This window comes from Vulpes vulpes, chromosome X, assembly GCF_048418805.1.
Source record: "Vulpes vulpes isolate BD-2025 chromosome X, VulVul3, whole genome shotgun sequence".
Classification (NCBI taxonomy): Eukaryota; Metazoa; Chordata; class Mammalia; order Carnivora; family Canidae; genus Vulpes; species Vulpes vulpes.
The window spans coordinates 109108186-109180274 of NC_132796.1; the positions used below are offsets into that span (position 1 = coordinate 109108186).

Consider the following 72089-nt stretch of genomic DNA (forward strand, 5'->3'; position numbering starts at 1 on the left):
CATGATCTCATAGATCATGGGATTGAGCCCCTTGCTGGACTCCGTGCTCAGGGGGGAGTCTGCTGGAGGACTCTCTCCCTCTCTCTTCCTGTAGCTCTTCCTCGTTTATATGCTCTCTCTCCCTGATAGATAGATAGATGATAGGTAGATAAATGATAGATAGATAGATAGATAGATAGATAGATAGATAGATAGATAGAAAACCTTCAGAGGCAACAACCAGATTTACTGCTGCTTTGTGCCAATGTCAGTCTTATTAAGCAATATTGTGTTTGGGCCAGGCCTTGTGGTTCTTATTATGATTGCAAGACACCCTTCAGCAGTAACCATCAGGAAACTTTGGAAAAATAAAGGTTTATTACAGAATCTAGAAATTACATGGTACAGCTGGGGCCACACAGTAAGATTGAAAGTAGAGAGAGAGTGTGAGTACACAGGCCAGCAGTTCTGCTTTTATTGAGGTTGAAGGTGGGCCCTTGGGTTTCCTGCATGGGCCCACCCTTTATTGATGAATTTAAAACGTAGTGGGGATTTAAAGCATGGAAGAAGAAAAAACAAGTGGCTCAAATGGTCAGTTATCAAAATCAGCCAAGATCTCTGAAACAAAAGAACCTGGGCAAGGGGAAGCTGCCTGGGTCTTCATGCAGTGGTGCCTCTTTGACATGGATGCCTCTGCAATCCAAGCGCAAGTCAGGCATTTGCATTCCAAAAAAAAAAAAGAGAGAGAAATAACCCTATAACCACTGTCAAGGCTTGCACTGCAACCACTGTTGTCATGATTGATTATGTCTATTGTTAATTGTCCAAAAATGGCATTTGCTTTATTAGGATCCTAAAGTAAAATGTGTGGAAAGCATGAGGACACCATGAACTTATTACTTTGCAATTGGCATCACTCAAACACTGTCTTCTTGCTTATTTTACTTTATTTAAGGATTTTATTCATTTGAGAGAGAGAGAGAGCATGAATGAAGGGGTAGGGGCAGAGGGAGAGGGAAAAGCAGACCCCCCATCGAGCAGGGAGCCTGATGTAGGACTTGATCCCAGGACCTGAGATCATGACCTGAGCCAAAGGCAGATGCTTAACCAACTGAGCCACCCAGGCGCCCCTACTTTGTTTTATTTTTATTCCCACCCAGCCACACCTATGGCCACAGGTATCTGTATTACATCAGTGATCCGGTGAGCTATTTTTCAACTCATAAAACAACCAGTATGTGTTTCTTAGATTTCTCCAGGTCAAACAGATCACTTTGGATAGGTGTCCCCAACCCTCAACAATGTTACATACTCCATCTTGAAAGTTTCACTTTAGGATTTATCTATAACTCTGGATTTTCTAGAACAGTTGGTGGATGTCAATTGAAACCTTGAAGACCACCACTCAGACCTACTTCCTCCACTTACATTGACTTCAGATAAAAGCAATTTAAGCTAAAAGAGACTTGGCATCAGTTTAGTGTCCAGGACATGGTATTCTAAACAATTCATGGCCTTTCCTTAAATTATCCTTTCAAAATCATCTCTTCTGCTGTCAGCTGAGTGGGTAATAATCAACCCGGTTGGAGTTAGGCTGAATGAGAACACTGCTCACGACTTTGGATCCCTAAAAGGAAGGCTTTCAGAGCAAGGGCTTTTCCTGAGGTAAGAGAAGGCAAACAGAATACGCATCAAAGTAGGTGGTGAGTGCTGAAAAGGAGAAGACTAATGCAGTTAGGATTTAAGGCCTTGAGACAGGAAGTGGTAAGATGTGAGGTATAAGGTAGATCAACTAGATCTTGAACACATGCTGAGAACCAGAGATGAAACCTCACTCCCTGTAACTCCGACCTCACCAGATTATGCTAAATTTCTCTAGAATATTGTACATTTTGATCTGTGGGGGAGAAAAAGCTTACCTCTACCCCTCAAGATTCTTTTGGCTGATCTAAGAATTAAATTGACATGAAATTAGATTAACAGGAGAAAATCAAATTTAATTATACATAAGGGAGTCCATAAGAATATGAGGCCCATAGGCAGTCAGGCAATTGAGGTTTATATGCCATCCAGAGCTAAGGAGAAAGGGGGTAAGGGTCTGGGACTTCAAAGGGAAGGTGACAATTCATAGGAAAATGAAAAAGAGAAAACGTTTGGTAAACAAATACTTGCTGGGACATATAGAAACAAAGGGATAGGGCACCTGGGTGGCTCAGTTGACTAGGTGTCCATCTCTTGATTTCAGTTCAAGTCATGATCTCAGGGTTGTGAGATCAAGCCCCATGTAGGACTCTGTGCTGGGCATGGAGTCCGCTTGATATTCTCTCTCTCCCCCTTCTCCCCTTTCAAAAATTAATAAAAATAAAAATAATAGACTTTAGGAACAGTGGGACATCGAAAGGAATTTTAACAAACAGATTTTGCTAGGTTTCTCCCTGTCTATCCCACCTAGTTCATGTTATACTCTGGTTATCTATGGTGATAGCTCCCTTCCTGGAGCAGGTTCTCCATCTAAATAGTTTTAGGCTGTTAGTACAGAGGCAAAAAAGGAAAACCTCTTGGGTCTACTGTTCATAAAAAGAATCAGCCTGAAATAACCCACATACCAAAGAGACACATTTTAGCGTGGCACATTTTTGTTCCCCTACAGATTTCTATTATCATATAGCTCGGTCTATATGAAGTCCCTTCTCTCAGTTTCTTTGCAGTTGCAGAACACTTTCATCCTTCAGAGCCCCACTCAAATGCTTGCCTGTTCTCCAAAGATTTCCACATCTTACCATGCAGTTATTCCTTGTTTTCTCTGTGATCTCTGAGCATTTCATTTCTAAAGCTATTTTAACTAAGGTATCAGCTGGTTAGCCATCATAAATATCTCCACATATGCCTATGACCAGGGGTAGGTACCTCCTCCATCCTTCAAGTTTTGCTTTCCTACCCCTTCCCTACACACCCTAGATTTAGCCTCTTTTATTCCTCTCTTTCCACCCTTAGACTCTTGACCAGCTTGGTTTTTCATTTTGAGCCTCCTGCCTTCTTATTTTGCCATATAGAGATTCGGTTGTCCTGTGCCGTACCCTTTACTTCGGGTTGACCTGGAAGCCAGGATGAAACTCTTCCTGAGCTCCATGCTCTACAACAATCGGAAGAAACTGTGATGCCTTTTCTCTAGCTTAGACTTCTCTCAGATCCTGTGAGCTAAGTCCCAGGCACCATTCCATGAACAAGAAAGAGAGATTAGATATGGCATATAGCAACCCTCAATACAAATTCACTGAGAGTGGAAAATAAGTTTGATTCCAGTTGTCAATTTTTTTTTCTCAAAATCTTTGACTTTCAGAAATGTCACAAATGAAAATAAGAGTAAATTAATATGTTATAAAGTATATCAAATGAATGTCTATAATCCAATCAACATTGGACTGTTATTAAAAACTAAACAAAAAGATCTATATTCAAAGACATTTTATATTTATGTTTAAATGCATTTATAGAGGGACACCTGAGTGGCTCAGCAGTTGAGCATCTGCCTTCAGCTCAGGGTGTGATCCTGGGTCCAGGGATCAAGTCCCACATCGGGCTCCCTGCAGGGAGTCTGCTTCTCCTTCTGTCTGTGTCTCTCATGAATAAATAAATAAAATCTTTTTAAAAATGCATTTATACTTAAATGCATCTTTATTCTAAAACTACATGCAAGTAGAGTGGCCTTTTGATTTAGCAGCTACAATAGAACAGCTGGTCAGCTGGAGTATTTTCCTGAAGAGTTGTGCTCCGAAAAAAACGAAGAATGACTAAATGAAGCAGATGTAATGTTTTATGAATTTTTATTCTACTCATGAAATATTCATGGACCCAAAGTCAACATGGCAGCAAAACACCTTGTCCATTTCTTTTGGGTGACCTCCTCCAACTGTGGCAGAGCTTCACTACCTTGGAAACAAATTGCTCCTCTTCTCTGACAAACCCTAAGAGAATTCAGCCACTATGAAATGCATCTAACATCTTGTCAAGAAGACATGATGCTTTTCTTGATTAATAGGATGAAGAAGGTTATGTGTATATAGATGTCCACTCCAGAGAAAACTGCAAACCTAGACCAGCCAGGAGACTCTGATCAGGCTTCCTAGCAACTGGAAGTCACACAAAAGCAACAGCATGTATAGCAAATATGAAAATATCATCCTACCTAATTCAGCTATTGAATTAGTAATGGGAGAAATGACTTTTCACAAATGGAGATTGCTGAAATTATAATACCACTTTTTGGGCAAAGGCAAGCTGTAATTTCCTGTTGCTTAGAAGGCTCAAAAATATATTTATCCCAAGGTCATTTTGGTATTATCCTTTCGTTAATGTGTTTCTTCCCCTGGGCAAAGTGACTAAATCAAATATAGACTTTTAGATCCATAGCTACATTAAAACAAAACAAAACAAAAAACTGCTATGATTCTGGTCTTTAGATTCTCTTCACTCTTTTCATTTTGCAATGCTTTGACAAACCAACAACTGTGCTGTCAAGTTTAGAATTTAAATAGACTTTCACAAAATTCTTCACGAACACCAGCTGTAATGTCACCAGCCAACTCCATCTTTATTTTCTGTCTTTAAACAGAAAGCATAGACTCAGGATGGCTCTTGCCAGCCACAGCTTGGGAGGTAGGCTGTAAGGGCGGTTCTTCCCATCTGTGAGAAGCCACACAGAATCACAAGACCAAATGTGTGACGGAAGAAGCATCTAGATCCCCAGGAAGTTGGATTGCGACTGCTTTGGGGAAAATAATGTTATTGGTTTTAAATTATCCTTGTTGCACCCAAAATTCAGTCACTGAGCAAGAACACATACTGCCAGTAAGGCCAAGCTCATCACATCCTTTTGTGGAATTTGGAACATTCGTGGAAATTTCAAAAGGTACTGCTCTTTCATTGGCCTGGTGAGGACAGAAAGGAAGACCAGAAGCAGGGAAGAGCCTGAGAAGGTGGCAAAGCAACCATCCTGTGCTAGATGAAGTTTGCCAGGGGGAAGGATACAAAAAGATAAGCCTAAAGAAAGAATTGAGGGAGGAGAAGAATGTCAGATTTGGCAGGAGAGGCAAAAGGCTTTTGGAACTATGTAAATATTTTATAACATACAGTCAGAGCTGACGGAGAAACTCAACTAAGAAAAAAAAAGAACAAATGAACAAATTTATACATTGTGAAGAGGAAAACTGAAATAAAGCATTGGACAAAGTGAAAATGATCCAGAGACTGAGGGAAGAGAGAGACAAAAAACAAAAACAAAAACAAAACAAAAACGCGTTTCCATTTATATTTGTAGAAATATTCTTTTTTAAATTGGTGCATTGTACAGAATAAGGAATTGGTGGTTATATGGAGGCAGCGTCCTCGGTTAAGTTTTTTTCCTTATTGGATAGTCCCTCTTAGCTGATTCTCAACTACCTCTCCCACATCTTGGTCAGGGGTCTGCAGGCTCTCACGTCTGGTAGGGATTTCTTTCCATTGGGAGGTGATGCTTGGGATTCTCTCCCTTCTGATCACAGTTCCTAAATGCTCCTGCATAGAACTGTGCTGTCAGGTATGGTGGCCACTAGAGCGTGCAGCTATCGAGCACTTGAAACGTGGTCTGGTCAAAATAAAGATGAGCTCTAAGTGTTCATCAGATGTTGATGGATTAGTATAGGAATGAGCATTTTATTTTATTTTATTTTTAATTTTATTTATTTATTCGTGAAAGACACGGAGAGAGAGGCAGAGACACAGGCAGAGGGAGAAGCAGGCTCCATGCAGGGAGCCCGATGTGGGACTCGATCCCGGGTCTCCAGGATCAGGCCCTGGGCCAAAGGCAGGCACCAAACAGCTGAGTCACCCAGGGATCCCAGGAATGAACATTTTAAATCGCTCATTTATGTTTTTCTGTTGGTAATATACTGAAATGATCACATTTTTGGTATAAGAAATACATCTTATGAAATTACTTCCACTTGTTGCATTTTCCTTTTTTAATGTGGCTACTAGCAAATTCAAAATTGCACACGTGGCTCACATTTGCCCCTTGCGTGATAATTCTATATGACAGCACTGCTGTAGAAGGTAAGATAAGGACGGGACTTTGACCCTTCTGCACATCATGAGTCCTATGTCAGTTCAGGTGTGACACCCTCAGGGTAAAATATAGCATGTTCTATAGTGACATGGGTTTAACTGGGGGAATGGTCTTTTCTGTCAAGTCAAGAGCAATTATTTTGGTAGAGAGAAGACCTCGTGTTTATGGGAGCTTCATGATTCGAGAGGATGTTGTAAGCGAAGCAAAGAGGCAGGAGCTGAAAATAAACCATTTGATTCTTTAGTAGCTGGTTTATTTTGACATCTCCATTGTGAATTTGGCCTTTCAATTTTATCTATTTTTTTTCTTTCTAGCCGGCAATACCTGCTGAATGGATGGGGCATGGCAATAATTACTAAGCTTGGATTAAAATGTAGGACTGAGCTCATAAGAAACTTTACATTTCAAAGCCATCCCGTTTTGCCCTAAATAATGTAACCAAACAGATCTGAAGGTTTTGTTGAAAAATCTGTTCAGAAATTGGTTTATGGGCATTATCTTACTTTAGCTGTGTGCATCTGTATTCATTGATAGGATTCCCGAGTGTTGCCAGGATAAAACTGGAAGAATAACATTATTTTTATAGTGACACCCCAGTGTATCATGCACTTTTTATGTTGTGATGAACCAAGAACCATGCTGTCAATGATATGGAAAACCCAGAGCTTTTCTAGTTTGCACACACAAGAAAATTGTTTCCTTGTAAAGCTGACAATACTCGTTAAAATGCCTTTGAATTCAAAGTGGGATTTTCTAACACCCGAATGCATCTTCTAACTATATACACGTTTTCAATATAATGGTGACCGTCAGGCACAAAAGTAGATAAAGGCATAAAAAGTTGTTTTCATTCAACTAATATTTAATTTAACTTTACTACAGGAGGGTGCATTGTGAGATAAAGGATGGCTTCGTGAGGATTATAATCTAACTGGAACAATCTTCCTATCTATGCAAAGGTAACTATTAGTATGGCTCTAGATGCCAAGGGAACAATGGGAAGGTCAGGTGACAGGCACTGCAAAAGGTCACAGTAAGGACACTTCCCTAATTAGCTAAGGTGTTAGCAGTAAAGAGACTGGAATCTTGGGTCCTAGATATCTGGGATTGAGTTAGGGCTCTCGGGCTTCACAAATCTGAGGGCACAACCCCTTTTCCCTGCACCCAGGTGCCCGGGGTGGTTGGTCTTTTGGGTTCATCCTCCGATCATAATATTCTGATGGACACTATTCAGATCCTTTTGCTTCCTTAAGTATCACTAAACAAATGTAACCTGCATGGCCAATTTTGTCAAAATCTGGGACTATAGAAAGAAGTTATGTGCCGGAGGAAAACAATAAAATACGTACTATTTAAATTGAATGCCCTCGAAAGGAGAAAAAAATGAGTGGGAAATATCAGAAAGGGAGACAGAACATGAAAGACTCCTAACTCTGGGAAACGAACTAGGGGTGGTGGAAGGGGAGGAGGGGAGGAGGTGGGGGTGACTGGGTGACGGGCACTGAGGGGGACACTTGACGGGATGAGCACTGGGTGTTATTCTATATGTTGGCAAATTGAACACCAATAAAAAAATAAATTTATAAAAATAAAATAAAATAAATTGAATTTATTCAATTTGGGGAGGACACTCCCCAAGTGTCCTCTTCTCATTAAAGTCCTCTGATTATTTTCTCCAATTGTGAGTTTCCAAAGACTCTGCTTATTTGTTTATTTTTGGAATACAGGCTCTGATCATATTACCAGCCTCCCCTCTGTCTTGTCCTCGGTGTCTCCCTTCCCTCACCTACACAGTTTCTCACTCCCAAAGTCTCCTCTGTTCCTATCTTAGGCAGAGCAATTTAGTTCTACTTTTGACTCATCCTCGGCCTGCTGTAAGCAAGCCTGGGGAAGGGTGTGTGAGGTGGGGGTGGAGGGAAGAGAATAAAGTGACAATAGAAGTAAAAAGCCCAGGGCACCTGGATGGCCCAGTTGGTTAAGTGTCCAACTCTTGGTTTCAGCTCAGGTCATGACCTTAGGGTCATAGGACTGAGCCCCACATAGGGCTCTGTGCTCAGCAGGGAATCTGCTTGAGGTACTCTCTCTCCCTCTGCCCCTCCCCAAGTGTGCTCTCCCTGTCTAAAATAAATAAATCTAGAAGAAGAAGAAGAAGAAGAAGAAGAAGAAGAAGAAGAAGAAGAAGGAGGAGGAGGAGGAGGAGGAGGAGGAGGAGGAGGAGGAGGAGGAGGAGGAGAAGGAGAAGGAGAAGGAGAAGGAGAAGAAGAAGAAGAAGTAACAAGGGCGGCAGGATATTTGGCCAAAGACAGTTTTCAGCGTTCTTAAGGCATCTTTTACAAGAACAACTTATTCCACCCCCCAAAAAATAAGCGAGCTAACTTTGGTTGCACATGATTGGATTCTTCAGTCAGCTGAGTCAAATGTCACTTCATAGAGTCAACACAAATGGTGACCAGTAATGCGGTTGAGTGTGAAAGGACTGCAGATTCAAGATTTTTCCTCTTTTCTGTTCTCTTTCTCCTCCATTATTTGCAGACTATCATCCTTCGTAGATATGTTGACCAAAGTGCAGTGAAAAGGCCTCCTACCTTGTGTAATTAGAGAATTTTCTTATGGAAACTCATCCAGGGACATTCACCAAAAGTGTGTAATGGTGTCGCCCAGGTCCCAACATTCTTGTCTGTATTTCTTTGACATGAGTGTCAGAAGCTGGATCTCAAAATTGTTTCCTTTAGTCAATTTGAATACTGAATGTGGTGTAAATTTAGAGTACTTTTATCAGTTATTTATACATTTCTGAAGCAGTCTCTTTTTTCTGACTATTATAAAAGTTTATTTAGCAAAAAAGTTCAATATGAAAATGCACATGACCTGATTTTTAAATTGTAGTAAAACAGGTACGATGGATAGGGGACATGTGGAAGCAGTTAATCTCTTCTGATGAACACACCCATTGTTTATACTCATTCCAAGGCTTCTTTTTTTAGTTGTTTTTAATTTTTTTTTATTGAAGTTCAATTTGTCAACATATAGTGTAACACCAAGTGCTTATCCCATCAAGTGCCCTCCTCCATGCCCATCACCCAGTTACCCCATACCCCCACCCACCTCCCCTTCCACTACCCTTTGTTCGTTTCCCAGAGTTAAGAATTTTTCCCACTCAGTTCCCCTCCTTTCCCTTATAATCCCCCTCACTATTTCTTATATTCTCCTTATGACTGAAACCATATGATGATTGTCCTTCTCCAACTGACTTACTTCACTCAGCATAATACCCTCCAGGTCCATCCACGACAAAGCAAATGGTGGGTATTTGTAGTTTCTAATGGCTGAGGAATATTCCATTGTATACACAGACCACATCTTCTTTATCCATTCATCTTTCGATGGACACCGAGGCTCCTTCCACAGCTGGGCTATTGTGGACATTGCTGCTAGAAACATTGGGGTGCAAGTGTCTCGGTCTTTCACTGCATCCGTATCTTTGGGGTAAATCCTCAGCAGTGCAATTGCTGTGTCATAGGGTAGCTCTATTTTTAACTCTTTGAGGAACCTCCACACTGTTTTCCAGAGTGGCATTCCAAGGCTTCTATGTGATAATACTATTTCCTCATATTACCAACATTCCAATATTGTTCTGTTGCCCACCAGTTGCCTTCTCCACACATTCATCTATCACAAGATTCATAAACAGATCAAACCCCCACAGTATTCCTTGGACATGTCTGCCACCATTTAATTTCAATGATGATTTCTTGTCCATAAATTTATTTAACTAGGGAGGGTGAGCCTTTCTCATGATGTCTACTCAGCTAGCTCAAAGATCTGAAGCAATCCCTTTTAATTCCCACGACAATCTTATCTGGCAGGGCTTTCAATTAGTGACATTTTACCAAGAAAGAAGTTGAGGATCTGAGCAATGATTTGCTCAATGTCACACAACTGGCAGGTGGCAGAGCCAGAATTTGAAACCAAGTGTGTGTGAGTGCAGAGCCCACACTCATGACCCAATTTTGCCTCTCTCACTGGATGGGCTTGGAAAGGCTGCATCGAGAAAAATGGCATTTGAGCTGATTTTTGAACAATAATGAGTAGGATTTTGATAGATGGATATGTATGGAGATGGAAGTTCAGAGAGAGCAACCCAGATTGAGAGCACCACAGGAAAAAAGGCGCCATCAGGATATGATGCATCATACGAATCTGGTGACACTTCCAGGAAATTAGTTAGCAACAAGGTATTTTCAATCATGAGCTTGAGATTAGTGGCAAACTATATTTAACTAGCCCTTGTCAACCACAGTCTCATATATGAGTCTACCGTTTCAGATCTTGTCACATCAAATAACTTCAAGACAGTAGATGAGGCTTACGGCTGTATCTTTTTCATACAAGATAACTCTTTGAGCCATGAAGTGAAGTTAACAAAAAAAAAAAAATAGTATCAGGTAAAATCAGAGAAACTTAGAGAGCACTAAAATTATTTAGAAAAAAAATTGAATTTTACTTCGTAATAATTTTCATAATACAGAAATGTGGCTAAGAGAATGCTAACGCTTCTGACAAATGTTGCCAAATTGCCTTATATAAATGTTGTACTTTATTTGACAGTACTCCTTTTGTCACATCATCCTTACCACTGGGTTTTAGTCACCTGTCATTCTTGGTGGAAGTCCACTGACTTTTTGAACAAAACCGACTGCACCCAAACATTTTTTAATGATGTGGGTTATCATTATAAACTTTGATCACTTTTCTTGGTTATCATACAATGATGGTTTACCCCTGTACTAAGTAGCCTCAGAAAATATTTTTTACTTCTTTTGCATGACATATTTATGGTTTTCCTGTATTATTCATTCTAGTCAGGCTGTCAAAATCCTCTCTTTATAACCCCCTTCTACTTTCGATCTGCTGCAGCTTATTAAAGCTTATTATAATTCTGTCTAAAGTTAAACTACCTCTGAGTGAGAGCCTGGAATGTTCCCTCATGAATAAACTTATGACATCTATTTTGGCTGCTGAAGACGTTTGTTTGTTTGTTTGTATCCTGGTTTTCCTATGTGTTCTGAATACTTAAGGAAGCTGTGGACATGAGAGCTGGATAAGGAGGGATGGCAATAAGTATTCAAAAGTAGAATCCTTAAAAGTACTTTTAAGAAGAGCTCTAGCAGTGAATCCTTTCAATCAAAGCACAGGAAATGAAGAGAATTAATATTTTATTTATGTGTGTTCCATATTAAACCAACTGTGAAGTATGAGAAAGTTATGTCTTAAAATTTTAAATCTTAGAATGTTTAAAAGCCATAAAATAAATATGTAAAATACATCGTATGAAAATAGGAAAACATTTCACCATATTCCGGAGGTTGTCTAGCACAGTGTTTAGGAGTATGAGCTCAGGAGCCAGATTCACTGGGTTTGAAACTCAGTTTCTCTGCTTTCTAGCAGGATGAAACTGGAGAATCCCTTTTCTACCTCTATGTTTTCATTTCCACATCTGTAAAATGGAGGTGATTAAGTGCTACCTGCCTCTGTATTGTGCTAGGGGAAATAAGCCAGACTGAGACAGGCAAATAAATACCTTAGGATTTCACTCCTGAGAGGAATCTAAAAACAAACAAGCAAAAAGTAGAATCAGATTGTAAATACAGAGGCCAAACTGATGGTTGCCAGAGGGGTAGGATTGGGGGTTTGGGAAAAATGGATGAAGGGGTGTGGAAGAGACAGGCTTCCAGTTGTGGGATAAGTCACGAGGATGAAAGGCATAACATAAGGGAACAGTCACTGGTACTGCAATAGTGTTCGGTGGCAGCACATGGTTGGCCTACTTGTGCTGAGCACAGCATAATTCCAGAACTTGTTGAATCACTATTTTGCACATCTGAAACTAATGAAACACTGTGTGTCAACTATGCTCAAATTAAAAAAAAAAAAAAAAACCAACTTTCAAAAACACTACCCACCTCTTTGGGTTGTTGGGAAGATGAAATGAATTAATACATATGCATATAAAACCAGTAGAAACTCACTTGGCATATAGTGAGTGCAATTTAAATCCGGCCTTTCATTAAACAAGAGCTGTTTCACGTTTCCTTTTGTTTTTGTTTTTAATCTACCAAGTCCACTCTACATAATGTATATACTTGTACAGCACCGTAAGCTCTATAAAGTTAGACTTTGTCTTATTTGCTACTTCAATTCAGTATCTAGCATGGTGTTTAGGACAGTAGGAGCACAGTATATTTCCTAAAAGAATGACTGAATGGATCAAGGTTGAAAAATTATGATTTTAGATGTGCTAAAGGGCAGTCCCATTGTAGATGGGGAGTGGAATTATTTTCACTATAGCAAAGTGTCAATATTGGCAGGGCCTATTCGAGCCTGACGAGTTTTGTGATAAATACCATGTTCTTTGTAAGACTATTCCTTGGTATTTAACTTAATCTGATTATGTGATAATATCAAGAATGATGAGCTAGCAGCCATGTTAGAATTAAACTATTCATTTTATCATTAGAAAAAAGGTAATAGATGAAAGGCAATGCAAGCACATTACGTAGGTTCTGTTTTGACTTACAATGTTCCCATTGTATAGAGGAAAATTTTGTAGGAGATATTGAAAATTATAGTAAATAGATATTGTTAGACTGTTTCTGATATCAATACAATTATCTGAAGAGATTTTAAAAATTCACTCAAATGTATTAACATTTCTGTCAATAAAAAACATCACATGTACAAGTAAAATAAACTTAGAGAAATCTTGCAATGTGTTTAAAGTCAAAAGCATGCACCCTTAATACATAAAAGGTATGTGTAGGGAAGGAAAGCACATATAAAGAGAAAAATGGGCAAAAGCTATAACAGGCAGATACAAAATAAGAAACACAAATGGTCTCAATAAAACTTACAGGTAATAAATGCAAATTAAAATAAGATATACACCCCACCCCCTGGAATTGGTAGAGGTTTTTTTTTTTTTAAGATTTTATTTATTCATTCATGAGTGACAGAGAGAGAGAGAGAGAGAGAGAGAGAGAGAGACGGAGACACAGGCAGAGGGAGAAGCAGGCTCCATGCAGGGAGCCCGACGTGGGACTCGATCCCGGGTCCCCAGGATCAGGCCCTGGGCTGAAGGCGGCGCTAAACCGCTGAGCCCCCCGGGCTGCCCTGGTAGAGTTTTAATGATAAATATTCAGCTGACAAAATTGTGAGAAATGAACACTCTCACACCCTGCTGGTGGTAGTGTGAATTTGTACATCCAGTCTGCAGAGCCATTTAGCAAAACAGAATGTCTTGAAAATGTTTATACCCTTTGACTCAGCAAGTTTACTTCTAGGAATATACTCTATAAAAAAAAACTGGGCAAGTAGGCACCTATAAACATGCAAAGATATTTATCATATAAGTTGCTTCTAATATTGAGAAAAAAGAAAGTGATTTAGATGTTGGTTTGATTGGCTTTGGGTTAATTAAATACATGGAGATGTGCTATATGCCAAGAAATACTACATCATTTATTGATTTTTTTATTATATACTACTTATCTTATTTGCATTATTTCATCGACTCCTCACCACGACACTAAGGACTACTTAGTGCTCCATACTACAAATGAAAAAATTGATGATCAGAATAAATGTCAAGTCCAAATATTCAAAACTAGATCTATCAAATACCAAGGTTCAGGCTCTTAACATTATGCTGTATTGTAGTATTTGGTGGCTTGGAATGAAGTGAAAAGAACAGATGCCAAATTGCGCATAGATATGATCCCATTTGTATTATAATTATAGATAAAGATATATAACCAAGTGCTGTTGTTGTCGAAGACTTGAATGCCATACCTTTTCGCATATGTTTTCTTTAATAACTATATTGGTTCATGTGATTTTGGAAGTTCTAGGTTCAAATGAATTGATTTGTTTGACTTAACAGCTAAACTGCTAGACTCATGCTTAAGAACCCAGTTAAATTGAAGATCATTATAGGACAACAGAGAAGTGTGTGTGTGTGAGTGTGTGTGTGTGTGTGTGTGTGTGTGAGAGAGAGAGAGAGAGAGAGAGAGAATGAAAGACAGAGAGAGAAAGAGAGTATACTGTGAGTATTGTAATGGAAACTAGTTAGCTGACTTTTCCATTTAGTGGCTAATACGTTCCACTAAGTTTATTTCAATAATTGAAATAATTCACTTCTTACACAGAACAACTCCATCCCATGTCTTAGAAAAACCTGTCAGGAGTGAGTATAGTTAATTGGGTCATGGCTTTACATAGTCATCTCTGCAGTCAACTTAAATGTGTCCTTTGTTTACCATAATCTGGATGAAATAATTTTACAATAATGATAATAGTGAAATCACTGTCACTCTTTTGATAACTCAGTTGCCGAAGACATCATCATGACATTTGATTTATAAATTTAACTCAATTCTTGTTTATGCTCTGTGCTCTGTGCCAGATAACGGGGAAATAAAGACATGGTCCTTGTCCCTGTAAGGCACACTGTCCTTTGATGCAAACAGGTTTTTCCATGCAAAGTATATTTTTATGTAGTAAAAAATATATTATGGGAAATTGAAAAGTGATCAAAATAAATGGCATTGAGTCTTTTATTCAGTTAGTTACTGGGTGCCAGGAATTGTCCTGGATACTGTGGACACAATAACCGGTAAAACATAGTACTTGGTCCCAAGTGGCTCACAGTCTAGCAGGGTAATCACAAAATGATCAGCAAAACTAATTTTTGCAAAAGGTGTAATGGAGCCTTAACTAATTGAAGTGACATGAGAGGAGCTGAAAAAATTGTTTCACTTCTGACACGCAAAACATGATGAAGTGAAGAAACTCCTCTTGGAAATGTTTCAGTGAACCTGTACATTGGATATTATTGCCTGTTGTATTGCAAAACCTTTTCCATGCATTATAACTGCAATCTCCTTTTCATAGGCCAGAGCTGCCACTAGAGGTATCACATGACCACAACCATATAGTCCAATATGTTTCCTCTACCTTGAAATTAATGAAGCATGTTTTCCCTCGGAGTCAGAAAGTAGAAAGCAGAAGATCCAAGTCAGAAATTAGTCGGATGAGTGCTTTGCCCAGGTGGTCGAACACCCACACTTTTATTTATTTGTATTTTTAAGATTTTATTTTAATTTCAGTTCGTTAACATACAGTGTAACATTTGTTTCAAGTGTACAATATAGTGATTCAACAATTCCTTACAACACCCGGTGCTCATCACAACAGGTGCCCTCCTTCATCCCCACCACCTGTTTCACCCACTGCCTCTTCCCCCTAGTGGCAACCCTCAGTTTGTTCCCTATAGTTAAGAGTTTGCTTCTTAGTTTCTGTTTCTCTTTTATCCCCCTTTGCTCATTTCCTTTGTTTCTTAAATTCCACATATGGGTGAAGTCATATGATATTTGTCTTTCTCTGACTTTATTTTGATTAGCATAATACTCACTCTTTAGCTCCATCCACGTCATTGCTAATGGCAAGACCTCATTCTTTTTATGGCTGAATAATATTCCATTGTGTATATACACCACCTCTTCTTTAACCATTCATCAACCATGGACGCTTGGGCTGTTTCCATAATTTGGCTATTGTGGATGCTGCTGCTATAAATATTGGGATGCATGTATCCCTTTGAATTAGTCTTCTTGTAATTCTTTGGGTAAATACCCAGTAGTGCAGTGGAACACCCAGTTTTAAGCTAGAGCTTAAAGATTCACAAATTTTCTCCAAGAAATTCCTTGGGAAAAACTTTAGCCCTGACACTGGCAGAAATTCTAGGGCCTGACAATCAATGGTATTGAGGGCTTGAGTTATTGCAACTGGCAATCCTCTCAGCAAATCAAAACTCAACAGTCCCCATTACTAATGATCTATGCCTTCTTGCAGACCTCATCTCTTGCTTCTAAACACTGAAACATCACTGGCCATGATGATGGGTTAGACACAGATAATAAAGTAAAAAATCATTTATGTCATCAACACCCTTTGCTTGACTATCGGAAATGCAACAATATTACCCCCTCTAGTCTTGCTCTAGCAGAGGGAGTGATATTATAAATAAGAAGGAATGAGCTTTCTTATTTTCAAATTTGCTTGTCAGGCTCATAAAATTTCCAGACTCTAATCCATTTTCCTGGGCAATGAAGTCCCAACTCTTTTTTCTGGCACACAGTGTCTTTGTGCCAACCTCTCCAGCCATAATTCTTACCATCTATTTTCTTGCACCACAGGCTCCACCTGACTCGATCCTCCTGGAACCACTTACTTATCTTTTATTACTTAGTTTGACAGTTAATTGATGCTTTATCCAAAATAAAAGTAATCTTTTACTCCTTTGGAATTTCACCCTCTGCTTACATTTATTTATAAAATGTTTACACTCTCTATTCAACTAAAAGCCCCATAAAGGGAATCCTTCTGTCTTAGGTGTCTTTAAAAAGGTGTTCCCAGCATTATATCTACGATATAGTTGGTACTCAGTAGATTTTTATTGAATGAGTTAATGAATACTTTAAGCAGATATTGATTGAATCTAAAGTTTTGGCATAAAAGGATGTCTATACAGGGAAAGGAGAAGACAATTCTGGATCTATCCATGTAAGCAAAATTCTAACGGAAAAGATATAAAGGTCATATTAGAGTATCCTGAGGCAAAATTCGGATCTTTGAGAAAAATTTGAAAATGTAGTATGATAACCAGAGAAAATAGACCATAATAGGCCTATTTTTCTTTTTGTACATGAATCTTCACATGTCAAGAGAAAAGAACAGATAAAATTGAAGGGATAATGGTTTGGGAAAATAGTGAAAATAATTGCTTCATATTACTAAGGTAGTAACAGGAAATGATCATCTGGCAATTGGAGTACAGCTCGAGGCTTATTTCTTCACATAGTGAAAGAATTTCTGATGCAATTATGGCAGGAGACCCAAAATTGCTGTTCTCTCCATTAAAGACCCCATACGTATAACAGGGAAACCCAAATCACTCCCTTAAATGCCTCAGTGTGATGAGTTTGGCTATCTAAATCAGAAACTAACTCCTCGTGAAGAGAAAAGAAACAGGTATTTTGTCCCCAAATACCGGTGAATAAAGCCACTGGTGGATTGTGCAAGGAGCCCCCAAAAGATAAGGTCCCTACCTCTATGGCATCTATATTTCTAAAACTAAAATAAATTGTCAAGTTTAAAAGGTGAGACCTTGAAATTTTATCATGTACTACTGTTACTGGTTTTTTTATTTAAACATTTTATTTATTTATTTTAGAGACAGAGAGAGAGTGTGTGTGAACAGGAAGGGGCGGGGGCTGCCAGGAAGGGGGAGAAGCAGACAGACAGGGACAAGCAGACGCCACTGAGTGTGAAGCCCGATGTGGGGCTCAGTTTCAGGACCCTGTGATCATGACCTGAGCCAAAACCAAGAGCCAGATGCTTAACCAACTGAGCCACCCAGATGCCCCACCTCTTTTACTGTTAAGGGTGCCCCACCCTCTTTTACTGTTGTTGGCGCTATGTGTTCATCCACACAGGACTGTTAGTTCAACTGGAGTACTTCATGAATGATCTAAAGAAATCTTGCCCTCATCTGGTGAAGGGCGTTAAGCAAATAAATGAGTAAAATACATAGTGTATTACTTGGTGACACATGGGGAAAAATAAAACGGAAGAGGAGCAAAGGAAGAGTGCAGGGTGGGGGTTGCCTCACTGCTCCAGAGCCATATGTAGGTTAGAATCCTGAGAAGTATTAGCCCTCTTGGGATAATAATTGGAAATCAAGAAAACAGGCACAATACGATTTGTCTTGACGATCTCAAGGTGAACAGTAGGTGGGAGGTATTGAATGTTGACCAGAAAGGGAGAGATTCTTATTAGAAGCGCACAGAACTCTTGGGCAGCCTTTCACTCCCGCTATTAGGTGCATGGAGGTCTGAGACTGAGCAGTTGTAGCCAGATTAAAGGCATCTTCTGGACTTCTGGTTTGGAGGCAGAAGAAACCTTGAGTGGAATGTTCTGATCCAGATCCCACTGAGGTCAGGGACTCCTCACCCTCGGTCAAGTTCAAAAAGTCTGGAAGATAGGATATTGGAAGAAAACACACTGCTAACACTTTACCATTGGGTGTCATACTATTCAATTCCAAATTTACAAACTTCTAATAAGAGGTCTTCCGATTTGGGGCACCTGGGTGGCTCAGTCAGTTAAGTGTCTGACTCTGGATTTCAGCTGAGGTCATGATATCAGGATGGTGAGATCGAGCCACATGTTGGGTCCTGTGCTAGGCCTTGAGCCTGCTTAAGATTCTCTCTCTCCAGGTGGCTCAGTGGTTTAGCGCCGCCTTCGGCCCAGGGTGTGATCCTGGAGACCTGGGATCGAGTCCCACGTGGGGTTCCCTGCATGGAGCCTGCTTCTCCCTCTGCCTGTGTCTCTGCCCACCCCCTTCTCTGCCTATCATGAATAAATAAATAAAATCTTAAAAAAAAAAAAAGATTCCCTCTCTCCCTCTGCCCCTCACCACTCCTCTCCCTCAAAAAAAAAAAAAAAAAAAAAAAAGAGGTCTTCAGATTCAAAGTGGTTTTTAATTGAGACAAAAGCTGAATCACAGAATCAAGAAATTGTCTTGGGGGGCAGAGACTGGGGCAAGCTACGTCTATGCTCCAAAGAGTCCTTGCTGACAGTGAAAATAACTGAATAGGATTGATGGAGAATCTTCACGTATTCCTTCTCTGTGAGAGAAGTCTATTACTAAAGATGTGTCAGCAAAACCCATAATTTATGCTTTCTATCTAGCCTCTGTATAGTGTAAGCCCATCATTTTGGAAATGAGTCTCGGGAATCAGGTAGGAAAAATCAGAAATTTCATTCTCTATCAAACCTCACCGAGAGTTGACAGTTTAGGGAGAGCAATGAGACATGTAACCAAAGAACTAAAAAAACCAACTGTTGCCCTTGTCGAGTTACCCTTCTGAGCCGCTCCAGTGCTTTGGGGCCCTCGAGAAACTTCAAGACACTCAAATACCAATGTGGTTTTCTTTAGCTTGGAGATTTCATTATTCTCATGAAGCTGTATGTGAAATGAAGCTGTCATTCATGAAGCTGTCACAAGGAAGATAGAGCAGCCAACAACTCAGGACTGCTCGACGACGTAAATTTTTGACCAAGATTTATGAAGTTCCAAGAAATCATTTTTCCTACATTTCACCATCTTTTGCCACTTTCAGCTTCCACTTAACATACCACCCTAATCCCTCCCTCCCATTTTCTGGAAAGATGGGGTGAAGTTGTGTTCTGCTGCAACTTTAAAAACCTTGAGTTAAGAAATGGTCAGGCTCAGGAGCGCCTGACCCCTGGCTGTCCTCTATGAACCAGCTCTGTACTTTTCTGTACCTTTCCAGACATCCTGACACGTTTCTTCTCTACGTACAGAATGATTACAAGATTAGAGATAGCCCACGTATTAACCAAGAAAATGGTTAAAAAAATCTTTGTAAGCAAAAAGAAGGTAGGTTATCAGGGAACGGCTTCTTTTACTGCTTATGGAAGTGCAGGATAGAAGGCTATAGAAGGCTTGCCTTCTCCAAGAGCAAATGACTCCAGAGCTATGATGTTTAGGGAGGTATCCAGAATTTTCCTCCAATTTAGATCAGAATAAAGCCGACACTACATGGGTTTTTCTTGTGCCAAATAAAGGATGCACACCTCTTTTCCAAGGAGGATATGGTGGTGACACCTCCTTCTGGAAGCCTTAGGCTTTTATCAGACTGAAGTAGGGGAGTCTGTGTGGGGGGACGAGGCAACATTTGGGGAGTGAAGGTGGTAAGGATGTGCCAGAAAGGAGTGCTCTGAGAAGAGGTGTAGGGTTGAAAAGATATAAATCGTGTCAGGGGATAGTCATTTGATCAGTTTGCCTAGAGGGAAAGTTCAAACAGGGCAACGTTTAAAAATGAGACTGGAGGCTCTCTGCTCCTCCCTGTTGGACCGACAGCTGCATCTTCTGGTGCAGGGCCAGCTGCATCCCCATGACATGATGGTGAAGGTCGGAGCAAACGAATTTGGCCGTATTGGGCACCTGGTCACCAGGGTTGCTTTTAACTCTGGCAAAGTGGATCTTGTCTCCATCAATGAACCCTTCATTGATCTCAACTACATGGTGTACATGCTCCAATAAGATTCTACCCATGGCAATTTCCACAGCATGGTTAAGGCTGAGAACGGGAAACTTGTCATCAATGGGAAGTCCATCTCCATCTTCCAGGAGCGAGATCCCGCCAACATCAAATGGGATGATGCTGGTGCTGAGTATCTTGTGGAGTCCACTGGGGTCTTCACCACCTTGGAGAAGACTGGGGTGATCTTGGGTGGGGCCAAGAGAGTCATCATCTCTGTGCTCCTTCTGCTGATGCCCCCATGTTTGTGATGGTTGTGAACCACGAGAAGTATGACAACTCTTCAAGATTGTCAGCAATGCCTCCTGCACCACCAACAGTTTGACTTCTCTGGCCAAAGTCATCCATGACTACTTTGGCATTGTGGAGGGCCTCATGACCACCATCCATGCCATCACTGCCACCCAGAAGACCGTGGACGGCCCCTCTGGGAAGCTGTGGCATGACGGCCAAGGAGCAGCCCAGAATATCATCCCTGCTTCCACTGGCACCACCAAGGCTGTGGGCGAGGTCATCCCTGAGCTGAATGGGAAGCTCACTGGCATGGCCTTCCATGTCCCCACCCCCAACATGTCAGTTGTGGATCTAACCTGCTGCCTGGAGAAAGCTGCCAAATATGATGACATCAAGAAGGTGGTGAAGCAGGCATCGAAGGGCCCCCTCAAGGGCATCCTAGGCTACACTGAAGACCAGGTTGTCTCCTGCGACTTCAATAGTGACACCCACTCTTCCACCTTTGACGCCGGAGCTGGCATTGCCCTTAATGACCACTTTGCCAAGCTCATTTCCTGGTATGACAATGAATTTGGCTACAGTAACCAGGTGGTGGACCTCATAGTCAACATGGCCTCTAAGGGGTAAGAGCCTCCTGGACCCCTCTCAGCCCCAACAAGAACAAGAGGAAGAGAGAGGCCCTCAGCTGCTGGGAAGTCCCTGCCCCAACTTAATCCCCCAACACAATGAGAATCTCCTGGCCTCCAGTTTACATCCCAGACCCCGAGGAAGGGGAGGGCTTGGGGACCCCTACCTTGTCATGTACCATCAATAAAGTATACTGTACCCAGCCAAAAAATAAAAATAAAAATAAGACTGGAAAAGTAAATTTGAAACAGATTGTATGAGTCTTTGAATGCCACAAGGTTGTAAACTAGATTTAAGATTTTCAGTTATAAGTGATCAGTGACAGATCTGATTCTTGTGCCTTATGTATCATTACACAGTGAATATCATCTTTTTCCAAACAAAAGCTACCTCTAGAAATCATCTTGGATAGCAGAAATCATTGATCTCAGAAGGTCCTATGTCTTTTCTGATTGTGTAAATACTTTCAGATATAGCATATATCACCTAGACTGAGCAACTATGATATATCTATGTGTCATTACTACTGGTGGTTCCAGAACATTTTCCATCACTTTAATGTCCTTCTCGTTGGAGCTTGTAAGAATGCCCATGGAAAATATATACATATAAAAAGAGAAAAGAAAACATGTACATAGATGTGTTAGAGTAAGACAGGAAAACTAGCTTATTTCAAAACAGTAACAAGGCCATTCCATTGTTAATTCTTCCCCTGAATACTGAAATAATTTAACTCTCAGGAGAACCATTCATTGACAGGCACATAGTGACAGAATGTGTTATCTGCTTTTTGAGTTAATTTGTATTGATCCCCAAAAAATGTCAGTGGAAACTGCTGTTGCAAAACCATCTCCCTCAAATTGCTGATGAATTTTATATCAAGACATCTAAAGATGATAATCTGAAGAATGAAACAAAATTCAACAACTTTCAAATGAAAAGGTTCTCCTTTGAAAAATCATGTGTATCACAATGGCTTAAGATGATTTGAGGATGTCTTTATGCATGCATCATAAACTCAAAGAGAGAAAATGAGAAACTGGCTTGTTTGTAATTTTTTAAAGATTATTTATTTATTTATTCATGAGAGACACACAGAGAGAGGCAGAGACACAGGCAGATTATACCCCTTCTTTAAAGTTTCCTGCTGCTGCTTGTGTGGTTGTCGCTGTTTGTTTACTGGCTTTTAAAAATTAATTTCGTAGTATCTGTATATTCTTTCTTGTGTATGGCCAACTGAAATCTCTGTTCCATTAGCTGAGTGGTAGCTAGGGATTTGAGAGCCTTTTCTTTAAATACCTGGAACCAAACCAAACCAAACTAAAGATTATTCCAGTCTTTGTAGATCAGATATGTGTTGGGGCCTTGCTTCATTGCATAGCCAGGCAGTTTAAAACTCTACCTTAGCCTTCGCTTCTTGGTTGTACAGAACCCAAAGGTTGGCCAGTAATGAGAACTTAAGGACTTCTCAGGTCATTTCCGAGAATGTGTTCTGACCTAGGCATTCATGTAGACTTCTAGAGTCTTTAAAATTCATGGGATTTTTTCAAAGCCTTTATTCTCCAAGTATTTTCTTCCCAAAGATTCTTCCCTCCTAAGTTTTTGTATATTTCTTACTCCAACTGTTACCTTTTGTCCCATGCAGCAACATCTAATATATTTGCCTATATTTTTGACAAATGCTACCCAGGGAGCCACTTTGGTCCTGGGGAAGCTTGGAGATAGGCAAAACAAAGGCAAATACTTATTCGAATCCCTCAGGGCACCATATGCAAGGTCGAAACATACATAATTCAGAGGAAAATCCATATTGCTTTCTCTTGTACCAGCAACCTTCACTTGGAGTGCACCCCGCCATTCAAAGCTACTGCCACACTGGGGTGTAGGAGATGATAACAGGGTACATGGAAATACCACAGAGCTCTTTCACCAAAATGCAGCCATTTTTTTCTTTGTTAAGCATTTCCTTGGTTGTTGTAAGTTTAGATTAGATTCCAGAGTTCCAGAAAAGTTGAATCTGACAGTTTTTGTCAGCTTTTCCATTGGTCTTGTGAAGGGTTGGCATTTTAGACTTCCTTCCTCTGTCAGATATCACTTTTATTACTTTAAAGCATTTGTCTCTGTACATTGAAAACCAATATAGACATCTGTGATCTGAAATGGCTTAGAATTCCACGTATCTACTGATAATCTTTTATTGTGCGTTTCAGTCTCTGATAAGAGGGATGAGGCTATGTTAATGAGGTTAGCCAAGTTAGTAATAAGGGCTTACTACACACAAGTCAGGCATTGTCTTCACTCTGTCAGTCTACACAGCAGTCGTGGGAAGTGGCTATTCTTATGTACACTTACAGATGATAAAAATAAAGTGCAATCATGCTGAGTGACTTGCTCAAACTTACACGTTAGTAAAGATATGGCAGTAGGATTTGAATCCACATAGTCTGGCTCTGGAGCCTATGCTCTGGACTACTACTCTCTACTACCAATACTACTGAGAAATAGTCATCAAATAAGAATAATAACAATGAGGAAAAAAGCTTTAATGCCAAACTGTTTCTTTTGCTGGAGTTATTTGTTTTCTGTGTCATAGATATGCATTAGCATAGAGTTCCAATCTGGGGCACCTGGATGGCTCAGTCGGTTGGGCACCCAACTCTTGATTTTGGCTCACATTGTAGTCTCAGGGTTTTGGGATCAAGCCCCATGTCCAGGTCCAGGCAGGGCATGGAGCCTGCTTGGGATTCTCTCTCTCCCACTCTCTCTGTCCCTCTCCACAATCTCTAAAAATAATAAAAAATAATAATAATAAGAGTTCCAGTCTCATAGAAGAGAATTGATTGATTTGGAAGTTCCTTCCTTGTCAGTCTTCACATACTATTTTGGTGTGGTTTCATTATTTTTTTTGCTTTGCTTTTGCCCTTGTCAATCCTTTTATTTATTTTATCTATTTTAACTTATTCTGATACATTCCCATTGGGTGGCCAATAATTAGGTTGCTTAAGTGGCTTTTTGAAATCACATTTCTTCCTAATTAGAACCTAATTCTGGGTTGTGACATTTGTGGGTATTGATTTATGTTTTTTCATATATTAACTTCTGGGATATCATTTACAAAATTAAATAATAATCCCCCAAATTAAAGCAAATTTCGTTGACCACCACTCCCTCATGTAAGAGTAGATTTGAAATCTCTTTGACAGAAGCTGAAGTGAGCTCTTAAATTCAGCTGCATTAATGTCAGGAGTCTGGAGAAGAACATTACAACTGCTAAGTGGAAGATTAAAGAATGTAACAAACGTCATAAAAAAAGAAAGCGGATTTGTGGGTTTAGAGAGTTTGATACCATAACCACAACAGGAGAAAATGACATGGTACTTGAATTGCAAGGCTCTGAGATACAACTGATTTTTCTTTACCCCTTGAAGCGAATTGAAGTTGGTAGAAAAGCTCATGAAAGAAATAGCACTCGCAATGTACACAATGCCTGGCTTCTTTTTGAAATCATAGGATTGCCGTAAATTTTCCTGAGAAGTAATTTGCAACAAATCATTTGAACAACTCTCTAAAATATTTTTCAGTGTAATCCTTAATTGGGTAAATTAGAGACATTGTGTTTTTTTTTTAAAAACCACAATTAGCCAGAAAATGGCTCAAAATTCCATTGAATAAATGCTATGTTATGTAAGTGCTTAATTACCAAACAAATTAAGTATATGTTAAAGTCTAAACAAAATAATTCTGCATCAAATTACTATAAAAATGAAGAAAGTCTAAATTCTGTTCTCTCAGGAACTGAGTTTCTCCAGGTCTGAGATATGACAGAAGGAGGGCCATTAACAACTGTCAGAAAAGGAACAAGGTGAGCCACAGTGACTCAGCATCTCAGGGCTTTGAGCCTGGTCTGGGTCTCTCGGTCTGAGACTCAAGATGAACCAGACCACTGGTGGGGACTTCTGAGGGACTCAGAGGGGGATGTCAAATTCCATCACATTCCATAGCAGATTTTCTTGTTCCCCTGAGGCCAGATGTCATGGGGACTTCTTAGCCTTGCCATCCAGGGCACGATGGGAAGTTCCTTGAGGAGAGTGTCGTGGGAGACACCTGCCTCCCCCGGAGACCCTGAGAGCACCCCCAAAGGAGGTCTGAATCCAGTATCCTTCCCTTCTTGGCATCAGGAATCCAACATGGGGAGCCCCTAGCTCTGGAAAAAAGAACAATGAGCCCCAAATAGAGTCATTTGTCCCTCACGATAGCAAACCAAGACTTAAGTTCCAACCTCTCCCAGGAATGGCCTTTTAACTAATCATCAGGTCTGAAATTTCTGAATCAGCATTAGTGAGGTCGTCTGCATGATAAAAACCCAGTTGTTCCCTCTCCCCCCCAAAAGAAGATTAAAATCCTTTTGTTTTGTTTTGTTTTGTTTTGCTAATAATTTCCTTACCCTGCCTATAAAAAAACCTCCTATTTTGTGCAACTGGGACCATCTCTCTACTTGCTAGATGGGATACTGCTCTGCCTGTGCATCACTTAACCTATTCTTAGGAGGGGCCCTTAAGGAAGGATTGTTCTGCATTGCAATACTGGCTGAGGGTAGATTCAGTTCTTGGGCCTGGGGAAGAAGAGAAAAAGTTTGATCAAGTCAGGTTAGAAGGTATGTTGTCTAGATGGGTCAGTGGCTACAAACAATTCAGCTAATCAATTACAAAACAAATGGGAATTTGGTCGATCTGTGTCTGGCCTGGTCCTAGGTAGAAGAAGGGGATCATCTCTGAGTCTTATCTAAGTCACGTGGGGACGTGTGATTCTCTTGAGTAATGCCTTTCCCAGAACACAAAAAGGTCAAGGGATTTCTTAATCTGGAGGCTTTTCAGGTGCACTGGGCTCAAGATGATGAAACAAGTAATGAGCCAGTGTGAATACCTCTTGTACATTATGAACACACGTTCCATATCAAGCCTACTGATCCTAGTACCGTTCTCACAATTTCCCCCCTTGTGCCAACTCATTTGACTGCAAAAAAATCACCTTTTCAGCTGGGTCACTGTTTTGGGACTTCCTGTTTCATCAAAAGCAAGAGGATGTGCTTATCCTCCCACTTTATCTCTCCATCACCATCATAATCAGGATCGATCCTTTGATCCCACTCAAGTTGGATGAGTAGCTTTCGTATACATTTCACCTTAGAGGCCTGATATGAAGGGAAGATTGAGAAACCATTTGGCAAAATGATGAAGTGATCAGCAAAGCTTGAGATTTTCATGCTGTCAAGACCAACTCACTGGGACGCCTGGGTGGCTCAGGAATTGAGCGTCTGCCTTTGGTTCAGGGCATGATCCTGGAGTCCCAGGATCGAGTCCTGCATCAGGCTTCCTGCATGGAGCCTGCTTCTCACTCTGCCTATGTTTCTGCCTCTCTCTGTGTCTCTCATGAATAAACAAATATACATATATATTTTTTTTTTTTTAAAAAAAGACCAACTTATTAACTGAGACCATGTGGGAGTCAGAGGTTTAGCCTGCCACCAGGATTCAAAACTAACAAAGTTGTTTAGTGCCTTTGACCTTTCAGGTATCATCTTTATATTCTTTCAGCATTCCCACATGAGCCCCTTTGCCTCTTGCTCTTACATCTAGTCTATCAAAACTAGCCCTCAGTGACTCAGTGCCCCCCAAAGAGCTCTTCAGGAAATGTGCTGATAAAGTCAGTCACTTACATGTATAAAAAATGATTGCAGGGCTTAACCTGTGAGCCTTCTAAAAGACCACAATTTTATGGCGATTTTAGTTATTATTCCATTTGCTGCTTGGTTGTTGTTGTTTTGTTTGTTTGTTTTTTTCCCCAGGGATAGGAAAAGGAGAGGTTTTATGTTAATGAATAGTAGCGTGGTAGATTTTTAGCTGGTCTGATCATTTTCAGTGCACCACACAGTACTGGAAGACTGCTGATGAAGACCCATTCCAAAACATGACAGTGTTCAAGTCAAAGCAATTCTATGAACTTGTGTCTAGGCAGAAAACCTCCTACTGGATCAGGCCAGAGTGTGCAAAGGGCAGGCTTGCCCGTAGGCTGTCTGCATTTGAATTTTCTGGTTTACCAGAAGCCTGTGTTGGGCTAGTCTTGCCCTCGTACTTTCCCACAGCTTCCTGTTACCACTCTGACCTCATTTTCAAATTTTCTCCCACTCATTCACTTCGTTCCGCTTCCCTGAATATGCCAGGCCTGCTCCAGCCTTAGGACCTTTTTTTTTTTAGTGGTGCCCTATGCCTGGAATGTTTCTTCCCCAGAGCTCCACCTGACTATTCCTTTGTCTCCATCATATCTTTGTCAAAATATTTCTTTCTTGGTTAGGACTACCCCGAACACTCTAATTCAAATTGCAACCTGCATCTCTCCACTCCCACCCTCCACTCCTAATCCTTCTTACTGGTTCAACGTGTGATCGTGCAGCAGTTCTCATATGTAGATGTCCCATATAATTTTTAAAATTATATTCATTGTCTTTTTCCACTAGAATGAGAGTGGAATTTTGATAATTTTGTTTATAGCTGTACCTTGGTACCTGAAATCATGCTCAGTGCATAGTAAGTAATCAATAATTATGTGGTAAGTTAATTAAGTCTCTGTTAAGTCAAAATGATTTTTTAATAGATAATAAAATGACAGACAATATAATTAAACACTTTTCCATGGTATAGAACTATTTTGAATACATACATTCAGCCCGAGCATGATCTATTTCAAATTAACAGCCAATTTCACAGTTGTTCTTTTTGGTATGAAAAAAAATAATTGGATGTGGTCAGACTAAGCCTTGCCGGGCCTTTTGTTTATCCTGAAGGTGGAAACACTTCCTCGTGTATTGCAAATCTTTCTTCCATTACCAGTTGTCACAAATATTATGTATTTCCTACTTTAGATGTCTTTCCTGATGATAGGAAAGGTTAAAACTTAGGTACTAATAAAGTCTCCAATATCCTTATAAACAAAAAATGAAAAATGTTTTCTCCCCTTCCACAAGTCAGATATACTTAGTCATGACTCTTTCTCATTTGATGGCTCTTTTGTCCTATAAATATGCTTCTCCCTTCCTGCTCAAGGCAGTCCTTTCTTATAGCACCTTGCTACCATTCAAGATGGTTGACTTAAATCAGAGGAGGAACTTGCAACTGTGGAGTTAATGGCATGCAAACTCCACTTTGTTTTCACTATCTTGTAGAGAAGACTGATTATATTTGAAGAAAGGTAGTAAATGATTGCTGGAGGGAAAAGGAAAAAAAATCAATTCCGACTGTCTCTGAGGAGCGGAGTAAATCTAAAAAACAAATGTTCATTCAGGGTTCCTAGCCCCAAGAGAGCACACGAGGGGAGTCACAGTCTGTTAATCCCAGAGATACCAATCCCACAGAGTGAGAAATTCGGGAGGACCATATTGTTAAGAACCTACTGAAATAACATTCAGAGCAAACAGTGAAAATGGATGCTGGCTGTGAACTGTTCATTTGGAAGGAGCCTTGGAGGTGCAAATGCTACAAATCCAAGAAAGCTCAAAGACTACCAGGCCCACACAAACTGATAGTAACTACACTGTGTCCTCGCTTCCTCTCTTCCAGAGCCCCAACATGAGAATCAATAGAGAAGGCATCACAATGATTACAGAATTACTCAAAATGAAATGTAAGAAAGAAGAGCTAGCTGAAATCATTCAGGCTGGAAAGAAGAATGGTCACATTTCTGTGATGGATAGGAAACTGTTCCATGGACTATTAAAAGAAAGATGGCGACCGCCTGTCCTCCACTGAACAGAAGCAGATTTAGGCTGAAGGAAAAAACAAAAAAGTTAGCAAGAGGCATGTCCTGTCTTTTAGAAATTAGTAAATCCTCTGGGTTTCTGATTTAGCAACCATGGGGTTCCTCTTTCCCTGGAAAGTAACTCGAACAGTTTCCCACGTTCCTGGGATTGAATGTGAAATCATGAAGAGAATGAATGCTCGGGCACTCTTGACTCAACAGAGGCATTTGTGTCCCACAGTACTCCCATCTCTCCCTGCGCTGTCTCCTTCATTGCTTCCAGTGAGCGCCAGGATTGTCTTGTGAAATTCTGCTCTTCAGTCTTCTCATTCCATTATTCAAAAACCTATCTAGTGAGTGCCACCTCTGTGCCTCCATAGACAGAGAGGGTATCGAGGTAATAATGGACAAGACTGGCACCATGGGGCTTATATTGGCAGGGGAGGGGAACAGAAAAGGGAATTGACGTGATCTCATATAGTAAGTAGTACCATGAAGAAAAATGGGGTGTTGTGATAGCCAGTGATTCTGTGTGTGTGTGTGTGTGTGTGTGTGCGCGCGCGCGCGCACAAGCGTGCGCATGTGGGTAGATTTACAGATAGGGACTTAGGAAAGGTGTCTCTGAGGAAGTCACTGGTGAGCTGATGAGCAGGAAGCAAGCCCTCTAAAGAGACAGGAGCGAGGAAAAGCATACTCATTAGCCTAGACCCTGGGCATTCTCAACAACAGTGTGTGTTCACTTAGTCTTAAAAACAAAACAAAACAAAAAAAACTACTGGTATCTGCAGATAAACAGGCATAAAGCTTTGACATTTTCCCCGCATGGCAACCAGTCACCCCAAACAAAAACTGAGATTGGGTGTTTGGAACTAATATTTTATCTAGTCAAACATTCAGGGGTTGTTGCTAATCACTTCACACCAGCTCTCATAGGCAGACAGTGCTCTAGTGTGGAGATCTGAAGACTCAGGTTTTCATTCTGATTTGAACCGAGAATGAGGGTTGAATATGATAGGAGGCATTAATGGTAACCACCCTGGATCCACATTGGCTGGCTCTAGTGCTTTCCAGTTCTTTTTTTTTTTTTTAATTTTTTTTTTTTATTATTTATTTACGAGAGTCACAGAGAGAGAGAGAGAGAGAGAGAGGCAGAGACACAGGCAGACGGAGAAGCAGGCTCCATGCAGGGAGCCCGACGTGGGACTCGATCCCAGGTCTCCAGGATCGCGCCCTGCGCCAAAGGCATGCGCCAAACCGCTGCGCCACCCAGGGATCCCAGTGCTTTCCAGTTCTGTGACTCTGAGCAAGTTATCCTAAAACCACTCTTGGCTTTAAGGCCCTCACCTGTAAAACATGAATAATAACAGTATTTACTTCAGAGAGTCGTTAGATTGATTAATTGCATCCATATTTGTAGAGCATATAGAACAACGCCTGAGACATAGTGAGTCTTAAATAAATAATTGTTTGTTAAGGAAAAAAATTTTTAAATGATTCCTTATTATGGATAACCTGAGCTAAATGTTGATGTAAGCTGTAAGAATGTCTCCAAAAATACTTGCTGCAGGAAAATCATTCAGCGCGTTGTGGATTAAGCTTCCATCAATGCAAATTTATAATTCCATATGAGTTGAATGAAAGCTTCCTTTTGGATTATCCATGAAAGATATATGCTAAGTGAATTGTTAATATAAAGAACTTTGCCAAGAAAAAAAAAAGAACTTTGCCGTGTTTGTTAACATTTCTGAATGGATTACATTTTTCTGAAGCATTTTAGCAGCATCTCTTTGTAAATGCACATCTGATGTGCTAATTATTAGTCTTATTTTTTCATTTAATTTGTTAGATAACATTCTATAAAGTGTTAGTTTATACTGCTGTATATGTAGAAATGCCATTTAAACATATTTAGAATATACATAGGGATGCCTGGCTGGCTCAATTGGTAGAGCATGTGACTCTTGATCTCGGGGTTGTGAGTTTGAGGCACATACTGGGTGTAGAAATTACTTAAAAATAAAATCTAATAAAATAAAAATAATAAAATATGCATATAATTTATGTACGTCAATGTAACTCTATTTTCTCCCCTGTTTATTCCCTTCTCTTTCCATGTCTTGTGTGTAATAAAACAAAAAGCAGGATACCTCAGGTAGGCAATTTTCAATGTAGTGGCTTTTCCAATAAAACCAGACCTCTAGGGCACCTGGGTGTCTCAGTGGTTGAGCATCTGCCTTTGGCTCAGGGCGTGATCCCGAGGTTCTGGAATGGAGTCCCGCATCGGCCTCCGCACAGGATTCTTGCTTCTCTCTCTATCTCTTTGTATATCTCTGTCTTTCTGTATCTCTCATGAATAAATAAATAAAATCTTTTTATTTTTTTTAATTTTTCACTTCAATTTTTATTTTTATTTTTTTAATAATAAATTTATTTTTATTGGTGTTCAATTTGTCAACATACAGAATAACACCCAGTGCTCATCCCGTCAAGTGCCCCCCTCAGTGCCTGTCACCCATTCACCCCCACCCCCCGCCCTCCTCCCCTTCCACCACCCCTAGTTCGTTTCCCAGAGTTAGGAGTCTTCATGTTCTGTCTCCCTTTCTGATATTTCCTACCCATTTCTTCTCCCTTCCCTTCTATTCCCTTTCACTATTATTTATATTCCCCAAATGAATGAGACCATATAATGTTTGTCCTTCTCCGATTGACTTATTTCACTCAGCATAATACCCTCCAGTTCCATCCACGTTGAAGCAAATGGTGGGTATTTGTCATTTCTAATGGCTGAGTAATAATAAAATCTTTTTAAAAAAGACCTTTAAATTATTTTTCCTTCTACACAATGCTGCACTCAAAGATATTGGACTTTAAGTATTAAGAAGTACTGTACCCAACATATGCTTCATGAAACTCTCAGACTTTGTCTTGATGTCTGACATTCATGCCCTGGTGTCAGCACCTTGTATTTGGGAGCATCCAAACATCTCACCATGCACTTGATCCCATGCGAAATAAATGTATGTATACATATATATTTTCCCAGAAATCAGAAGCTGAAACGTTGTAGCACCACCGTGCCATATGGAGTGACCATGCTGTTTTCCTTGTCTACTATTGTAAGCCACTCGTTTTCAGACGTTTGTACAACTACTATTCTTTGTTTTTTAAATGCTATCTCTACAAAGCAATACTGTTAGGGTTCAGCAAGTTTCAAATGTAAATCCCCAACACTTGCTTTTGTAAGCAAGATATTGGCTATCAGTTACTGTGAAGTCAGTACCAAACTGTGCACTGACACTCCCGGCCCTGTGCATGCAGCCTATGAGGACTATAATTCTGTTTTGTCTATAATATCAAACCCCCCAACCATGTGTGGGCATCCAGGGATGATGACGTGTGTCACCACTTATGGGTTTGCAACTCCTCAAACAAGCTTCTTCACGCTGAGTCATCTGCCTCCTTGGACCCCCCCGAAATATATTCAGATTTCCACCACCCTCAATTCTTGGTAAATTAAAACTAAAAAAAAAAAAAAAAAAAAAAAAAAAAAAAGAAAAGAAAATCACTTGCCAACCAACCACAATTAGGTACACCAAGAGACACTAGACGCAAAGGATATCTTATCCATATGAGGGCCATAGATGTCCACATTGTGATCAGAGGGATTTGTCATCCAAGAGAATAACCCCTGGCATTATCTGAAGAGAACTAGTGCTCTGCCTTTGACTCTTATCTGGTAATCTTGCCGATACACCACACGTGGGCTGGTAGACCTGGTGCATCGCTGTGAACGCTGTCTACTGCATGCTGTGATTTTTGCAAAGTTTTGTTTTCAGTGCCTGTCACTTCATATTAATAGCTTTTAACCATTCAAAAAGTGTTTAGTAGGACCCCATTACATTTCAGGCGCTTGGCTGGGCACTGGGGAACACATTGATGAGCAAGACGTGGTCCCCGCCTTCAATATGCTTTATGGGTAGCAGAGATGATAAGTATGCAAACAGTCTTATTCACAGCAGAGAGCAGTGAATGGTAAGCTATGGAAGCTCAGAGAGCAAGCCAAGTTCCTAAAGGCAAAGTCAGGGAGGTTGGAGGAGGAGGAAATAGGGGTCGTGATGGCATTTCCTGAGGGCATAGGCCAAATGATTCTGAAGGTTTCCTTCTGACTCTGTTTCTTTTTTTTTTTTTTCTGACTCTGTTTCTATAAGCCTGGCATTAAGGCCCTAAGAGAATAGGAGACTCTCTACCAGTAGTTGAGAATGGATAGAACGTAATGGCTTCAGACCAAGTATGCACCACTTAGCCTATGTCCCATTAAACCCCAACTAGATTGGAAGGAGGAGAGAAGAGAAAGATAATTAGGAATGCCAACCTGGCCAGCTTTGGAGAGCTCAGGGTAAAGGAGGTAAATGTGTAAGACAATGGATTCTTTAAGAAGACAGTAACGCTGTTGGCTAATGAAAGAATGACAAAAAGAGAGGAGAAAAGCATGCAGCATGAGGAGTATGATAGGAAAGAGGAGAGAGAACAGGTGAGAAGCTGGCAGGTCCAGGAATCATCAGGAAACACATTACCCCCCCCCCCCCCATGTAACTGGGCACAAGGATGCAAGAGCACCTGGCTCCAGGCATCCCAAACAGACCAGGTCCGGCCGCTCACAGCCAACAAACTCCAAAGGCAGAGACAACTGTGGCGGTGAAAACAGAAAGGAATTTATTTCAGTGAGGCCAACACCAAGAACTCAGTGGACTAGGGTCTCAAGACCTGTGTCTGAAATGCTGAAAATACTTCTAAGTGTATATAAAGAAAATGTGAGACAAAGGTCAGTGGGTACATGCAAGTGGGTGGTAAAGTCAGGTAGATCAATGATTGTCATGTGGTCAGTCGTGACCAGGGTGTGCCGTCTTAGGGCAGTCACTATGGCTTGAGAGGGCAGTTTCAGTTCCAATCATGGGATGCTTTGCTCCCCCCACCCAGGTCTTGCCTGACTTAAGAGATAAGCTGGAAAGAAGAACTTAATTAGAAAGTCCAGACCCCAGTCAAAATGGAGGTAAAGTTCTCCTTCAACTATGACAAGGCATTTTTACCAGGTTGTTTCTAAAAGAGATTCCATGATATTTTAAACATTGCAGATGGCATGTGTGTCAGCAGAGCCAAATTACTGATAGTTACAACCTGGAGACATTATCATATTAATTTATGATAAGACTCTTTTTTATGATAAGACTTATTTCAATGTGACAAAAAAGAACATGCCCCTTGGTCATTTATTTCAAATGTGATATTCATCCACACATAGGCCTGATTTCCTCTGCTTATCACATGTAGGGACATTGCCCAGCACCTGTTCCTTCCTGTCCGGGAACTTGCCTCAGTTGTCTGGGCTGTATTAAGGCCACCCTTCATCTGCACTCTTGCTTACCTCCTCTTTGCTCAGGTCCTGAATTCTATGTCATTTCTTCTGAGAAGCCTTCCCCAGCCGCCAAGTGTAGGTCAGGCACTTCTCTAACAGGTTATGCTAACACTCAGGAATTTTCTATGGTGACACATTACTACTGTAATTATAAAATCATTTGTGTGAACATTTCAGGTCTGTGCTCTCCACTTCTTTCCTAGTTAGAATATAACAAGCCCCGTAAAAGCAGGAGTCATCGGAGAGTCCAGCACATGGTAGGTACTCATTCCGTACCCGTCAAGGGAATCGATGATTCAATTTAAATGGAATTATGAGACCAAAATGTATGGATATGTCTGAAGTTCTCGATACACTCTCACCAGTTTGATTTCACAAGAGTATGCGACTAAACATCATCACCAATATTATACAGAAATGCTGATTCCACTGCCTGCTCTCAGAATTACTTTTCAACTAGAAATGATAATTTTGGGGGTACCTGGGTGGCTCAGTCGGTTAAGCAACTGCCTTCAGCTCGAGTCCTGACCCTGAGGTCCTGGGATTGAGCCCCATGTCGGGCTCCCTGCTCAGTGGGGAGTCTACTTCTCCCTCTGCCTCTTCCCCTCCCCTTACTTGTGCTCTCGCTCTCTCTCTCTCTCTCTCAAATAAATAAGATCTTAAAAAAAATGATAATTTTCTTTCTTTGAAGTCTGTGGAGATTTAAAATATATTTGTTCGTTTAGGACAAACTCTTTTTTTGATACTGCTAAAATGTAGCTCTGATATTTTAACATACATCTGATCCTAGCAACATTACTCAAACTGGCCAAAAGCCACTATTACTAATACTTGGCACTTCCAGTTTGCTTTGGTGAAGTTGAAATCAATCTTCCTAAAGCACCGTGTGCATATTTGGTTTAATTGAGATTACTGTATTGAGCACCACATGCCCTGGCTCATCAAATTTTTTTATTTACTAAGAGTTAAACTGAAAATTACTTTTGTCTCAGCTCTTTTACAACTTTTTGAAAATGTTAGGTGATAGAAAAAATTCAGGTCCCTACTTCAAACTGTAAATCAACATTGATTCCATGTAAAATAAAAAGTTAAAGTTAAGAAAAGAATAATTAGAAGACTATATACACTAAAGATGACTTCCTAAGTATATTTGAATTTTCCCAGAAGATAATAATATGATAAATTTCTAATCATTGAAAAAGTAAGAATTTGTTTTCCATCAAAAGGAGAAAAATACATCCAACATGTACAATTGGCAAAGAGATCATTTTCTTATCATAGAAAAATTCTTTAAAACATTAATTCACTATATTTTTTTTAATTTTTTATTTATTTATGATAGTCACAGAGAGAGAGAGAGAGAGGCAGAGACATAGGCAGAGGGAGAAGCAGGCTCCATGCACTGGGAGCCCGAAGTGGGATTCGATCCCGGGTCTCCAGGATCAGGCCCTGGGCCAAAGGCAGGCGCTAAACTGCTGCGCCACCCAGGGATCCCCATTAATTCACTATAACACAAAAACGAAAAGTGACAAATAACATGGGAACAATTTCAGGAAGTGCTTAAATAAATGGCTTAAAACATGAAACCATGTGTAACTCACCAGTAATCAAATGAATGCAAAGTAAAACAATAGAGTAATATTTTTTCATAAAATTGTCAAATTAAGATAAATCATATCATGCCATATTCATTGGTGTCCAAGGGTACAAGAACTCTCACATGCTATGGTGGGAGTCCCATAGCCATACAACTCTCTTGTTATGAAAAATCGGGAAACCTCATACATTGCTGATGGCAACGTAAAATGTGCAAATAGGAGACAAAAACTTGCCTCTTTCTACCTTTCAGGGTCTTCCAGCTGGTCTAAGAATTAAATTGACATGAGACAGATTAACAGGAAAAGAAAAGCTAAGTTTGCACACGGAGGCCCAATAATAAAATTGAGACCCAAAGAAATGACCAAGGCAGGCAATTTTTATACTTTTTAGACATTTGTACAATTACTAACCTTTCTTTGAAAGATTGATGCTATTTTAGTTTCTCAAAGACTTTATAATGTAACAATAAAAGCAAATGAAGCACTAATCCACACACAAGGACGATTCTTGAAAACATCATGCTAAGAAAGAAGCCAGTCACAAAAGACCACATGTTGTATGATCCTGTTTCTATGAAAAATCCGGAGTAAGCAAATCTGTAGAGATGCAAAAGAGCGGTTGCCCAGGACTGGGCAGGTGGGCAAGATAGAGAGGAATTGGGCTATGGTGATGGCAACTATGAAAGAGTATGTGGCTTCTTTGGGGGGGAATGACAGTTTTCTAAAATTGATTGTCGTGATGTTTGTGCAATAAGTATACTAAAAACTATTAAACTGTACTATTTAAATGGTAAACTTGTATGATAATTATATGTAATTAAAGTTGTTATAAAAAATAAATAACACAGGAGCACCTGGGAGGCTCAGTTGGTTAAATGTCTGCCTTCAGCTCAGGTCCTGACCCGGGGGTCCTGGGATTGAGTCCCATGGGGCACCCTGTTCAGCAGGAAGTCTGCTTCTCCCCCTTCCTTTGCCCCTCCCCCCCACCTGTGCTCTCTCTCTTTCTCAAATAAATCAATAAAATCTTTAAAAAGTAATAATAATAGGAAGAAATTTTTAAGACCTATCCAAAGGCAGGAAGGGGAAAAAAGGCTACTAAACTAAGGGTGTCAGTTTGAATGAAGCTTCAAACTTGCATATGTTTTGATGTATTTTATAATATGAAAATACTTAAGCATCTATTCACTCACTCAACAAATATATCTGAACAAATATATCAACAAATATATCTGAAGGCCTACACGAAGCCTCCATTTTAGCCAGGGAGCCAGACACTAGCAGATACGTTAAAAGACTCAAAATTGTAACTGTGATAGGAGTTATAAAGAAGATAAACGTGATGCTATTAGAGCATGATCATTGAGAACAGGTGCTGGGGAGACAACAGTGATCTAAATAGGCACAAATCCCTGTCATCGTGGAATTCCAACCTAGTGGGGAAATACAAGAATGCAAAAATTAAATTAGTAAAATATATAGTATACATGATGCTTCCATTTCTACTGTGAAAAATAAAATGAGGCAAGTAATATGGGCCTTTGTTTAAAACAGGATGCTTCGAGAAGGCTTCTCTGAGGAGCAAAGATCTGAAGAAGGTGAGGCAGCTGACCATGAAGATATCTAGCAGCAGTATTCCAAATAGAAGACAGGGCTAGTGCAAAGGCCCTGAGAAGGGAGTATCCCTGACCAATTAGGAAAATCTCAAGATCAATGTAGCTGGAGCAGGGAGCCTAAGGGAAGGCTGTAACAGAAGTTTGAGGTCATGAAACTAAACTTTCAGAGGGAGCAGTAATAACTAATTTTACTCTGAATGAGATGGGAAGCCATTGGATCATTGGATCATTGGATTGTTTTCAGCAGAGGAAAATGAACTGTTTCAGATCGTTCTGGTTGCTGCGTTGAGAATAGACTGTGTCAGGGGGAATGCAAGGGAAAAGCAGGAAGGCTTTAGGAGACTACTGGAATGGTCCAGGAAGGAGATGGTGGTGCTTCGTGTTACGGTGGTATCAGTTCAAATGGAGTAAGGATATAGTTTGAAGATGGAACCAACAGCATATGCTAGGTTGTGATGAAGAAGAGGCAGGAATTAGTCTCAGCTTGGGCTGGAACAATCAGAAGAAGGAAGCTGGTATTTACTGATATAGAAAGAAGTCTGTAATGGTGTGTTTTGCTGAAAAAGCAAGAGTGGTTTTGGACATGTTAATTTCCAATTGCTTATTTGACTCTGAAGGTTGAGGTGTAGCGGGAGACAGTAAATTATATAATTCTGGAAGACAGTAAAAGGCCTGAACTGGGGGCGCTGGGAAGCTCAGTTTGTTAAGTGTCTGCTTTTGGCTCAGGTCATGATCCTAGAGTCCTGGGATGGAGCCCCTCATCAGGTTTCCCGCTCAGTGGGGAGTCTGCTTGTCCCTCTGTCCCTCCCTCTGGTCATGCCCTTTCTCTCTCTCTCTCTCAAATAAATATTTTTAAAGAGCCTGAACTTAGGGGTGGTGGAAGGGGAGGAGGGCGGGGGTGGGGGTGACTGGGTGACCGGCACTGAGGGGGGCACTTGTCAGGATGAGCACTGGGTGTTATTCTGTATGTTGGCAAATTGAACACCAATAAAAAATAAATTTATAAAAAAATAAAAATAAATAAAAAAGCCTGAACTGAGTATATAGATTTTGGCATTATTAGGGTAGGAATGATATTTAAATCCATATGATCCAATGATTTCATCAAGGGAGATAAGAAAAAGTATTGAAGTCTGTGCCTCATTGTCAACAAATTAACAAATAAAGAGGAACAGCTAAGGAGAATGAGGAGGCGTCATAGAACATTCACAGGAGTGTTTGCTCTAATCAGGGTAATACTGAGAGATAGATTTAATTGTATTATCGTTTATTGCTTTGTTATTTATAGTTGTGAAAAATTAGAAACAATCACAATGTCCGACAACAATAAATTCTGGTGGATCTGCTTAATGGAATACGATGCAGTCATTAAAAATTCTGATAATGACATGTTTAATGAACATGGATAAATGTTTATTGCATACTACTACTGAAAGGGAAAAAATGGGGAATCATTTGGGGTGATTAGACTGCAGGCTATGTGGAGTGATGTAGTCCTGAGAAAGTTACAGACCATCTTGAATGTTAGGCTGAGGAGTTTAGGAAAGATCTCATTTAACACAGCACTCGCTCAAGGCAGAGATTATCATTTTTTATGATAAGTTATTTGAGGGTCAGAGATCTTTTTTTAAGATTTATTTATTTCTTTGAGAGAGAGAGAGCAGGGGGCAGGGAGGGAGAAGGAGAGAGAATTTCAAGCAGACTCCCCGCTGAGTGGGGAGCATGACGCAGGGCTAGATTTCACCACTGTGACATCACAACCTGAGCTGAAATCAAGAGTAGGATGCTCAACTGATTGCCCCACCCAGATGCCCTGAGGGTCAGAGATCTTCTAAAGTATCCTCACTAATTCCTTAGCCCAGATTAAGGGCTGAGGAATATAACCTTTTTGTTGACAAGGTTAGAGGTATTCAGAGTGTTAAAACTGTGAATGTGACCTCGGGTCAAGTGTATGGTTCATAGGAACAACTTTCAAGCCCTAGATGATAGTTCTTGGCAAATATTCCCATAGACAGGTTATTTCATCACTGGCCCTCGTTTGAGCTAAGACAGGCATCATCAAGGTAGGATCAATCATTATGCCAGTAGACCCTGACTCTGAACATCAGTTCTCCAACTGTGGAGCTCTTGGAGAAGGGTGAATAAGGGAGGGGTTTCATACTTAGGGGCCCTAGCTCATGTTGGGGTTCAGAAGACATGGCTGCTAAGCAGAGAAGGGGTCTGGAGAGAATTCTAATCTTCTCCTGGATATTTCAGGGAGCTCTGGGGTAACTGACTCTGGTTCTGTTGCCCTCCATCAAACCGAAAACAGAACAACAATTCCTGTTAGAATTCAAGCTCTGTAAGGGCAGTAAAGTTTGTTATTTTGTTCATAGATGTATCCCTTTATCTCAAAGAGTACCAGGGCACCTGGGTGGCTCAGTCTGCTAAGCATCTGCCTTTGGCTCTGATCATGATCCCAGGGTCCTGGGATCGAGTTGGGTTCTTTGCTCAATGGGGAGCCTTCTTCTCCCTCTCCTCCATGCTCATGCTCTCTCTCACTATCTCTCTCTCAAATAAATAAAAAATATAAATATATATATCAGGCATAAATATATATTTATTAAATGTATATAAAAATAAGAGAGCACACAGTAGAGTCTTAATAAATATTTAGCAAATGCATTTGTATCCTTGGGAATCTGAACTACGAAAAAGGGCCAGGCAGTGTCTGCCCTTCAAGTTCAGTGGTTCTCAGCTGTAGGTGCACATTCAAAACTCCTGAAACCATTTTAAATGCACAGCTGCCTTGGGAACACCCTCCAGAGATTCCAACTTAGTTAAAATGGGGTAGGTCTCATGCATCAGGATTTTAAAATCTCTCCAGAAGATTCCAACCAGTACTCAGAATTGAGAACAAATGTTTTAAGCAGTCACTCCTTAGGTTGTTCAAAGTACTGAAATGCCAGGTTTAGTCCTTCGGAACTGAGTGGCTTTATTATACCTCCCATGACTGGGGCCAGCTGCTTCTGCTGGGCTCTGGTTTCAGAGCCATGTCTGGTCTTGAGGAGCCCTCGGGGCCCTTGGTCTCAGAAGTCCAGCTGATGCTTATCCTCAAGGACCAGAAGAAAAGGCTAATCCTAGTTGGGAGCTTAGATAGTTGAGCAGATTTGAGGAGGTTTGAGGGTGCAGTGACCTGACCTTGCAACCAGTGAGAACCAGCATGACAATGTGGTCTGCCTCATTTGTGGGGATTTCAGAGGTCAGCAATGCAACAGAGCCTGACATCTCTGTTTTTTTATGCATTGACATTTCCTTTGCTGAGGAAAGGAAAAGTATGCATTCTTTTCATACCACATAAATTATTATGATTATAGGACCAAGTGATAGTATACATAATCACAAATCTCTTCTGTTATAAAAATGCTCCAGAATGTCACACACATAATTTAAGCTACAATTTAAAGGGATGTATCAGGTCACATTCCTACTTATCCATATCAGAGAAGATTTATTATCTGACAAACATAGAATAGATTACGAAACAAAACTTTCTAAAAGTCATTGCTGACATTGCAGTCCAATTCTCGTCCTTTATTTCCCCAGAAAGAATGTCATAGACTCAACCTACAGATAAATATATGGTACTTTATTGTGCTTTATTCCAACTTCATGAATTGGACGCAAAATCCGCTTGGGTTCTTTTGATTATGGATTATCCCTTTAGAATGCCCTCACTGGAAGTGTTTCATGACTAGAAGGCTATTGTGAAATGACATATTTTTTGCCCTTTGAAGTAAGAACATAACAGTGAAAAGAACTTTTATGAGACCTGGTGGGGCTCTTACTCATTGTGATGGTAGATGAGTATATTCAGAAGTAGAAAAATTGTTGAGGAGTTATCCTTTTGACAATGTAATGAGCACTGGGTGTGTTATATGCTACTGATGAATCACTAAATTCTACCCCTGAAACTAATAATGCACTATATGTTACCTAAAATGAATTTAAATTAAAAAAATTAATAAAGAAAGCAGTCCTCTATATTGAGGTGAGATGGACACGTTTGTTTTTTATTCTTCTGTCCAATTGGGCATCTCTAACAACAGTTTTTGAAAATGAGATCACTTCTTTATATCTACAACTTGAAGTCCATAAGCTTGGTCATTCTAAAGACAATTTGGACCTGTTGTGACCAAAATCAGCTAATTAAATTTGTGCACTAACATTGACCTAGAGAGGTTTCAGGTTAAGGCTAATTATTTAACCCCAAAACAGAGCATGAAGATGCCATTTATTTGAATTTCTCTTGTAGCCCTTAATACATTACATAAAATTAGAACAGCTGATATTAATTAGGTCAGCAAAGATCAAATATTGCTCAAATAAATATAAGGGTAGCTATGCATCTTGCTGTGTCTGCATCAAGAAACTTAGGTAGGAAGTTTGATGATTTGTATCAGAGCATTGGTGACCATCACTCTTGGCTACTTAAGGAACTGGCAGATATTTTGGGAACACCACAAACTATTATATTTAGGAGACCACGGATTCCCAGAGTATTAGGAAGGGGAAAATCTAGAGCCTACATATGTCAAAGGAAAAGATTATACCCAGGTAATAGCAGACTGATCAAGTAAGTTCATACTATCACCTAGAAATATGTGGTCCATATTAATTTCAGTAGGGCTCTCAATTTTATTTCACATATCTTTCTCACTAATAAAAATTAAATTATGGTAATGACCACATTACTTTGAGTAAAAACAAGGAATAAGTTATTGGGGGACTTGGAGTCAAATTTGATGATTATACTGATTATACAGTATAGTAACTCATGAAGAAGGCCCTTGATAGCATTCGACACCCTTATTAACCTTTACTATAAAGAACTTGTGGTAATATCCAGCAAAATTTCAGATAGAATTAAGTCATTTGCAGCTTCCAACATTCTGGAAAGTATCAATCCAATTTTAAGCAATCATGATAAACTGGAAAAATGAAATTTGGCTAGCATATGTACATAATGGCCTACAGCTAGGAGAGAAAGATATTTCATGGTGGAACTGAATGCCTATAAGCAACATTTCTACCCTGAGCTCAAAGTCATTGTGACACTTATTATAGCAAGAAGCAAATACAATGACAGAAGGAATGTCCTGCCTCAGTCCGAAGAGTATGAGAATATTAGATTAATTTGAGCCACTACCCTGCACAGGAGGTAGGAATTCTAGAGAGGATCCAGAGAAGAATGATTAGCCTGATTAAAAAATATATAAAAAAATTCTAATGGAATAGATGTATGAATTTTGAGATGACATTATCAAGGAAAGATGCATTTAATGTTCTTCAAATACATGAAAAATATTTTATCATGAGGATGGCGATTACTCAATTTCCATATTTTCTAGATACTTTTATATCATCTATGATTAAACTTAGGCAACACCTATATTTTTATTTCCAGCATAGATTGTTAATTATTGTTTGATAATGATAACCAGCTATCATCTGTTTGGAAATAAAAATAGAGTAATATATCTTCTTATGCAAAATTAATTTCCCACACACCTTAGCCTCTTCTCTTTTGGCCTCAGACTTATTTGGTGCTTCTTATCTTTAAAAAATAAAAAGAAATAAGAAAGAAAAACCTTTATATGATCGTCATTATTAATTATTTCCTTTTCAGGTTGCCTGGATGCTTCAGTTGGTTAAGCGTCTACCTTTGGTTCAGGTCATGATCTTGGCGTCCTGGGATTGAGCCTGGCATAAGGCTCCTGGCTCAGTGGAGTTCTGCTTCTCTCTCTCCTTCTGCCCCTTTGCCTACTCTCTCAAATAAGTAAATAAAATCTTTAAAAAGTATTTCCTTTTCAAATTCCTTCACTATTTAGTAGCTAAACTTCAAATTAATATAATGTATTTTGTCCTATTTGTCTGCCTGCTACAGATAATTTAATATTTGTTTATATGAGTACGTAGCACTATTGTTTATAAAACTTTCTCATTCATTCACTCATATTCAACAAGACTTTACTGAAACTGTTAGTATGCACTAAAATAATGTACTCACTGGTACTGCGAATACAGAGAGACACAAACCCTTACAGTTGAGTGTAAATAGGCAATATTGAATTAATATTCTCAAAGTACTGTGAGGTTCTCCGGAACTATACAACAGATTACCTAACCTATGGAGAATGTAAATCAATGTCTTCTGTATATAGTGTGTCTCATGTCACTAGTTTCTAGCAAAAAAGGTGACTAACTTTGTTTTAAAGAACTCATGATATTAAGCATAGTTATAAATATATAGGTTTACAATAAATATTGAATGAATTAATGTTTTATAAAACTGACCTGATATTATTGGTGATGATACATTAAAATGAACATTATATGGAGCATTCAGGTCTCAGACAAGCATGTAAGATGTTTAGAATTTATGATTCTGTCCTAACAACAAGTAAAAAAGCTGAACAGACTAAAATATCAACAATTCTTCTTAGATCCATAAGAAAAATGAGGGCATAGATCCACTCCCTGCATATGTCCAGTTGGAGAGACCAACAAATGAAAATAGAGAATCACAATTTATCAGAGAAGAAACCAACAAGCAGAAAACTCTGGGACAAATGCTAAGTATATCCTGCCCTCCTATTGAGGAAAAAAAAAAACACAATAAATACTAAAAAACCCAAACACACAGTGTGAATAGGCAGAAAGCATTAGAACCCCACTCAGATATGTAGACGTTAGAATGATCAGATCATGAATTTAAAACTATGGAGAGGGATCCCTGGGTGGCGCAGCGGTTTGGCGCCTGCCTTTGGCCCAGGGCGCGATCCTGGAGACCCGGGATTGAGTCCCACGTCGGGCTCCCGGTGCATGGAGCCTGCTTCTCCCTCTGCCTGTGTCTGTGTGTGTGTGTGTCTCTCTCTCTCTGTGTGACTATCATAAATAAAAAAATAATTTAAAAAAAAATTTAAAACTATGGAGAATATGCTAAGAGCCTTAATGGACAAAGTAGATAGAATCCAAAAATGAACAATGAAGCAGAGAGATGAAAATTCTCTTAGAAATAAAAACCAGTGTAACAGAAATTAAGGATGCCTTTGATTGAATTATCGGTAGATTGGGCAAGACTGAGAAAAAAAAATCATTGAACTTGAAGATACCTCAATAGAAACTTGCAAAACTGAAAAGCAATGAGAACAAAGACTGAACGAACAGAACAAAATATCCAAGAACTGTAGGAAAACTACAAAGCATGTAACACACATGTAATTGGGAGTACCAGAAGGAGAAGAGAGAGAGAATGGAACAGAAGAAATATTTGAAACAATGACTAAGAATTTTCTCAAATTAATGTCAGACACCAAACCACAGATCCAGTTAGCTCATAGAACACCATGCAGGATAAGTAAGTGCCCAAAAAAACTACACCTACACCTAAGCATCTAAGTTTCAAATTCCAGAAAATTAAATTAAAAATTTCTGAATGAAGTTGGGGGAAAAACCCACCTTACTTACAGAGAAGCGAAGAGAAGAATTACGTCCTATATCCTCAGAAATCATGCAAGCAAGAAGTGAATGTGGTGAAATTTTAAAGTATTAGGAGAAGCCTTTAATCTAGAATTCTGTACTCTGCAAAATTATACTATAAAGTGAAGGAGAAATGAAGACTGTCTCAGACAAAGAAAAATTAAGGGAATTTGTCACCAGTAGACCTGCCTTGTAAGAAATGTTAAAAGAAGTTCTTTAGGGGGCAGCCCCGGTGGCTCAGTGGTTTAGTGCCACCTTCAGCCCAGGGCATGATCCTGGAGACCCAGGATCGAGTCCCACATCAGGCTCCCTGCATGGAGCCTGCTTCTCCCTCTGCCTATGTCTCTGCCTCTCTCTCTATGTCTCTCATGAATAAATAAAATCTTAAAAAAAATACCAGCACTATCTGTGAAGAGGTATATATAGTATTATTTGAAAGTGGACTTGGATTTGGACACCTGGGTAGCTCAGCGATTGACTGTCTGCCTTTGGCTCAGGGCATGATCCTGGAGTCCTTGGATCAAGTCCGGTATCAGGCTTCCCACAGGGAGCCTGCTTCTCCCTCTACCTATGTCTCTGCCCCTCTCTCTGTCTCTCATGAATAAATAAATGAAATCTTTAAAAAAAATGAAAGTGGATTTGGATTAATTGTAAATGTGTGTTGCAAACTCTAGGGCTACCACTAAAAAAAAGTACAATAGACAAATAGATATGATAAGAAAGGGGAGAAAGTACAAGTATATAAAATATTCGATTAAAACCATGAAACACAGAAAAAGAGTGAAAGAACAAATAGGTAACAGTAACAAATATGGCAGATATGAGTCCAACAAAATCAATACTCACTTAGAATGTCAATGATATAAATGCAATTTAAAGATTTTCAGGATGAATCATAAAACAAGACCCAACTATAAGTTTTCTACAAGAAACCCACTTCATCTTTTTCCTTAAATCAAAACTGAATTTTTCTATAGATTTCTTTTTTTTCCTCAAATTTTTATTTAAATTCTGGTTAGTTAACAAAATAGTTTAATATTGGTTGCAGTAGTAGAATTTAGTGATTACATACAACACCCAGCTCTCATCACAAGTGCCCTCCTTAATCCTCATCACCCATTTAGCCCACCCCCCACCAACCATTTAGCACCTCCCTCCATCAACCCTCAGTTTATTCTCTACTATTAAAAGACTCTTATGGTTTGCTTCTATCTCTTTTTTTCCCCTTTCCATATGTTCATCTGTTTTGAGGAAACTCACTTTAAACATAAAATGCATATAGATTAAAAGTAATAAGGTGGAGAAAAAAAAGCAAATTAAACCCAAAGTAATCAGAAGAAAAGAAATAATAAAAATTAGAGCAGAAATTAAAAATATTGAAAACAGGAAATCATTTAAGACCAAAAGATGATTCCTTAAAAACATTAACAGAATTCTCTTAAAAAAAAAAAAAAAAAAACAGGACAGGGGCAGCCCCGGTGGCTCAGCGGTTTAGCGCCGCCTTCAGTCCAGGGCCTGATCCTGGAGTCCAGGGATCGAGTCCCGCATCCGGCTCCCTGCATGGAGCCTGCTTCTCCCTCTGCCTGTGTTTCTGCCTCTCTCTCTCTCTTTGTCTCTCATGAATAAATAAAATCTTTAAAAGGAGGGCAGAAATCACTAATAGAAGAAAAGAAAACACTAATGATCATACCATGTAAAAAGAGTACAAGAATACTGTGAACAGCACTTTGCCAATAAATTTGATAGCCTAAATGTAATGGACAAAATTCTTAAAAGACATCTTCTGCTAAAACAGCAAAATAAATAGATAATCTGAATAGGCCGATATCTAGTAAATAAATTGAATCAGTAATTGATAACATTCCAAAAGAGAAAGCATTAGGCCTAGATGGGATTACGGGTGAACTCTACGAAACATTTAAGGAAGAAATTTTGCTGATTCTTAAGAAATTACTTTGGGGGTGCCTGGGTGGCTCAGTCAGTTAAGCATCCAACTCTTGATCTTAACTCAGGTCTTACTCTCAGGGTCCTGAGTTCAAGCCCTGCATTGGGCTCCACTTAAAAAAAAAAAAAGAAAAAAGAAAGAAACTGCTCTTTATGACACTGTAACATAGAATACATGCCACTATACATTTGTTCAAGCCCATAGGATGTAAAACACCCAAAGTGAACCTTATGTAAACTGTGGACATTGAGTGATAATGACTTGTTAATAGACGTTCAACTGTAGCAGATGTCCCACGCTGCTGGGGGTGTTGACAATCTCTGTACCTTATGCTCAATTGCTGTGAATCTGAAACCACTTAAAAATAAACTTAATTAATAAAGAAAAATGGAAAAAATATATGGTAGATGCCTAGTATCTATGGATTTCATATTCATGATTCTAACTATGTATTAGTACTTTGTTAATCTTTTGAGGCACTGTCTGATTCATATTTACTATGGAGATTGTGGCCAACAGCCAATTTCTTTTTTTTTTAGTTTTTTATTGGAGTTCAATTTGCCAACATCTAGCATAACACCCAGTGCTCATCCTGCCAAGTGCCCCCCTCAGTGCCCATCACCCAGTCACCCCAACCCCCCCCGCCCACCTCCCTTTCCATTACCCCTTGTTCCTTTCCCAGAGTTAGGTGTCTCTCGTGTTTTGTCACCCCTACTGATGTTTTCACTCATTCTCTCTCCTTTCCTTTTATTCCCTTTAATTAATTTTTATATTCTCCAAATGAATGAGACCATATAATGTTTGTCCTTCTCCGATTGACTTACTTCACTCAGCATAATACCCTCCAGTTCCATCCACGTCAAAGCAAATGGTGGGTACTTGTCGTTTCTAATGCAACAGCCAATTTCTTAGTGAGCAAACCTAGTGGACAATTAATATATATATATATTCCCAAATAGTGTTGCTGTTCTTTTCTCATTGCCCACCTTCATCAGGTAGTCTAAAGGAAAACATACCATTTATTTGTGTAAGTCAGAGGGCTACCACTCCTTTGGTGAGATCAATGCCTCAATAGTTTTTCAGCAAGTTCTATAGCTGGTTGTAACTTCAGAATACAGATATCCCCCACGTTCAAAAGTTTGACTTCTACCACTTTGCTTTTATGAATGGCCTCCATTAGTATCTGTTTTTGTTACCTGAAAGAAATATGTAGAGGATTTTTACTTTTATTTTAAAAAGGTGAATAGCGAAAATAGCATTGAGCATTTGTTTTGCAGCCCGCGTTACAGAGGCAGCTCACACCCCCCAGCAGCCAGACTGGAGCCGCCCAGCTCCTTCCTTAGAAACCACACTCAGCATCTCAGCATCAAGCTGTCAAGGCTTTGAACTATGTCTGTGAGCATCTGTGCTTTAGCTCGGTTTATTTTGGGCATCGCGTAGCAAGATGTATACTAAGGTACCAGAAAATCCTAAGACAGGTGATTTTTGGGGTCTGGGAATGCTAAAAACTTTTTCCATATAAATTAATGGTAATTACCTCCTCACTTTATGCCATTTTGGCTTATGAAAGTTTTCACAGGAATGCTCTACTTTTGGATAGTGGGAGAAACCTGTAATTTTACTGTGATTCCCAACTTCTACCAATTTGTTGGGTTTTTTTTTTTTTTAAGATTAGTTATTCATTTGAGAGAGAGAGAGAGAGAGAGAGAGAGAGAGCCCGAGGAGGGGAAGGAGCAGAGGGAGAAGAAGGACAGAAGCAGACTCCCCACTGAGCATAGAGCCCTATGCTGGGCTCCATCTCACCACCCTGAGATCATGACCTGAGCCAAAACCAAGAGTCAGACACTTAACCATCTGAGCTACCCAGGTGCTCCTTCCTATTTCTTGTTCTCTGTTCTGAATCTTTCAGCCTTTATCTCCAAACTGGAATCCCCTAAAACACAAACTCTAAACTATTTATTCTCTTTGTTCAGCCCTTTCAAAGCAACCACTAATACAGGACTGCTGTGCCTAGAACAATTAAGGACCATCGGCATGTAATGAATAAAACATCGCATTGATCAAATGGCAAATCACTTGATATTTCATATTAGAAGTTAATATTTTGGACATCCAGTCACTGAGTATTTCTCACAGATCACACTAGTCCATGCGATACCCTGACCTCTCACCAATTTATTGGTTTCACTATCTCTCATCTCTTAGCTCTCTTCTTTGTGAGGCTGGGCAATTGTTCTCTCTTAATTCTAAAACCAAACTCAGTTCTTGACCTACTTTTATATATAAAAACTATCAACATTTCTAGCTGAACAAAGGGGCCATCCTTAGTTTAGAGACATTACTTTAACAAGATCTATTCTTTCCTTCTAGAAGGCAGTTGTGATTTTAAATAGTGACTTTTTTCTCCCTTACATTTATGTGGGGGAAGGATCAAAGATTTCTGAAGAGAAAGTCAAATGTCAGTGCTAGAGATGAAAGGAGAGGTTAGGCAAAAAGATCTCAAAAAATTGTGGCTCTTAACCTGAATAGAGAAGTTTTTTTAATTAAGGAGTAAAATGTCAAAATTTTTTGGCCACTCAGATGGGTCACATCATGTCCATCATACACTCTCTACAGAATAATGAAAAAAGTTGGTGAAATGTTCAGTTCAGAACAAAAACTGACTTTAGTCTTGTGTATAGTAAATTTTCTACAATCTGAAGTGACCACTTACATTTTTTCATTTATGTGCTACCATATTTTGTGACGAACTTTATGTTGTATTGAAATTTATAAATTTTGTGATTCAAAAATATCTTTGTATATATATCCCTTATGAATGTCAAGGGTTTATTGCAACATTTTCTTCATCCTCAAAAAATTATCTGATAACCGAGGCTTAATAGATTTACAAGCATTTATTGTTTGCTGTTTGCCAAGCACCTTGATATAGTTAACATATTTTACTGGGATCACAAAATAGGTGTTGTTGTCCTATATTTATTACTTGCTTACTATTGTGACCCTTATAAAATTATGTAACACTCTGGGTCCCAGTTTCTTCACTTCAAAAGCTTTAGGTGTCATGTTCACTGTGCCGGATTTTTAAAAGTATATAAATTTACAAAAATGAGAGTATTTTAAGCAGAGCTAATTACTGCCACTTATATAACTATACCAACCAAAAGGAATTTCACTTGGACATAAAAGAAAGAAGGAACAGACCGAGTTTTACAAAAAGTGTAAAGTTTCATAATCTAAACTCTTTAAATACATAAGTCTTAATGAATTTTTAAATGATATTTGAAATCATCTGGAACTACTAGTTTTAATTTATAATAAGCTATACACAATAAACTATTTAAGTCATATTTTTTCCTCTTTTAAATATTTGGCTCCATTATAGAGTAGACAGTGGAAAAACAGAACCATGTAATGAAAAGTAAGTGAACTTTTAGTGCCAAATAATGCCCTAAGGCTCACCATTCGCTGCCTCTATGACCTTGGGAGAAAAATTTAAGCTTTTTTTGTCAGTTCGTTTATCTGTGAAAAGAGGATAATAACTATATTACAATGTTGTGATGATTATCTTAAGTTTTTTTATTGTCAGTTAAGTTCTCATGGAGCCAGTAGAGAATTATACTGATGTTAAGTTTCTGATTTCCATACATGTACTATGATTGCACAAGGTGGTAACATTAAGAGGACCTGGGTGAAGGGTATATGGGAACTCCCTATACAATTTTTGCAAGTATTCTGTGCCTAAAATTATTTCAAAATAAAAAAAGTTAAAAGAGAAGACATTTGGAGAACAATTACAGAGATCAGCATATAGAAAAGGCATTAAATATATTATGTATTAAATGTATTAGGGAATTAGTGTTAACTTTTTTAAGTGATATGATTATTTGGTTACATAAGAGAATGTCCTTACTTTTAGGATATGTGTGCGCTGAAGTATTTAGGGTTTAAGTATCGTAAATAAATCTTCGGTTTATTTTGAAATGGATCAGTAAAATACATAATGTGTGTGTATACATGTAATATACGCCTACACACATGTAAGGTAGATACAGCAAACATAACAACCATTGAATCTGGGAACAGGAATGCTCAGTGTATTAGTCTTATGATATTTCCATAGGTTTGGAAAATTTTAAAACAAATTGTTTAAAACTTCTCATGCTCCTGTCCAATGCTAAATTGATTTAGATTCAGATGCTCATCGTATCCAACTGCTGTAATATCTAGGTCCCATGGCTTGACTAGAGTGATCATAATAGAGCTGATTTCCTTATTTCACCCCCTTACCTGAATCTTGACTATGACTTTAATTCCTTGGTGATCAACTTATCAGGGTCTGATCAAGTCAACCATGTGGAGTTGACTCAATTTAGAGCAATTCCATCACAGAGCATCTTGATTATTTCTATAATGCTCATATTCCCAGTCAGTAATTTTTCTTGGATTCCGTCTATGCACGACTGGATTTAATCAGATTCATTACCTTGAGGAGTTTCATAATGGAATTCCCTAGAAGATAGGTAGAAAAATTTTAAAATAATTTTCAATTTATTGTTAAAGATCTCTAGTGAAGGAATCTCCCATGACAAGTCTGTTTCATTCAGAAAGTTCGTTCTTTGAAGTCTCTCTTATTTCTTCTCATTTTATCTTTGATGTAATAGAGGAAGAAAAGATTTTTTCTTCTTGATGATAATTCAGACTATATGAGAGGACTGTTATTAAATCTTCCCTTCTGTTCTCTTCTTTTTCTTTTAAGATTCTTATTTCGTTAAAAATAACTAGTATTCCATACTCTGAAGATCAGATATCTTCTCTTGGACATATCTGTTGGAAAGGCATCTAAATGATGTAGGATTTGTGTCAAGAAAATAATTTCCTTTATTTTTCTAAAGCTTCTGATATCGAAAAAGGTTTATGTAGCTGCCATGATGCTCTGAGAGAAGATGTTACTTAGTAGCAATAGCTATTTTTTTTGTGATTATTATTACCATCCAGTTGGGTGTGTGTGTGTGTGTCTTTTACTTATTTATTTAGTTTTGAAGATTTTTTTTATTTATTTATTCATGAGAGACACAGAAAGGCAGAGACATAGGCAGAGGGAGAAGCAGGCTCCTTGCAGGGAGACCGATGCGGGACACAATCCCAGGACCCCAGAATCATGCCCTAAGCTAAAGGCAGACACTCAATCACCCAGGCATCCCAAATGTGTGTGTATTTTAAATGTTTATTATTTCACAGTAAGCAATGCCATCAACAGAATAAATTGACAATGGACAGTGATGTTCATCATGGCTCAAAGTAACAAAAAAGGAGAAAAGAATCTCTTTCATCTTTGATGAAAGCTACTATTTTCCAGATCTTTAATACATTTTATTGTAAATCTTTCTAGCTGCATCATGCTTTTATGCCACTTACTGAATATATGAATAGGCTTAATATTTTTTCTATGTGGCAAATATCATCCTGAAATCCAATATTTTAGAGGTAAGCAATATCAGATTAAAAATTTGGCTCAAATCGGAAGGCCCTCAACCCCTCCAAAAATTAAATGCCATTACCTCTGTTAAACACCCACAGAGGTCAGAGATTTGGGGCACCTGAGTGGCTCAGTCAGTTAAGAGTCTGCTTAAGATTCTCTTCCTCTTACTTTGTCACCCTCTGCACCCCACTCACATGCTCTAGGTCTCAAATAAATCATCTTAAAAAAAAAAGTAAGAGATTTTTTCCAAGTCTTTCATCTTTATCAAATGTTCTCACTTTGAATTATGGTTAAATAGTATAAATAGAGAACTGCCTTAGAACCTGAAAGCAGAGAATTGAGTTTCATCATTGCCCCTCGCACCTGGAACCTTTGGCATTCTGCTGAACTGCTCAGCCTCAGTTCCCTTATCCGTGAAATAGAATTACTGACATTTGCTAAGCTTACCTTACAATTGTATCTTGAAGATCAAATCCGAGGATCATTAGTGATCGATGAAACGGTATTGTAAAGTCAAAGATGATTAGTAAGCAACAAAACATGATTTTTGAACATGGATGCCTAATATATACATTAAGCCGCTTACGTATATTTTAAGACTTTCTTTTGTGCAGTTGATTTGCGAGTTTTTAAGATTCAAATGGACATAAGTGGATTTCTCTTTAACTTTTGCTGTCTACTTGAAAGGGTTTTTTAAGAGGATCATGCTAATGACATCTTCAAGGTGCAAAAGCAAAAGGATTAATATCCAATAGAGGGTTAAAATGGTTCATTTTCTCTTTATACCCTTTGAAACAAGTCAGCTGTCTTGTCTAACCTGAGAGACTACTTGGCGACTGCTCTATTATGTATTTTGGCATTCAAAATTTGAAAAACACCACAAACTACTACATATAGGAAGTTTGTAGAGATAGCAAATGTGTTTTAGGAATATTATTAATTAATTCATCTTTGTTAATGTGTTCAAACATGCCTGAAAATCATTTCAATCACTGCCAACCCACAGTGTTCCACAGCTATCATCTGGAATGATATAATTCATGATAATACGTCTTGATAGACATAATGTAGACCATATTATGAATTCCATTTCTCTAAGTGTCAGAATGTATGGTGGTTTCTATGAAATACTTCTTTGTAGCCTACTCATCCCAACAACAATTTATTTCTAACCCTTGCATCGTGTTACAAATGATTTGTTACCATACGACTCTAGGATTCTTTGAGAAAATGTTGTTCATATTCATTAAATTAAAATGATGTTCTCACAGGCTGTTATTACAATTAAAGTATTTTTCAATGAGTTTATGCATTTGATTTCATAAAAATGTGTCCTTGGAATTACTTTATTTTTAATTAGATCAGAAGCAAACCACAGTTAGCTTCACTAGTCAAGTTTTACATCTAGGGAAAGAAAACAGTGATGAATTCCAAGCTGCCAATAACATAAAAAATGAATATAGCCCAGTTATGATACTATCCGGTCCACGTTTTAGCTCACTGAAGAACCGTGGAAGTAGTATATTTTCAACATTTGGGCAGTAGATAAAGGAAGATCTCTTCTAAGGTCAACTGTGAGAAGATGGCATCCAAGGTCCCTTCCAGCCATGAAGAATTATGACCTCAAATTAGTCAAGTTTTCCTCATTAGTGCTCATCTGAGTATAGACTTGTTTTGTGCCCCCCAACCTCCCTAAGACCTTAGCTAACAGCTTTAAGTTGAAGACAGAAAGGAAAAGACCAGTTGGATATCACCATTAAGGTAAATTTATAGAAAATAACAATTAATGTCAAGGCGTAGGCATCTAAGAGATCCAAAACTAATCAATACCTGGAACATTTACAGAAAATTCACATGAGAAATGTGAATACACTAGAAGTCTATACCGAACAGAGGTACAATGGAAGCTACAGCCAAAGGTGTTGAGTCCCCATGAGCCTACACCATATCCTTCTAAGGATACATATGGGGAGGGGCCTAACTTCCTTAGAGATGATGGCGCATATTATGGGTGAAAGATCAATTTTGTACATATTTCATTGTGTTATATGGAAGTAAACAGGCAAATTGCATTTCAGGGCTGGCTAGAAACTGCTCTCGATTATGTGGTAGGAAGAATTCTACATTGGCCCCTAGTTTTTTTTTTACCGTCTCCGTGGTGTATACGTATCTTTCGGGGATTCAATCAAACACTAAACAGTTAAGGGAATAAGGAAATTTAAAAAGTGAGAGGGTTCATAACAAGGACCTCTCAGTGGCCTCTAGCTGCTAAGAGCAACCCCCAGCTGACATTCAGCAAGGGAACAGAGCCTCAACCCTACAAAAAACTGGATTCTTCTAACAACATGAATGAGTTTGGAGTGGCTTCTTCCCTAAGATCTCCAGATGAGAGTCTGGCCTGGCTGACACCTGAAGTGTAAAAATCTGGAGCACGGGACCCAGTTAGCCGTCCTGTACTCATGACCCACACAACTGTGAGATCATCGTTTATTTATATATTCTTCTAAGCCATTAAGTTAGTGGTAATTTGTTACACAGCAGCAGAAAACTAATATAAATAATCATATGTGTTATTACGTGCACGAAGTGCGGTGTAATGTAGTATCTTATTGCTTACGCAAGAATATTAAGGGTGGTGATGGTGGCTGTCGTGGTTGTCGCTTTCGGGGCAGGTAAGGGGATGGTGAGGCATTTCATCAGATGAGGAGACCATACACTCTCACTCACCCATTGTTTTATTTAGTCTACATATTATAACCCAGAATTGTTAAGTTATATATGGAGCCCAGGCATGGATGTTCTTAGAGCCTTCCAGTGCTGTTGTATCTCAAATACTTTTTAAGCGCTCAGATTCTTTTAGTTCCCTGTCTTTGGGGGCTCTTGGTCACTTGTTTCGTCCCAGATGCGGGGACCAAATTGCTTGGTTCTTGCCCAGGTGCTGTCAGAGCCACCAGCTTCAACGTAGGCACAACCAGACAGCACATCACTTAAGGTAGCTCTCCCTGCCCCTCACCTCCTGCCCAAGAGATGCTGAGAAGGTGTCAGACACTGGGATCTGCTTGGCGCCTTTGCACACATTGAACAGTGGGAGACAGAAGTCTGGCAGATAAATTCTCCCTCCTTCTTCCCACCAGCCAGGCCACCTTGGTTAATGTATCCTCTTAGAAGACATTCTCACAGAATCCGGCAGGCTGCGCTCCTTAGAACAAGCAACGGCTGCAGTGGCAATGCCCACTTGTATTGGATTCTTCTCTTTCCCTGCCTTGTTCTCCATTGCCCACATCCTGCCACCCCAGGACTGTACTCACGTGACATGCAGTAGCACACATGCTTTCTGCCCAAGGTTCTGTCTTCTGGGGAACCCTTGTAAAAGCAGAAGAGCCGTGACTGGCTTCTGTCATCTGCTTCAAGAATTCAGGTGGGACTAGCTTTGCCTACAAGGCTAGAGACTTCTCACGATTCAGCAGAAGGTATCCAGCCTTCTCTATTTTTAGAAGCCGCCTTCGGCCTAGCTGTACATACTTGAATTTGCATGAAAGGAAATGCCCCTCAATTGATTACATCCTAGTGTCATCCATTTAGCTGATTTTATCTGTCACAGTCATCTGATTTTTTTTTTTTTTTTTTTTTTTTTTTTTGCCCGGGCTAAAATCCTGGCTACATATTCTTTCCTCTCTACTTTGTGTGAGCAGCTCTGTAAAATGTGGCTAGCAGCCTACCCTGCCTTCATCACAGGGCGGTTGGCAGAATTAAATGAGATCATGTGTGTGAGCATCCTTTTCGGGAATGCTATCGCGTGTATGTTGCTGTGGTTCCTAAATGCAGATGAGAGATTTGAGTGGGCTTGTGCAACACATCCAGAAACCAGTATTAAGCATTCTCAAGTTTTAGTATTGTGGGCTTTGTTCTTTGCAGACCTGCAGGGCACCAGTAGACCCCTTCTCTGGAACCTTCATAAAAAGATGTTTCCGCTAGTCAGTTTAGGAAATGGCTCCAGGTTCCTCTTCCCACTCTTCTTTTTTTTTTTTTTTAATGAATTAATTTTTTATTGGTGTTCAATTTACCAACATACAGAATAGCACCCAGTGCTCATCCCGTCAAGTGCCCCCCTCAGGGCCTGTCACCCAGTCACCCCCACCCCCCTTCCACCTCCCCTTCCACCACCCCTAGTTCGTTTCCCAGAGTTAGGAGTCTCTCATGTTCTGTCTCCCTCTCCCCACTCTTGAATATACTCTTTTCTCTGGTTTTCTTTCTTTCTTTCTTTCTTTCTTTCTTTCTTTCTTTCTTTCTTTCTTTCTTTCTTGACTCGGGGCTTAGTCTCACAAACCAGAGATTATGACCTGAGCCAAAACCAAGAGTTGGACCCTTAACTGACTGAGCCACCCAAGTGCTCCCTCTGGTCTCCCTTTTGACTTCACCCCAGGACTCTACTTCTCTGCCAACTATGTTTGATACATTTTGCCCAATTTTTAAAATTTTTAAATACTTTTTTTTTTTTTTAGAGCAGCTCACAGCTAAGCTGAGTAGAAAGCACACAGAGTCTCCATACATTCCCTGCCTTCCCCTGGCCCTCCACCGCCACCCCATACATGCACGGAGCCTCCCTCACTACCAACATTCAGAACCAAAGTGGTACATTTGTTATGATGTATCTGCATTGACACATCTTTATCACTGAAAGCCCACACATTATATTAGTGTTCACTCTTGGTGCTGTATGTTCTGTGGGTTTGGGCAAAAGTTTCATGAAATGCATTCACCTTCATAGTATTATAGAGAATAGTTTCACTGTCCTAAAAATCCTCAGTGCTCCAGCTATTTTTCCTATCTATTGTTTGGCATTTTCCCAGAATGTCATGTAGTTGGAATTATACAGTATGTGGCCTTTTGAGATTGGCTTCTTTTACTTAGTAATATGCATTTAAGGTTGTTCCATGTCTCTTCATGGCTCGATAGCTCATTTCTTATTAGGGCTGAATAATATTTCTTTTTTTTTAATTTAAATTCTAGTTAGTCGGCATACAGTTCAATATTGATTTCAAGAGTAGAGTTCTGTGGTTCATCATTTATATATAACACCCAGTGCTCATCATAACAAGTGGCCTCCTTAATCCCCATCACCCATCTATCCCCTCTCCCACTGACCTTTTTCCACCAACCCTGTTTGTTCTCTCTCTCTTTTTTAAGATTTTATTTATTTATTCATGAGAGACACAGAGAAAGAAAGGCAGAGTCATAGGCAGAGGTAGAAGAAGGCTCCATGCAGGGAGCCTGATATGGGACTCGATCCCTGAACTCCAGGATCATGCCCTGAGCCGAAGGCAAATGCTTAACTGCTGAGCCATCCAAGTGTCTCTCAGTTTGTTCTCTATTGTTGATTCTTTCATGATTTGTTTCCCTCTCTTTTCCCCCCTCCTGAATGCTCATTCATTCTGTTTCATGAATTCCAGATATGAGTGAAATCATATGATATTTTCTCTCTCTGACTGATTTATTCCACCCTAGCTCCATCCACATTGTTGCAAATGGCAAGATTTCGTTCCTTTTGATGGTTGAGTAGTATTCCATTGTGTATATAGATATCACATCTTCTTTATCCATTGACCAGTCAATGGACATTTGGGCTCTTTCCACAGTTTGGCTAGTGTTGATAATGGTGCTATAAACATCAGGGTGCATGTACCCCTTCAAATCTATATTTTTGTATCCTTTGTGTAAATACCTAGTAGTGCAATTGCTAGATCATAGGGTAGCTCAATTTTTAACTTTTTGAGAAATCTCCATACTATTCTCCGGAGTGGCCGCACCAGTTTGTATTCCCAACAACAGTGCAAGAGGGTTCCCCTTTCTCTGCATCCTTGACATCTGTTGTCTCCCATGTTGTTAATTTTAGCCATTCTGACAGGTGTGAAATGGTCTCTCAGCGTGGTTTTGATTTCTATTTCGATGATGAGTGATGTTGAATACTTTTCATGTGTCTTGTGGGCCATCTGGATGTCTTCTTTGGAGAAACTTCTGTTCATGTCTTCTGCCCATTTCTTAACTGGAATATTTGTTTTTTTAGGTGTTGACTTTGATAAGTTCTTTAAAGATTTTGGATACTAGCGCTTTATCGGATACATCATTTGCAAATATCTTCTCCCATTCTGCAGGCTGCCTTTTAGTTTTGCTAATTGTTTCTTTTGCTGTGCAGAAGTTTTTTATCTTGATGAAGTCCCAATAGTCCATTTTTGCTTTTGTCTCCCTTGCCTCTGGCAACATATCTAGTAATGAATTGCTACAGCCAAGGTCAAAGAGGTTGCTGCCTGTGTTCTCCTCTAGGATTTTGGGGGTTTCCATTGGCTACTCTCTCCCGCTTTGTCAAAGATTAGTTGCCCATATAGTTGTGCGTCCATTTCCGGATTCTCTATTCTGTTCCATTGACCTATGTGACCTATGTGTCTGTTTTTGTGCTAGTACCACACTGTCTTGATGACTTCCACTTTGTAATACAGCTTGAAGTCCAGAATTGTGATACCTCCAGCTTTGCTTTGCTTTATCAGGATTGCTTTCGGTATTCAGGGTCTTTTCTAGTTCCATACAAATTTTAGGATTGTTTGTTCTAGCTCTGTGAAAAATGCCAGTGGTATTTTGATAGGGATTTCATTAAATGTGTAAATTGCTTTGGGTAGTATAGACATTCTAACAATGTTTGTTCTTCCAATCCAAGAGCATGGAATGTTTTCCCATTTCCTTATGTCCTCTTCAATTTCTTTCATAAGTATTCTATAGTTTTCGGATCAAAGAACTTTTACCTCTTTGGTTAGGTTTATTCCTAGGTATCTTATGATTCTTGGTGCAGTTGTAAATGGGGTCAATTCCTTGATTTCTGTTTCCATTGCTTCATTTCTGGTCTATGTTGCATTTTGGAATGCAACAGATTTCTGTTCACTGATTTTATACCACGCAATTTGCTGACTTCATGTATTCTAGTAATTTTTTGGTAGATTCCTTGAGGTTCTCTACATAGAGTATCATGTTGTCTGCAAATAGTGAAGGTTTGACTTCTTCCTTGCCAATTTGGATGCTTTTTATTTCCTTTTGTTCTCTGATTGCTGTAACATTCCAGTACTATACTAAGTAACAATGGTGAGAGTGGACATCCCTGTCTTGTTCCTGACTGTAGAGGAAAAGCTCTCATTTTCGCCCCATTGAGGACAATATTAGCTGTGGGTCTTTCATATATAGCTTTTATGAAGTTGAAGTATGTTCCTTCTGTACCTACATTGTTGAGAGTTTTATCAAGAATGGATGCTGCCAGGGGCATCTGGATGGCTCAGCTAGTTAAGCACCTAACTCTTGGCTTCAGCTCAGGTTACCATCTTGGGGTTGTGGGATTGAGTCCCACAATGGGCTCCCAGCTTAGCAGGGAGTCTGCTTCTCCTCTCCTTCTGCTCATACTCTCTCTCTCTCTCTCTCTCTCAAATAAAATAGATAAATCTTTTTTAAAAAACAGAATGAGGGCATCCCAGGTAGCTCAGTGGTTTAGCACCACCTCCAGCCTGGGGCCTGATCCTGGAGACCTGGGATCAAGTCCCACGTCCGGCTCCCTGCATGGAGCCTGCTTCTCCCTCTGCCTGTGTCTCTGCATCTCTCTCTCTCTCTCTCTCTCTCTCTCATGAATAAATAAATAAAATCTTTTTTAAAAATGGGTTCTGTATTTTGTCAAATGCTTTTTCTGCATCTATTGAGATGATCCTATGGTTCTTATACTTTCTTTTATTAATGTGGCATATCACATTCATTGATGTGCCTGCAAGGGCTGAATAGTACTTTATTGTCTGGATGTACCAGTTTATTTGTCCATTCACCTACTGAAGGACATCTTGATTTCTTCCAAGTGTTTGGCAATTATGAGTAAAGTTGTAATAAACATCTGTGTACAAGTTTTTGCGTGGACATAAGTTGTCAATTCCTTTCGGTAAATGCCTAGGAGCACGAATGCCGGAACATATGGTAAAAGTGTGTTAAGTTTTGTAAGCAGCTGCCAAACTGGGGAGCGACATCATCAAGATGATAGAATAGGTTGTTCCAAACTTTGGTCCACCTCACAGAAAGACCAGCCAGCAGCTATCAATAGATTAGATGCCTCTGTGAAAATCCCAGAACCTAGGGGTGAGACCGAAGCACCCCCTTGGACCACAAAAATAGGGAAAAAACACATTAGAAGGATAAGAGGAGTGGTTTCACTTTGAGCGTGTTGTCACTCACGGAGGCAAGAGGGGCGCCCTGGGCCTATGGGTTCTCCAGGGGGAGAAAGAGAGCCCTAGGTAGATGTCCAGCTTCCTCAGTGTTAATTATGGGACACTTCCCGGGAGACCCACTCTGGTTTTACCTCAGGGGGAGCACTGGGAGAATCAGTGGGGTTAGTCATTGGGGATTAGGTAGAGATAGAGAAGGTGGCTGAGACTTCACAGCCTGGTGGACTGGACTTCTGCTGGTGGTGGTACCCGAGCACAGACCAGCTAACAATTCTTCCCATTTTCAGAACTGAGCCTGTCTTGCCAGAAAGCTTGGCTGGCAAATCTGCCCAACTTGGGTCCCCAGCTAATGGGCCAGATTGGCTGTGGAGCGCATTTTATGGCCCCACACAGAAAGGGAAGCAAGCTGGTAGCCCTCCTCAGCAGCTCCTCAGACAGAGTCTCCACCTCCACCTAACCAGGAAGCCTGGTCAAAAAACACAGGCATCCATGTAGCCCATCTGGACAGGGAAGCAAGTCAGTAGTCCTGCCCAACTGGTGAGCAGAGCCTCATGACCCGGAGGCCTGATCAGAGACCCTAACAGCTGCAGGGTCAGTCCTACAGCCTGCCAAACAGGGAGCCAAACCAGCGACCCCGCTCAACTGTTGAGCACAGTCTGGGGCCCTGGCTGACCAGGGAGACCAATCATGACACTGAGGCAGCCTGAGAGTCCTGCCTGAGAGTCCAGCTATGCTCCCGCCTGGGCAGGGATCCAATCCAGCAGCCCTACCCAACTGTGGAGCACAGTCACTGGTCCCACCTAACCAGGGAGCCTGAACAGTGTCCATGGGCAACCTTGAATACCAGCATATGGTACCCACCCCCCACCTCTCTGCTCTTTTACCCCTGGCTGCAAAGACAGTTCAGCCCAGGCAAAGAACCCAGCCAACAATCTGACCAGTTGCAGAGCATAGCCAGTGGGGGGTTCAGATAGTGACCCCTTCTGACCAGAGCATAGCCTCCAAACCCATCCAAATACAGAGTACAGGTGATGGGCACACCCATCCAGGTAGCCTGTCCAGTGACCTTGTCCAACAGAGCACAGCCTGAGGCCTGCCTGATTATGGAGCCCAGCCCGTGCTCGCCCTCACATCCCCGACTTCAGGGCACAGCCGGTAGCAGAGCCTGATGGAGTGCAGTTCGAGGCCCCAACCAATTGCAAAGACTGAGCAATTCTATGCTAGGACACTGGACTGTCACCATTTGAATGTCTCACAGGTCCCTCACATTCAGTTCAACATCACCCCCACCACCTGAAAGCAAAGATCGAAACCCATGCTTCTGGGTATCAGTTACATCTGTCACCTTCCTCTCGGTTACTGGAAATAAAGCTTGACTCCTCCCTCTCTATGACTGACATGGTTTTCTTTAACTTCTGATTGCCCATATGTGAGTGACTATACCTACACACACATCTTGTAATTTGTGACCTGAAATTTCCGGAATTCCTTGATTTCTGTCTCTACCATCATCCCAGGGCAGATCTTGAGTCTTTTACTGCCCCCTACCTGCCTCCCAGCATCAGTCCTTACCCCTCTCCACACCGTTACCCCTGAGGAGACAGGCCTTCTCCCCACAGTCCAAGCCTGATCATGATATTGACGTGGTCACGACCCTTTAATTCTCCCCTTTCCCCTGCGGATAAAGTCCAAACTCATTAGTATGACATCCAAATACCTCCTGAGTATGTCCCCTGCCTATTTCCACAGCAGAGTTTTTCAAACTATTGCTGCAACTCATTAGGAGGGTCAGGAAATCAATTGAGTTGGTCGTGACCAGCATCTGCTTTTAAATGAATAAGAGCGGAATAGAATAGAAAATATTAGACTTCCTCTCACACAGGAAGGGTATTTTGTGAAGCATTGGTTCCAGTTGCATTTGTGTACGCCTGCGTCACAATAGAAATGTATTTGTTTTCTTTTTTAAAGAGCTTTATTGGGGTGCAATTGATATACAAAAAACTGTGCACATTCACTGTATACAATTTGTACACACTGAATACGTAGGTAAACACCTGTGAAACCATCACCCCAATGAAGGTAATAAACATATCCATCACCTCCAAAAGGTTCCTCTGGCCTTCTCCTTTTCTGGGGCAGGAACACTTGAGATCTACCCTCTTCAAATTTTCACAGTACCAGACACTATTGTTAACTTCGGGCAGTGTGCTGGGTGGCTCATCTCTAGAACACATTCAACTTGCATAACTGAAACGTTGTAGCTGTTGAACAACTCCCCATCTCAGCTCTCTGCTTCTATGACTGTGACTACTTTAGATACCTCATGTAGATGGTACGATGCACTGTCTGTCCTTCTGTGATGGGTTTGCCTCATTTGGCGTGATGTCCTCCAGGTTTATCTGTGTTGTTGCCTATGGCAGGGTTTCCTTCTTTTTTTAGGGCTGAATAATATTCCACTGCGTGTATCCACCACATTTTCTTTATTCATTTACCTGAGGATGAACATTTAGGTGGCTTCCATTTCTTGGCTATTGTACATTGCACTGCCAGGAGCATGGGAGTACAGACATCTCCTTGAGATCCTCATTTCAGCTGTTTTGGATGTATACTCAGATGTGACATTGCTGGATCATGTGGTAATTCTGGTTTTAATTTTTTTTGAGGAATATGCATACTGCTTTCCACAACTGTTGGAGGTCATGGTGAGATTTTGAAAGCTATTGCTTTATTTTTTTTTAAGATTTTATTTATTTATTTATTCATGAGAGACACGGAGAGAGAGGTAGAGACATAGGCAGAGGGAGACATAGGCGTCCCGATGGGATGTGGGACTCGATCCCAGGACCCCAACATCAAGACCTGAGCCAAAGGCAGACACTCAACCACTGAGCCACCCAGGTGCGCCGCAAGCTATCATTTTATAGTAACATCACATACTTTTGTTCTTACTTTGCATTCTGCAGCCTTTTGAACTTCTTGCAGTCCCTCAAATGTGCCACACATCCTCTTCCGCCAGGCCCTTTGCACATGAGCTTTTTGATCCTGTGTGTGTGTGTGTGTGTGTGTGTGTGTGCACATGTGAGGATAAACATATCCAAATGTTAACACTGACTGTATCAGAGGGATGGAGTTGCAGGTAAATATGTCTTGTTATGTTCCTTTCTACATTTTTTCTATAGTTTTTAATAATGGTCTTGTATTACTTTTATAATCAGAGCACAGCACAAAAAAATACATTTTAAATCAACAAGAGGCCCATCGTGTAATTGAAAAAGAAGGACATGTAAAGTACAATAATTTTAAAATTAAATACTAAGTGCTACTTTCTTGTTCACAAGAGAAGAGCAACAGACAGGCTGGGGAGGGCTTTTCAGGGGAGATGACTAGCGAGCTTACTAGTACTAAAAGAGCGGAGGAAGTCATCAGACAGACCAAAGGGGGAGGACACTCCACGCAGAGAGAAGAGCACGTGCCAGGCACAGACATCTGAGATCCCGTCCTGGGAATAATCTGCAATTGGCTGGCACTGGAGGATATATGATGTGATGGATGTCTAACAACATGGGAAATGCAGATGGCAAGGCACCACCGGGTCAGACCATACTTTACTCTCTGAGCAATAGGGAGCCCTGCGATATTTACAGGCAAGAGCCCAACCGACTAGCTCAGGGTTTGGAAATGGGAACTCGGGCAGTAGCGTGGAGGTTGCGACGGCTCTAGAAGATGAGGAAACTGCACAGCTGGCTACATTTTCCCTTGCCATCGCCTCTGCCCTTCATCTGGTGACAGCCTGTCCTGCGATAGCACTCGGGAGCCCCTGTGAACCCCAATCCTGAGAGCACTTACCCGGTTGTGAGTGTGCAGGTGTGCACCGTGCCTGGAGCCAGCCTCGGGTAGGTGGACCTTGCGTCACTCAGAGCTGGATATAATTGGCCCCTGTGGGACCTTGATGGCAGCCACGTGGGGGCAGATATGGAAGGTGGGAAAGAAGGATGAGCAGAAAACCCAGGGGATGGGTGACGGCTTCATGCATATTTATTCTACGTGACAAAATGCACACTGTTCCGAAAGCAGCGCAACAGACACACCAGCACTCCCGGTACCCTTGGCTTCCATCAGTGCAAAAGGCCAGTTCTCTGTCAGGCCTCATCAATGGCCTTAACCTGGGTACCAAATCGGAGTCTGTGTAATCCTGACCCTCTGGCAACGCCCGACTGCTGCCCGCACAGCTCTGGAAGGCGGGATCTTTCCCTTTACTTTCTCAAAGGGAAGCCTGGCAGTGGGCTCAACGTAGGCTTTCCAGGCCAGCTCCCCTAGACTCCACATTCACCCCCCCTGCCAGCAGGGGCTCATCCCTCCCGGGAGGAGAAAGCCCAACTCTTAGGATAGATAGGTTCAGTTAAGGAGATAATCACCGTCGAGTTACTGGGGCATAATTAGGTCATGATTAATGGCACTGATGATAGTGCTAATGCTAATAATAATACCTTGACCTTGAAAGGCAGCAGCAGTGAACAGGTATCGATCGCATGGATTATGCTAGCTGCGCCACATACATTGACCCATCTAAGATTCGCATTTTTTTTAAAAAAAATAAGCTCTGTTCTTTTTTTTTTTTTTTTTTTTTTTAGACTTTAGTTATTTATTCATGAGAGACACACAGAGAGAGACAGAGACACAGGCAGAGGGAGAAGCAGGCCCCATGCAGGGAGCCAGACGTGGGACTCGATCCCGGGTCTCCAGGATCAGGCCCTGGGCTGAAGGCAGTGCTAAACCACTGAGCCACCAGGGCTGCCCTAAGATTCACATTTTAAAGGAAAGGAAGCTCGGAGTTGGGGAGACATGAATCTGCTTGATGTCATAAACCTAGCAAGCCAAGGAGCTTGAGACTCGATCCCAAGGCTCCCGGGTGCCAGCTTCCATCCATGCAACTGTTCCCTGATACCACCCCAGGAGCCAGGATGCGCCTTTTTTTCTTTTCACATGTTGTCCTTTTATCTCACAGTTAATTTGGGTGCTGCTCCTGAGAAGACAGAAATGATGCTTACCATTTCAGCAGCTTTGATTGGTGCTACTACTAACACTTAGCCACATGGCTTTATTTGCACAATCATGAATGTCACTTTAAAAACAAATTTCCAAATAACCTGCCAGTTTGGCTATTTTGAAAAAAAAAATTGATTACACTTACGGTTGGTGACAGAAATGAAAAATGACAATAATATTTAATTTTATATTACTCTCCAGCAGCAGTTACTAAAGCCTCATCACACTTCTTCCGAAGTAATACATTACTGGAAAAGGGGGAAAGATCATGTCAGGGTTTTTGTTTTTTGTTTTTTTTTTTTTGCTTTGTTTTGTTTTTTTGTTTTTTCTTTTTGCCAGTTGGAAATAAGTAATTTTGATTTTAATAACACAGGTATTGTGCTATACAAAAGAAATGTTGTTCCACCAGTGTTCTTTTTCTTTTTCTTCTTAGGACTCACTGCCAATCAATCACCTGCCATGACACTTGAAGGAATGCTGGCCCAAGCAATCACCTTAGGATTCATTACCTGGGTTAGGCTTTTGCAATCCTATGTTCCTTTGAAAACCACTTCTGGAGACTCCACTGAGTGCCCAGCACTGCACTATGTTACCCCGATGTCGTTTATATAAAACCATCTCAAAGACACTCCCAGCGAATATAAAAAATAGTGAAAGGGAATACAGGGGAAAGGAGAAAAAATGAGTGGGAAATAAATATCAGAAAGGGAGGCAGACCATGAGAGACTCCTAACTCTGGGAAACGAACTAGGGAGGGTGGAAGGGGAGGTGGACGGGGTGACGGGGTGACTGAGTGACGGGCACTGAGGGGGGCACTTGGCGGGATGAGCACTGGGTGTTATGCTATATGTTGGCAAATTGAACTCCAATAAAAATTTTTTAAAAATTACAAAAAAAAAAAAAAAAAAGCTAAACTAAGATATTAAAAAAAAAAAAAAAAAGACACTCCCAGCTCGGCTAGCCAGACTGGTGGCAGGTCCAGGGCAAAGCTTTGTAATGAAGACAGCTTCTGAGTCTTGAGTGATTGTGGAGGACTCTTGCAGTCATCCCCCACTTGACCTAGAGGATTTTCTTTAATGACACAGGGGTTTATAATTCTTTACTATCCCCTCTCGATGTGTCTCAGAGGACACACAATTTAATTTTGTATTAATATTTCTGTCTGGAAGACTCATACCACTTCAGTTTCTGCCTACCAAAAATTTATTCACCCATAATTTACCACATTATCTTATTTAATTTAATTCTCACAGAATTAAAGGACAGATGCTAGCATGAGCCCCAATTAACTGACAAGAAAACTGAAGATTGGAGAAGTTAAGTAATTTGCCCCAGATCACACAGCCAACACGTGGCAGATCTGGGGTTTTAAACCAAGACTTTCTGATGTTTCTTTCCTCGGTGTCTTGTACTCTCCCATGATATCATTCCCTTTGGATTTCCAACCATACTTGGCTTATGCCTTTTATTGGGTACTTTTAATTTCTATTTTGTGTCATGAGGGTATGTATTTGTGTATTGTCTTTCCGTCGAGTTCCATCTCCTTGAAGGCAGCAGATCTTGCTCATTTCTCTATCCTCCCTAGTGTTGACCATGGAGCCTGGTACTGTTCCTGATGTGAAGAAACTGGATAAAACTTAGAAATTTCATTCTTTTTGCAATTATTTTTCTCTCAGCTCTCATCTCCACTGAACAAATTAATATCCAGTACCAAATATTCAATGAATGTCTACCTTTTTCAAACATAGCTTTGAAGTATCAGTGCTCCCATGAAAATGAAGGAAAACAAGTGACATAAGACGTGACAGTGGCGGGTGATCAGACATTATGTGGCTATTCAACAAATACCATGGTTCTGAGAGCTCATTAATAATCTCTTACATTGGCTAACTGGAGCTTTTATCTACATTTTGCCTTTGCACTGTCCTATGAGTTGGATTGGGTAGTCCATTTCCATTGGACATCTGGGGCAATGGAAGCTTGGTTGAAGAGGTTGAGTAGGGGATTCCTGGGTGGCTCAGCGGTTTAGCGCCTGCCTTTGGCCCAGGGTGCGATCCTGGAGCCTCGGGATCGAGTCCCGTGTCGGGCTCCCGGCATGGAGCCTGCTTCTCCCTCCTCCTGTGTCTCTGCCTCTCTCTCTCTCTCTCTCTCTCTCTGTCTATCATAAATAAATAAATAAATCCTAAAAAAAAAAAAAGAGGTTAAGTAATGTGGGTGAGATTACACAGCTAGGAAGTAGTGGGGTCGGAGCTAGTATCTAGGTCTTGCCTCCCTGTCTACAGAAGTCATTCATGTCTCTCTCCCTCAATCCTGTGCTTTGTAAACACCTCTTTCGGCTTTTTCCTTTTTTAACCTACTACCAGCCTGCTCCAGATGATCATAAACTTACACAGCATTCTCCCAACTGTTGGTCTCTCTGCTTCCAGTCTTCTTCTCTAACTATTCTTTGTAAAAAAACTTATATCGGATTGATTGCTCACCTATTAGAAATCCTTAAATGCTCCACAACACGTTATAGCTTGGTACCCAAGACCCCTGTCAACTTCATTTGGTTCCACTACTTCCCCTCCTTTATAATTTTCTACCACTATACAGCCATGATGAAACCAAATGAAGTTGATCTCTTATTTCTGGACCATTTTGTGAGGTGATGTCTCTGTCTTTATAGAAATCCTATCTTTGCATGTTTCCAGCCTCCTTTCCATCTGGTTTCCATCTATTCATTCTTTAGGCCATTAAGCAGATACCACCTCTGTTTAGAGGACTTCCCTGATGCTCCCAGCTCACCTTGGGGGCCTCTATCTGTGGTGCAATAGCCCCTCATGCTCATACTTTTTTCTTCTTCTTTTTGAAAATTCCATATTATACCTTGTATTCCCATGGTTTATTCATTCTATGTCCTCATGCTCATTCTTAGAGCCTTTATCATACTGCAGTGTAATTACATACTGTGTTTCTACTGTGTTTCCTGTTGGGCTGTAGCTTCATTCAGATAAGCAGGACCAGGTAGCACAGTTCTCCTTTAAGGCTCTTTGGGGAATTGGAAGCCGTATGGCTGGAGCACTGCTATAAGAGCTGGTGGGAGGACACTTGTGTCTGGGCTAAGGGTCACCGTGAACCTGACCTCTTTTCTAAGTTGTGTCATGCTTGACTTATATTTGGAGTATTTGAAGAACGACTCCTGAGTAACAGTGGATGAGTAACAACTGGACAAGAACACATGCAATTTCTTCTTTAAAATGTTCACTCTGGGGCAGCCCCAGTGGCGCAGCAGTTTGGCGCCGCCTGCAGCCTGGGGTGTGATCCTGGAGACCCGGGATCGAGTCCCACATCGGGCTCCATGCATGGAACCTGCTTCTCCCTCTGCCTGTGTCTCTGCCTCTCTCTCTCTCTCTCTCTCTCTCTCTCTCTGTGTCTATGAATAAATAAATAAAATCTTTAAAAAATAAAATAAAATAAAACAAAATAAAATAAAACGTTCACTCTGATTTGGAATAAAACCAACTTATGGGAAAAGAGGGCTGGTTTTATTTAACAAAAATGTCATCATGTCCCATAGCCATAACCTTTATGAAATACCACATCAAACATGTTAAGAATTTATTATTTGAGTGCTGTTTTCAGAATTCAGAATTACTAATAACATAAGCAATCATGATCACTGTGACAGTGCAAACATGCAATTCTTTGATATAAGTAGTTAAATTGTCACCGTGCTCTACAGTCTACAATGGGCACTGTAAGCTGCTCATGAGCAGGGACCACTGTTTCATGCTCAGTACCTAGCACACTGTGTAACGTATAGTATTTTCCCAACAAATCTTTAAAAAATGGATGTTTTCATACATACTGAGTTTGACTTTTACCACAGCCCTGGCTCACGGGGCTGACATTTTCCAGATCCAAAATAAACAAACAAAACCAACAAGGAACCAAGAAACATTTAGAGATGTAACAAAGTAGGGAAAATTCTCCCTCTCAAAACGCCTCCCCAAGGGAATACTCCTTGGTAGGCCCCCTGGGAGCATGCCTGATTAATAATAGCTAGTTATTACATTTCCTTCAGAGGGTGGGTCTTGGGGTAGTAAAGCTTATTTGTTTGTATACATATTTGGGCACAGAGCTGAAATCCTTGGGAAGATGGTGGAGGGACTCAGGAAAGCTGCTACTCAGCTAAGCAGGAGTAAAGAGACTATAGAGAAGGAAATATAGACTTCTTTTGTATCTCCTATGAATTCCTATTTAGAGAGACAAACACACAGAGAGAAAGTGGGGAAAGGGCAGAAGGTGAGGGAGAAAGAGAATCCTCAAGCAGACTCCTTGCTGAGCACAGAGCCTGACACCTGGCTAGATCTCATGACCCTGAGATCATGACCTGAGCCTAAATCAGGAGTTGGACGCTCAACTGACTGAGCCACCCAGGAACTCCTCTCCTATGAATTCTTCAGTAAAATCTACATCTTTTCCCAGGACTTTCCCCATACATTCATTGTTTCTAAGGAATATGACAAAGTGTCAACTGTCTCCAGACATTCAGACAGTGGGTGATGTTGGAAATGTGTTTATTTATTATGTATATATTTGCCGAGTTTGTTCCAGATGGCAGGCACTGGGAATATGGCAGCAGGCCAAATTCCCAAGGCTTCTTTTCTTGGGGAACTTACCTTCTAGCAAGAGAGCCAAAAATTGTAGTGCCGACACAGTAAAGCTTGTGATGAGTGCTTTAAAGGAAAAAAAGTAAAAGTCTTATGTGATAGATAATAAAATAAAATCTGACGTACTTTCAATAGGACCATCAGTGCAGGTCTCCCTGAGGGGTGATGTTCAAAGTGAGATTTAAGAAAGAGGAGAAGCAATCTAGGTTAAAAGAAGGAGGAAGAGAATTCCACACCTGGGGAGCAGCAAGTAAAAACATATTGAGTCAAGAGATAGACTGACACACTTGACGGGATGAGCATTGGGTGTTATTCTGTATGTTGGTAAATTGAACACCAATAAAAAATAAATTTATTATAAAAGAAAGAGAGAGAGAGAGAGAGAGACTGACATGTTCCAAGACTGTCAGAAGACTATTATGATTGGAAAAAGTGGTGGGGGGGCATGAGATGATACCACAATAGAGAGTTCATAGGAGTTTCTAGTTTAGCATTTAGCTTAGTCGGTTTGGGCTGCTGTACCAAAAACACCTAGACTGGGTGGCTTATAAACAACAAATTGATTTCTCACAGTTCAGGAGATGGAGAAGTCCAAGATTAAGGTGCCAGCAGATTCTGCATCTGACGAGGTCCTGCTTCCTGCTTCATGGACAGGTGTTTTTCTTTGTTTGGTTTTTGTTTGTTTGTTTTTGCCATGTCTTCATACGGCAGAAGGAATGAGAGAGCTCTCTCGGGTCTCTTTTGTAAGGACACTAATCCTATTCACCAGAATTCCACCCTCATGGCCTAGTCACCTCCCAGAAGGTCCCACCACCCAATATCATCACATTGAACATTAAGTCTCAACATAAACACTGTCCGTATAGAAACATTCCTTCTATTTCAGCCTTAAACCTCAAGATGAGGATAAAATGATAATGGTATTTACACAAGATTGTCCACTTGGGGCGGTAATGAACAACGTTGAATGCAACATAATTTAATGCAAAATTTTAATCTGTATTTCATTCTCACTGTCGAAGGAATTACCCATTTTTAGTGACATTGTCTGATGTCTTATCTCAGTGCTAGTGTCTATTTTACCCTGTTGCCTTTTCCAAAAAAGATGGAAAGAATTTTATTTCTTAACCATAAATGACAGTAGAGCATTAATGTGATGAATAGCTTTAATTTCAATAAGTGTGTTCAAACCTGAAGAAGGCCAGAACTGAAGCATTCTGCTGATACATTCTAAAAGCAATGTCGTTATCTATCAATAGTTACTTAATCAAACCATCCAAAAACCACAAAAGCAAAATTGGAGGTTCAGAAATAAATGGATTTACAAAAAAGAGACTAACAGAACTTTTCCATGAGGGTCTTTGCTTTGCATATGACAAAGAATTAGATGATATTCTCTCATGTACGAACTAAGCCAAGAAAGCAGGCTAGGTTCCAGCAGTATCTGGCAATTTTCATGATGTTGAAATGAAATAAAACACCAACACCACCACTTTGAAGCAGATTTCTTACATTTGGGAGCTTACAGCAATTATGAAGCCCAGTAGGCTCCTTATTTCTGATTTTTTTTTTTACCTCTCTTAATAATTGAAGTGCTAAATAGGTGATGGGGATTAAAGAATACACTCATCGTGATGAAAATAAAATAAAATAAAA

At 40.1% G+C, this 72089-nt stretch overlaps 1 pseudogene; it reads left to right on the forward strand.

The window, feature by feature from the left end:
- Positions 1–20129: 20129 nt before the first annotated feature.
- LOC112927667 (glyceraldehyde-3-phosphate dehydrogenase-like) lies at positions 20130–21129 on the forward strand (annotated as a pseudogene).
- Positions 21130–72089: the final 50960 nt, after the last annotated feature.